At 42.2% G+C, this 72,089-nt stretch overlaps 1 protein-coding gene and 1 long non-coding RNA gene across 9 annotated transcripts; both read right to left on the bottom strand.

Annotated features, from left to right (window-relative positions):
- Positions 1-42,426: 42,426 nt before the first annotated feature.
- On the bottom strand, positions 42,427-50,817 carry LOC124019509. 2 transcript variants are annotated; one of them, XR_006835791.1, is made up of 2 exons: positions 50,800-50,817; positions 42,427-50,446 (listed from the first exon to the last, which is right to left on the bottom strand). It is a non-coding gene; the product is annotated as an uncharacterized LOC124019509 (long non-coding RNA). The 2 variants fall into 2 exon arrangements; XR_006835790.1 differs by lacking the exon at positions 50,800-50,817 and adding an exon at positions 50,556-50,586.
- Positions 50,818-50,894: 77 nt separating this feature from the next.
- On the bottom strand, positions 50,895-68,318 carry LOC124019506 (Bardet-Biedl syndrome 4 protein-like). Of its 7 annotated transcripts, none has more exons than XR_006835789.1 (17): positions 64,619-64,688; positions 64,212-64,421; positions 61,339-61,418; positions 58,533-58,596; positions 58,190-58,301; positions 57,785-57,857; positions 57,501-57,554; positions 57,213-57,340; positions 55,971-56,025; positions 55,739-55,807; positions 54,660-54,812; positions 54,276-54,447; positions 53,096-53,165; positions 52,544-52,682; positions 51,908-52,124; positions 51,097-51,616; positions 50,895-50,987 (listed from the first exon to the last, which is right to left on the bottom strand). XR_006835789.1 is itself a non-coding variant. In XM_046334861.1 (17 exons), the coding sequence occupies exons 2-16, from the start codon at positions 64,345-64,347 to the stop codon at positions 51,456-51,458; spliced, it is 1,683 nt and encodes a 560-aa protein (XP_046190817.1). In that variant the 5' UTR covers positions 64,348-64,421; positions 64,619-64,688; the 3' UTR covers positions 51,061-51,369; positions 51,409-51,455. The 7 variants fall into 7 exon arrangements, 6 of the variants coding, with proteins under 6 accessions (XP_046190817.1, XP_046190818.1, XP_046190820.1 ...); XM_046334861.1 differs by lacking the exon at positions 50,895-50,987 and having other exon boundaries at positions 51,061-51,369; positions 51,409-51,616; XM_046334862.1 differs by lacking the exons at positions 50,895-50,987; positions 64,619-64,688 and adding an exon at positions 68,243-68,318 and having other exon boundaries at positions 51,061-51,616; positions 64,212-64,254.
- Between the last annotated feature and the right edge of the window lie 3,771 nt (positions 68,319-72,089).

Here is a 72,089-nt window from a genome sequence, read left to right as displayed (position 1 = left end):
GGAGAGAACATTGAACATAACAACACGAATGAGGTCATTTAGAGTACTATATAGGGAGAGAACATTGAACATAACAACACGAATGAGATCATTTAGAGTACTATATAGGGAGAGAACATTGAACTTAACAACACGAATGAGATCATTTAGAGTACTATATAGGGAGAGAACATTGAACTTAACAACACGAATGAGGTCATTTAGAGTACTATATAGGGAGAGAACATTGAACATAACAACACGAATGAGGTCATTTAGAGTACTATATAGGGAGAGAACATTGAACATAACAACACGAATGAGATCATTTAGAGTACTATATAGGGAGAGAACAACTTAACAACATAACATTTAGAGTACTATATAGGGAGAGAACATTGAACATAACAACAGTGAGGTCATTTAGAGTACTATATAGGGAGAGAACATTGAACATAACAACACGAATGAGGTCATTTAGAGTACTATATAGGAGAGAACATTGAACTTAACAACACGAATAACATTTAGAGTACTATATAGGGAGAGAACATTGAACATGAGAGTCATTTAGAGTACTATATAGGGAGAGAACATTGAACATAACAACACGAATGAGGTCATTTAGAGTACTATATAGGGAGAGAACATTGAACATAACAACACGAATGAGGTCATTTAGAGTACTATATAGGGAGAGAACATTGAACATAACAACACGAATGAGGTCATTTAGAGTACTATATGGGAGAGAACATTGAACATAACAACACGAATGAGGTCATTTAGAGTACTATATAGGGAGAGAACATTGAACATAACAACACGAATGAGGTCATTTAGAGTACTATATAGGGAGAGAACATTGAACATAACAACACGAATGAGGTCATTTAGAGTACTATATAGGGAGAGAACATTGAACATAACAACACGAATGAGGTCATTTAGAGTACTATATAGGGAGAGAACATTGAACATAACAACACGAATGAGGTCATTTAGAGTACTATATAGGAGAGAACATTGAACATAACAACAATGAGGTCATTTAGAATGAGGTCATTTAGAGTACTATATAGGGAGAGAACATTGAACATAACAACACGAATGAGGTCATTTAGAGTACTATATAGGGAGAGAACATTGAACATAACAACACGAATGAGGTCATTTAGAGTACTATATAGGGAGAGAACATTGAACATAACAACACGAATGAGGTCATTTAGAGTACTATATAGGAGAGAGAACATTGAACATAACAACACGAATGAGGTCATTTAGAGTACTATATAGGGAGAGAACATTGAACATAACAACACGAATGAGGTCATTTAGAGTACTATATAGGGAGAGAACATTGAACATAACAACACGAATGAGGTCATTTAGAGTACTATATAGGAGAGAACATTGAACATAACAACACGAATGAGGTCATTTAACTATATAGGAGAGAACATTGAATAACAACACGAATGGTCATTTAGAGTACTATATAGGAGAGAACATTGAACTTAACAAGGCTTAATGTCAATAACTACACTTAGATTAAAAAGCAGATAGAACCGTTATGTCGTACACTCTCAAAAGGACAATTATACGATACTATAATCTGCCTCTACTGTAAAGTGAATGCAGGAAGAAAATGTCAAGCCACGTGTCGGTTCTTCAGATTTCTATTGAACAGTCTCCAAACCACAAACCACAGTCACGTTGCCAGAACATGCCTGGATGATTGGTGGGTTTCTCAAGCTGGCAACCTTTCATCACTGCAGAGATGCCAGTTCACTTCAGAGAATGATGCATCTGTGAAGGAGTGGGACCATAGAAATAGAATGACTAACTCAATATGGCCGCCGGTCCACCCATCACAGAACGTAGACTTCAAAGGGAATGTCCAGTCTGTAGATTATATTTCTATGAGTGAGACAGAGCTGAGGGGTATACTACAAAGCAGGCTCAATGAGTTAGCCTGTTAACTTTGATAAACAAACTGAAATAACTAGAGATTTTCTTGTTCATTAGGAATGGTAAACTAAGATATGTACTGTACTTTTGATTGTTGGGTCAATCAGACCATGCGTTATTTCAGAATATTTAGGTAAGTTAACTGGCTAAGTCCCAGATCTTGCTTTGTAGTATACCCCTCTAGGTAGCTTATACTGAGCTGGCTGTGTAGCTAGCTGTTCATCTTGTGGACAGTGCAGAACTGTGTGCTCCCCCAGATAGGGCAATGTACTGCAGCCCACTAGAGAAAGCCATGATGGATTGGGCTGTGCGAAACCAGTGTAATACCCTGTCAGCGTGTGAATGAAGATTGTACATTAGTGGCCGGTCGCCATGTGTGTTTGGCGTGTACAAGGAGTGACTTTAGTACTGATTCAATACTGTGAACAATCATATTAATTATACATTGTGAGACTTTACCTTTACCATGGCAGGTCCAGTGAATATTATGTGGGAGAGTCAACAGTCAAAAGTAAGAGTGAAATGATGCTCTTTCTTGTTTCTGACCAATTTTCAATTTTACAATCTAATGAAGCTGTAACGTGTGGCTGGGAGTCGGGAAGCAAGTTCAGGGAGTGAAACATGTAATAAATAAATGAAAACATAATACAAAACAACACAAACAGCATACAGACATGAAACAGAAACAGAAACAATGATGACTGGGGAAGGAACCAAAGGGAGTGACATATATAGGGAAGGAACCAAAGGGAGTGACATATATAGGGAAGGAACCAAAGGGAGTGACATATATAGGGAAGGAACCAAAGGGAGTGACATATATAGGGAAGGAACCAAAGGGAGTGACATATATAGGGAAGGAACCAAAGGGAGTGACATATATAGGGAAGGAACCAAAGGGAGTGACATATATAGGGAAGGAACCAAAGGGAGTGACATATAGGGAAGGAACCAAAGGGAGTGACATATATAGGGAAGGAACCAAAGGGAGTGACATATATAGGGAAGGAACCAAAGGGAGTGACATATATAGGGAAGGAACCAAAGGGAGTGACATATATAGGGAAGGAACCAAAGGGAGTGACATATATAGGGAAGGAACCAAAGGGAGTGACATATATAGGGAAGGAACCAAAGGTAGTGACATATATAGGGAAGGAACCAAAGGGAGTGACATATATAGGGAAGGAACCAAAGGTAGTGACATATATAGGGAAGGAACCAAAGGGAGTGACATATATAGGGAAGGAACCAAAGGTAGTGACATATATAGGGAAGGAACCAAAGGGAGTGACATATATAGGGAAGGAACCAAAGGTAGTGACATATATAGGGAAGGAACCAAAGGGAGTGACATATATAGGGAAGGAACCAAAGGTAGTGACATATATAGGGAAGGAACCAAAGGTAGTGACATATATAGGGAAGGAACCAAAGGGAGTGACATATATAGGGAAGGAACCAAAGGTAGTGACATATATAGGGAAGGAACCAAAGGGAGTGACATATATAGGGAAGGAACCAAAGGGAGTGACATATATAGGGGAGGAATCAAAGGGAGTGACATATATAGGGAAGGAACCAAAGGGAGTGACATATATAGGGAAGGAACCAAAGGGAGTGACATATATAGGGAAGGAACCAAAGGGAGTGACATATATAGGGAAGGAACCAAAGGTAGTGACATATATAGGGAAGGAACCAAAGGGAGTGACATATATAGGGAAGGAACCAAAGGTAGTGACATATATAGGGAAGGAACCAAAGGGAGTGACATATATAGGGAAGGAACCAAAGGTAGTGACATATATAGGGAAGGAACCAAAGGGAGTAGGGAAGGAACCAAAGGTAGTGACATATATAGGGAAGGAACCAAAGGGAGTGACATATATAGGGAAGGAACCAAAGGTAGTGACATATATAGGGAAGGAACCAAAGGGAGTGACATATATAGGGAAGGAACCAAAGGGAGTGACATATATAGGGAGGAATCAAAGGGAGTGACATATATAGGGAAGGAACCAAAGGGAGTGACATATATAGGGAAGGAACCAAAGGGAGTGACATATATAGGGAAGGAACCAAAGGGAGTGACATATATAGGAAAGGAACCAAAGTTAGTGACATATATAGGGAAGGAACCAAAGGGAGTGACATATATAGGGAAGGAACCAAAGGGGGTGACATATATAGGGAAGGAACCAAAGGGAGTGACATATATAGGGACGGAACCAAAGGGAGTGGCATATATAGGGTAGGAACCAAAGGGAGTGGCATATATAGGGTAGGAACCAAAGGGAGTGACCTATATAGGGCAGGAACCAAAGGGAGTGACATATATAGGGTAGGAAACAAAGGGAGTGGCATATATAGGGTAGGAACCAAAGGGAGTGACCTATATAGGGCAGGAACCAAAGGGAGTGACATATATAGGGCAGGTAGTCAAGGAGGTGATGGAGTCCAGGTGAAACAGTACTGTCCATCATGATACTTCATCTGATATTAATTTCTCTAGGGAAAGGGAATCTTAGTTTCAAAAACAGTTTGAGCAAAGCCAAGACTATTACTGTATCTAATGCAATCACTTTTCAAGGTAACCTGTTTTGAAGACAATTAATCTGTTCAGCAGTTTATAGTCCCTGTATGCTACTTAATGTGGTAGTAGGCCTATCTACGTTAGTGATAGAAAAGAGAAACTTAAAGTCACCCTTCAACATGCGAGCACAGGAAGTAAGCGGTTGCCATAGAAATAGATGTTGATTCACTGGAACTAAAATACATTTTACATTGTTGACTTTCACAAGTAAGCATGCATTCAAAACCATTCATAACATGACATTGACTGACACACAGTTACAGGGGAATTGTTGCTATTGGAGTAAGTGCAGTACAACTGGCTAAGCTCAACAGCTGAGGTCTGGAGAAGTCATAAACAATCATAGGCATAAACAGAACAACACATAAACAGAAAAACACAAACAGAACAACACAAACAGAACAACACATAAACAGAACAACGCATAAACAGAACAACACAAACAGAAAAACACAAACAGAACAACACACAAACAGAACAACGCATAAACAACACAAACAAAACAACACAAACAGAACAACACAAACAGAACAACACACAAACAGAACAACACATAAACAACACAAACAAAACAACACAAACAGAACAACGCATAAACAAAACAACGCATAAACTGAACAACACAGAAACAGAAAAATACAAACAGAAAAACACAAACAGAACAACACAAACAGAACAACGCATAAACAGAACAACACATAAACAAAACAACACCAACAGAACATTACATAAACAAAACATCACAAACAAAACAACACAAACAGAGCAACACTTAAACAAAACAACACAAACAGGACAACACATAAACAACACAAACATAACAACACAAACAGAACAACGCATAAACAGAACAACACATAAACAGAACAACACAAACAGAACAACGCATAAACAGAACAACGCATAAACAGAACAACACAAACAGAACAACACATAAACAGAACAACACAAACAGAACAACGCATAAACAGAACAGCACATAAACAGAACATTACATAAACAGAACAACACATAAACAGAACAACACAAACAGAACATTACATAAACAGAACAACGCATAAACAGAACAACACAAACAGAACAACACATAAACAGAACAACACAAACAGAACAACGCATAAACAGAACAGCACATAAACAGAACATTACATAAACAGAACAACACATAAACAGAACAACACAAACAGAACATTACATAAACAGAACAACACATAAACAGAACAACACAAACAGAACATTACATAAACAGAACAACACATAAACAAAACAACACAAACAGAACAACACATAAACAGAACAGCACATAAACAGAACAACACATAAACAGAACAACACATAAACAGAACAACACAAACAGAACAACACATAAACAACACAAACAGGACAACACATAAACAACACAAACAAAACAACACAAACAGAACAACACATAAACAGTGTGATCCCAAACAAAAAGCATATGTGTAACATTCCCTGAATGCTAAAAAGCTGAGCAGTGCCAGCATATTGTGCCAGCAGTTGTTTTACGAGTCGGTTTAGCCTTAATGTCCAATTGCCTTCAAGGCAAACCATACAGTTGACTGGCCCCGGTGGCCATATGGAGTGAGGTAGAACAGCACAAGGCTGAGGGAATCAGGCCAGACCACATCTCTCTGACCTTGTGCAGAGAACTCAAACAATGCATTGCCTTCATATGAGAACCAGCCTAGGTTTTTCTCTTCCTCCCTGTTTTCAAAGGAAACCTTATTGGCTGTCATGTGAAGTGACTTTGCCTTTGCGAAATCGAGGACTGCTCCGAGCAGCGGAGTAGGGCCTGTGTCTCGATGTCCCGCCAATCATCTGGGTGTGTAACTCAAGACAGGGTGCAGAGCCACATTTAAACAAACCCTCCTCTGGACCGGGGGCTGACTGATGAGGTGCTACGCAATGGCCATGACCCTACTCAGCTCTCTCTCCTTCCAATAACAACACACACTCGTACGAACACGTCCATGATGCCTAATAACATTGCCACCCGATACAACTGTCTCCATTACATAACATGTCACTTTTGACAAAGGCTGTGGTTGGGGGTGTGTGGGGTGGAAGGGGGAGGGAGTGCATTCCACAGTGAGGGCCTGTTGTATGCAAGCTATGGGGCCCATAATGAAACGCAGAAGCTGTAAAAAGGGGACATTTGGAAGGCACTGATATAACCCCATAGACTTGACTCTGGATCTCCAGGATGTCAGGGGGGGTTTGACTCCGGTCTCCAGGATGTCAAGCCATGGTTTGACTCCGGGTCTCCAGGATGTCAGGGGGAAGCCAGGATGGTTTGACTCCGGGTCTCCAGGATGTCAGGGGGAAGCCATGGTTTGACTTTCCAGGATGTCAGGGGGAAGCCATGGTTTGACTCCAGGATGTCAGGGTCTCTGGGGATGTCAGGGGAAGCCATGGTTTGACTCTGGATCTCCAGGATGTCAGGGGGAAGCCATGGTTTGACTCCGGGTCTCCAGGATGACAGGGGGAAGCCATGGTTTGACTCCGGGTCTCCAGGATGTCAGGGGGAAGCCATGGTTTGACTCCGGGTCTCCAGGATGTCAGGGGGAAGCCATGGTTTGACTCCGGGTCTCCAGGATGTCAGGGGGAAGCCATGGTTTGACTCCGGGTCTCCAGGATGTCAGGGGGAAGCCATGGTCTGACTTCGGATCTCCAGGATGTCAGGGGGAAGCCACGGTTTGACTCCGGGTCTCCAGGATGTCAGGGGGAAGCCATGGTTTGACTTCGGATCTCCAGGATGACATGGGGAAGCCATGGTTTGAAGCAATGGTTTGACGGATCTCCAGGATTACATGGGGAAGCCATGGTTTGAAGCAATGGTTTGACGGATCTCCAGGATGACATGGGGAAGCCATGGTTTGAAGCAATGGTTTGACGGATCTCCAGGATTACATGGGGAAGCCATGGTTTGCTGACTAATGACTGCTGTGATGTGTTTGCCATCTGGACTGTTTTTTTCCCAGGCCTCCATAGTTGATGACCCATGATCCTTTGCCCACCTCGGCTTACCCTGTCCTTAGTGACAGCTCCACTGCAGCTGGGTTGAGTTACCTACCTCCCCCACCCTCCCTTTCCAGTCTTGAGTCTTTCACTCGGACACCAAGGTTCCACTCTAGGACAATGGGTAAAAGAAGAAGGTAGGCAGGCGGAGGTCATGTAGTCAGAGGTCATGTAGTCAGAGGTCATGTCATCAGAAGTCATGTCGTCAGTGGTCATGTAGTCAGGGGTCATGTCATCAGAGGTAATGTAGTCAGAGGTCATGTAGTCAGAGGTCATGTCATCAGAGGTCATGTAGTCAGAGGTCATGTAGTCAGAGGTCATGTCATCAGAAGTCATGTCGTCAGTGGTCATGTAGTCAGAGGTCATGCAGTGATACAAAGCAGGGTTTAAAGTAAGGTCTTTCTTTCAGAATTGCTGTTTAGCCTGCTATTAAAACAATGTAAAGTCATTTTACAGAGGACTTAAGACTTCCTGTGCTTGATTCCATTTACGAGACTTCCATCCTATACGGATTAACACAGCCATCTTGTTCATGGGCATCAGCCCAGAGCATGTGCTGCACAGACCCACTAATCTCCGCGTGGGATGGATTACCTAGCCACAAATCAATGATTAGATTGACACATCCATATCATAAAGTTGGGGAGAGCTTTGCAGCGGCTGCTCTAAACTGATAAAAAGATTTTACAGTAAAATGCATCAAGGTCTGCCTCTCTCCCTCTCGTGGGGAATTCGAGGAGGGAATTTGAATGAGGCCTGTCTGTGAGTAACAGTTTTCTGGTTTTGGTTAATCCGGTGGGAGAATGGGAGCGATTTGACTCAGAGAGCAAAGAGTTTCCATTGGGATATAAACGTGCCCTGATTAGTGGAACATTACAACTACATCCATCATTCAGATCAACAACTTCATATCCCAACATTCCTGGCAGGGTCCATCCACAGAGACTCTCCCTACTCTGTCTATCTTCACACTTCCTCACCATCTTAATGAGAGAAACCTGTGGTGCAGTGAGATGAAGCAGATCGCTCCAGCTAGTCGATGACTGGCTCTGGCTGAAGATTCTTCTGTGTGATAGACAGAGAATGATTAATGAGCACACTGAATACAACACGGCCGGGAGATACTCCATAAATGTGTCTATTTTTCTGGCTGCTCTGTTATAGAAGCTGGCAGAAACAAAGAGGTCTGAAGATCGACCCAGGTGGGACTCTCCCGCTGCTGGGCTGCATCAGTCTTCTCCGTCAGCATGACAGCTAACAGGTGGCTGCTTCAAGGAGATGGATGTCTGAGAGAGGAGTAGACTGCAAAACACTCCGCTGAACGACAACGCAGTCTGGACTCGTCTTGTGTTAATGGCGCTATGAACACAATGTAACATCTACCCCCCTCTGCGACTCTGTTATCATCATCATCATCACTCAGCGGCTAATTATTTCAGCTCCCGTCCGGAATGTCTAATGTCATATGTTGACAGCACTGTTGTTTGCTTTTTCAGGAATTCCTCTGCGTGAAAACATGAATGTTGTTCTGTCTCTGGGGGAGTTGTAGAGACTATTTTCAATACTGAACCAAACCCCTGTAGGTTTGTCTTAAGTAGTATGTAAGCAGTCTCAAAGGTGAAGAATCTGTTAAGCAATTTGACAGATTGGAGCGTAGCCTAGTGGTTAGAGTGTTGGACTAGTAACCGGAAGGTTGTGAGTTCAAACCCCCGAGCTGACAAGGTACAAATCTGTCGTTCTGCCCCTGAACAGGCAGTTAACCCACTGTTCCCAGGCCGTCATTGAAAATAAGAATGTGTTCTTAACTGACTTGCCTGGTTAAATAAAGGTTTTTAAAAAAATAATAAAATAAAAAATCACAAACATAAGCTACTCTCAATGAAATTGAACATGGAACACAGGCTGCTCTCAATTAAAATAATCATGGAACACAGGCTGCTCTAAGTGAAATTCAACATGGAACACAGGCTGCTCTCAACAAAATTCAATATGGAACACAGGCTGCTCTCAATTAAAATAATCATGGAGCACAGGCTGCTCTCAACGCAATAAATCATGGAACACAGGCTGCTCTCAATGAAATGGAACACAGGCTGCTCTCAACAAAATTCAATATGGAACACAGGCTGCTCTCAATTAAAATAATCATGGAGCACAGGCTGCTCTCAACGCAATTAATCATGGGACACAGACTGCTCTCAATGAAATTGAACATGGAACGCAGGCTGCTCTCAATGCAATTCAACATGGAACACAGGCTACTCTCAATGAAATTCATCATGGAACACAGGCTGCTCTCAATGAAATTAATCATGGAACACAGGCTGCTCTCAATGCAATGCATCATGGAACACAGGCTATTCTCAATTAAATTAATCATGGAACACAGGCTGCTCTCAATGAAATTCAACATGGAACACAGGCTGCTCTCAACACAATTCATCATGGAACACAGGCTACTCTCAATGAAATTAATCATGGAACACAGGCTGCTCTCAACGCAATTCAACATGGAACACAGGCTATTCTCAATTAAATTAATCATGGAACACAGGCTATTCAATGCAAATCAAATACATTTTTATTGGTTTTACAGTACACAGTTATCGCAGTTGCAGAAAAATGCTTATGTTTCTAGCTCCAACAGTGCAGTAATATCTAGCAATACAATAACAATACACACATAGCCCAAAAATAAAAAAAGAACAAGAAATTAAGACTAATGTTTTTTAAGCCTTGGAACAATTGAGACATGGGTTGTGTGTGTGTCATTCAGAGGGTGAAGGGGCAAGACAAAATATGTAAGTGCCTTTGAACGGGGTTTGGTAGCAGGTGCCAGGTGCACCGGTTTGTGTCAAGAACTGAAACACTGCTGGGTTTTTCACGCTCAACAGTTTCCTGTGTGTATCAAAAATGTTCTTCCACCCAAGGACATCCAGCCAACTTGACACAACTGTGGGATGCATTGGAGTCAACATGGACCAGCATCCCTGTGGAAAGCTTTCAACACCTTGTAGAGTCCATGCCCTGATGAATTGAGGCTGTTCTGAGGGGAAAAAGTGGGGGGACTCAATATTAGGAAGGTGAATGGTGTGTATAGATAATGACAGTATATGATAGAACAAGTGTGTACAGCAATAGTTATATAGGAGGAGCCATGACTACAATACACTATTTACATACACTGTGTTAAAAACACTAGGACACTAGGACTCTAGAAGGTGTTGAAAGCGTTCCATAGGGGTGCTGGCCCATATTGACTCCAATGCTTCCCACAGTTGTGTCAAGTTGGCTGGTAAAGGATTTCTACTCCAAATAGCTTGTTCCATCTCCTCCCACAGATGCCCAATTAGATTGAGATCTGGTGACTGGCCACTGCAGTAAGCTGAATTCACTGTCATGTTCGTGGAACCATTCCTGGACAATTCTAGCCCTGTGGCATGGGGCATTATCCTGCTGAAAAAATACATCCACTGATGGAGACACTGCTGCCATGAAGGGATGCACCAGGTTGGAGGTGATGTTCAGATATCCTGTGGTATTCAAGCTCCACTTTTATCAACGGGCCCAATGTGTGCCATAAAAACACACCCCACACCATCACACCACCTCCAGCCTGTTGCCAAGCAGCATTATGGATTCATCTACTCATGTGGTTTTCTCCATAACCTAGTCCTCCCATCAGCGTGAAACTGGATTCATCAGACCAGGCAATATTTTTCCAGTGTTTTCATCCATTAGCCTACAACAACCACAGTTTCATTCTGAAAGAAGTGGACCTCTGTCGTCATTGGCTGCCATACCCCATTGGTTTTATTTTTTTATCCATTATTTTACCAGGTAAGTTGACTGAGAATACGTTCTTATTTACAGCAACGACCTGGGGAATAGTTACAGGGGAGAGGATGGGGATGAATTAGCCACTCAGTGTACAAAGTGGGTAAAACAGTATGTAACCATTATTAAAGTGACCAGAATTGAATGATTATGTACATAGTGTAGCAGTCTCTAAGGTTGAGGGTAGAGTACCGGGTGGTAGCTGGCCATTGGGGACTGTTTAACAGTCGGATGTCCTGGAGATAGATGCTGTTTTACCAGTCTCTAGATCCCAGCGTTGATGCACCTGTACTGTCTCCACCTTCTAGATGGTAGCGGGGTGAACATGCTGTAGAAACATAGGCTGGAAACACAGGCTGCTCCATTCAACATGGAACATAGGCTATTCTCAATGATATTCAACATGGAACATAGGCTATTCTCAATGATATTCAACATGGAACACAGGCTATTCTCAATGATATTCAACATGGAACATAGGCTATTCTCAATGACATTCAACATGGAACACAGGCTCCATTCAACATGGAACATAGGCTATTCTCAATGATTCAACATGGAACATAGGCTATTCTCAATGACATTCAACATGGAACATAGGCTATTCTCAATGACATTCAACATGGAACATAGGCTATTCTCAATGATATTCAACATGGAACATAGGCTATTTCTCAATGACATTCAACATGGAACATAGGCTATTCTCAATGACATTCAACATGGAACATAGGCTATTCTCAATGACATTCAACATGGAACATAGGCTATTCTCAATGATATTCAACATGGAACATAGGCTATTCTCAATGACATTCAACATGGAACATAGGCTATTCTCAATGATATTCAACATGGAACATAGGCTATTCTCAATGATATTCAACATGGAACATAGGCTATTCTCAATGACATTCAACATGGAACATAGGCTATTCTCAATGACATTCAACATGGAACATAGGCTATTCTCAATGATATTCAACATGGAACATAGGCTATTCTCAATGATATTCAACATGGAACATAGGCTATTCTCAATGACATTCAACATGGAACATAGGCTATTCTCAATGACATTCAACATGGAACATAGGCTATTCTCAATGATATTCAACATGGAACATAGGCTATTCTCAATGATATTCAACATGGAACATAGGCTATTCTCAATGACATTCAACATGGAACATAGGCTATTCTCAATGATATTCAACATGGAACATAGGCTATTCTCAATGACATTCAACATGGAACATAGGCTATTCTCAATGACATTCAACATGGAACATAGGCTATTCTCAATGACATTCAACATGGAACATAGGCTATTCTCAATGACATTCAACATGGAACATAGGCTATTCTCAATGACATTCAACATGGAACATAGGCTATTCTCAATGACATTCAACATGGAACATAGGCTATTCTCAATGACATTCAACATGGAACATAGGCTATTCTCAATGACATTCAACATGGAACATAGGCTATTCTCAATGACATTCAACATGGAACATAGGCTATTCTCAATGACATTCAACATGGAACATAGGCTATTCTCAATGACATTCAACATGGAACATAGGCTATTCTCAATGACATTCAACATGGAACATAGGCTATTCTCAATGATTTCAACATGGAACATAGGCTATTCTCAATGACATTCAACATGGAACATAGGCTATTCTCAATGACATTCAACATGGAACATAGGCTATTCTCAATGACATTCAACATGGAACATAGGCTATTCTCAATGACATTCAACATTCAACATGGAACATAGGCTATTCTCAATGACATTCAACATGGAACATAGGCTATTCTCAATGACATTCAACATGGAACATAGGCTATTCTCAATGACATTCAACATGGAACATAGGCTATTCTCAATGACATTCAACATGGAACATAGGCTATTCTCAATGACATTCAACATGGAACATAGGCTATTCTCAATGACATTCAACATGGAACATAGGCTACTCAATGACATTCAACATGGAACATAGGCTATTCTCAATGACATTCAACATGGAACATAGGCTATTCTCAATGACATTCAACATGGAACATAGGCTACTCCATTCAACATGGAACATAGGCTATTCTCAATGACATTCAACATGGAACATAGGCTATTCTCAATGACATTCAACATGGAACATAGGCTATTCTCAATGACATTCAACATGGAACATAGGCTATTCTCAATGACATTCAACATGGAACATAGGCTATTCTCAATGACATTCAACATGGAACATAGGCTATTCTCAATGACATTCAACATGGAACATATTCTCAATGACATTCAACATGGAACATAGGCTATTCTCAATGACATTCAACATGGAACATAGGCTATTCTCAATGACATTCAACATGGAACATAGGCTACTCCATTCAACATGGAACATAGGCTATTCTCAATGACATTCAACATGGAACATAGGCTATTCTCAATGACATTCAACATGGAACATAGGCTACTCCATTCAACATGGAACATAGGCTATTCTCAATGACATTCAACATGGAACATAGGCTATTCTCAATGACATTCAACATGGAACATAGGCTATTCTCAATGACATTCAACATGGAACATAGGCTATTCCATTCAACATGGAACATAGGCTATTCTCAATGATATTCAACATGGAACATAGGCTACTCCATTCAACATGGAACATAGGCTACTCCATTCAACATGGAACATAGGCTATTCTCAATGACATTCAACATGGAACATAGGCTATTCTCAATGACATTCAACATGGAACATAGGCTACTCCATTCAACATGGAACATAGGCTATTCTCAATGATATTCAACATGGAACATAGGCTATTCTCAATGACATTCAACATGGAACATAGGCTATTCTCAATGACATTCAACATGGAACATAGGCTATTCTCATTCAACATGGAACATAGGCTATTCTCAATGACATTCAACATGGAACATAGGCTATTCTCAATGATATTCTCAATGATATTCAACATGGAACATAGGCTATTCTTCAACATGGAACATAGGCTATTCTCATGATCAACATGGAACATAGGCTATTCTCAATGACATTCAACATGGAACATAGGCTATTCTCAATGATCAACATGGAACATAGGCTATTCTCAATGACATTCAACATGGAACATAGGCTATTCTCAATGATATTCAACATGGAACATAGGCTATTCTCAATGACATTCAACATGGAACATAGGCTATTCTCAATGACATTCAACATGGAACATAGGCTATTCTCAATGACATTCAACATGGAACATAGGCTATTCTCAATGATATTCAACATGGAACATAGGCTATTCTCAATGATATTCAACATGGAACATAGGCTATTCTCAATGATATTCAACATGGAACATAGGCTACTCCATTCAACATGGATGGTAAGTTGGTGGTTGAAGATTTCAACATGGAACAATGATATTCAACATGGAACATAGGCTATTCTCAATGGCAAAGTGGAACATAGGGTATTCTCATGATATTCAACATGGAACATAGGCTATTCTCAATGATATTCAACATGGAACATAGGCTATTCTCAATGGGGCCACATATTCAACATGGAACATAGGCTATTCTCAATGCCTTCAACATGGAACATATTTCATGACATTCAACATGGAACATAGGCTTTATCAATGACATTCAACATGGAACTAGGGTCATTTTGTTTAACATGGAACATAGGCTATTCTTCTTCAACATGGAACTGGAACATAGGCCTATTCAACATGGAACATAGGCTATTCTCAATGACATTCAACATGTTCAACATGGAACATAAATTCTGGGAACATGCTATTCTCAATGAATTCTGGAACATAGGCTATTCTCAACATGGAACATAGGCTCTCAATGACATTCAACATGGAGGACTCTGATATTCAACATGGAACATAGAACCATGACCAACAGGACTAGGCTATTCTGACATGATGACTCAATGACATTCAACACCTGGCCAACATAGGCTATTCCAGTTTCAACATGGAACTGGGCCAACATGGAACATAGGCTACTCATGACCCAACACATTCAACATGGAACATAGGCTACTCAATGACATTCAACATGGAACATCCACCTGGCTATGACATCAACATGGAACAAACATGACATTCAACATGGATTATTCAACCATGGAACATAGGCATTTCTGAACATTCAACATGGAACATCTTGACGTTCTGTTATGGAACATAGGCTCTCACATTCAACATGGAACATGGAACATGGACATAGGCTACTCCATTCAACATAACATGGCTATTCTCAATGACATCAACATGGAATAGGCTCTCAATGACATTCAACATGGAACTTTTCTCAATTCAAACATAGGACAGGCTACTCAATGACATTCAACATGGAACATAGGCTACTCAATGACATTCAACATGGAACATAGGCTATTCTCAATGACATTCAACATGGAACATGATTCTGGCTGGAACTGCTCAATGACATTCAACATGGAACATAGGCTATTCTCAATGATTCAACATGGAACATATATCAATGACCAACATGGAACTGGTCTCATTTCAACATGGAACATGGAACATCTTGGCTATTCTCAATGACATTCATGGAACATAGGCTATTCTCAATGACATTCAACATGGAACATAGGCTATTCTCAGACATTCAACATGGAACATGGCTAACATAGGAACATAGGTATTCTCAATGACATTCAACATGGATTTCTTCATTCAACATGGAACATAGGTTTTCAATGGAACATAGGAACATAGGCTAGTTTTTCTCTATTCTCATGACATTGGAACATTGTTTGCATTTGGAACATAGGCTATTCTGACATTCAACAGCATTTTCTCAGATATCAACATGGAACATGGCTATTCTCAATGAATTCAACATGGAACATAGGCTATATAAATAACAATTTGATTTGATTTGATGGAACATGAACATGTTGATTTGATTTGATTTCAACATGATTTGATTTGATTCAACATGGAACATAGGCTACTCCATTCAACATGGAACATAGGCTATTCTCAATGACATTCAACATGGAACATAGGCTACTCCATTCAACATGGAACATAGGCTACTCCATTCAACATGGAACATAGGCTATTCTCAATGATATTCAACATGGAACATAGGCTATTCTCAATGATATTCAACATGGAACATAGGCTATTCTCAATGACATTCAACATGGAACATAGGCTATTCTCAATGATCAACATGGAACATAGGCTATTCTCAATGACATTCAACATGGAACATAGGCTATTCTCAATGACATTCAACATGGAACATAGGCTATTCCATTCAACATGGAACATAGGCTATTCTCAATGATATTCAACATGGAACATAGGCTATTCTCAATGACATTCAACATGGAACATAGGCTATTCTCAATGAACATTCAACATGGAACATAGGCTATTCTCAATGACATTCAACATGGAACATAGGCTATTCTCAATGACATTCAACATGGAACATAGGCTATTCTCAATGACATTCAACATGGAACATAGGCTATTCTCAATGACATTCAACATGGAACATAGGCTATTCTCAATGACATTCAACATGGAACATAGGCTATTCTCAATGACATTCAACATGGAACATAGGCTATTCTCAATGAACATTCAACATGGAACATAGGCTATTCTCAATGACATTCAACATGGAACATAGGCTATTCTCAATGACATTCAACATGGAACATAGGCTATTCTCAATGACATTCAACATGGAACATAGGCTATTCTCAATGACATTCAACATGGAACATAGGCTATTCTCAATGATATTCAACATGGAACATAGGCTATTCTCAATGACATTCAACATGGAACATAGGCTATTCTCAATGACATTCAACATGGAACATAGGCTATTCTCAATGACATTCAACATGGAACATAGGCTACTCCATTCAACATGGAACATAGGCTATTCTCAATGACATTCAACATGGAACATAGGCTATTCTCAATGACATTCAACATGGAACATAGGCTATTCTCAATGACATTCAACATGGAACATAGGCTATTCTCAATGATATTCAACATGGAACATAGGCTATTCTCAATGACATTCAACATGGAACATAGGCTATTCTCCATTCAACATGGAACATAGGCTATTCTCAATGACATTCAACATGGAACATAGGCTATTCTCAATGACATTCAACATGGAACATAGGCTATTCTCAATGATATTCAACATGGAACATAGGCTATTCTCAATGACATTCAACATGGAACATAGGCTATTCTCAATGACATTCAACATGGAACATAGGCTATTCTCAATGATATTCAACATGGAACATAGGCTATTCTCAATGACATTCAACATGGAACATAGGCTATTCTCAATGACATTCAACATGGAACATAGGCTATTCTCAATGACATTCAACATGGAACATAGGCTATTCTCAATGACATTCAACATGGAACATAGGCTATTCTCAATGACATTCAACATGGAACATAGGCTATTCTCAATGATATTCAACATGGAACATAGGCTATCAATGATATTCAACATGGAACATAGGCTATTCTCATTCAACATGGAACATAGGCTATTCTCAATGATATTCAACATGGAACATAGGCTATTCTCAATGATATTCAACATGGAACATAGGCTATTCTCAATGACATTCAACATGGAACATAGGCTAGGCTATTCTCCATTCAACATGGAACATAGGCTATTCTCAATGACATTCAACATGGAACATAGGCTATTCTCAATGACATTCAACATGGAACATAGGCTATTCTCAATGACATTCAACATGGAACATAGGCTATTCTCAATGATTTCAACATGGAACATAGGCTATTCTCAATGACATTCAACATGGAACATAGGCTATTCTCAATGATATTCAACATGGAACATAGGCTATTCTCAATGACATTCAACATGGAACATAGGCTATTCTCAATGACATTCAACATGGAACATAGGCTATTCTCAATGACATTCAACATGGAACATAGGCTATTCTCAATGACATTCAACATGGAACATAGGCTATTCTCAATGACATTCAACATGGAACATAGGCTATTCTCAATGACATTCAACATGGAACATAGGCTATTCTCAATGATATTCAACATGGAACATAGGCTATTCTCAATGACATTCAACATGGAACATAGGCTATTCTCAATGACATTCAACATGGAACATAGGCTATTCTCAATGACATTCAACATGGAACATAGGCTATTCTCAATGACATTCAACATGGAACATAGGCTATTCTCAATGACATTCAACATGGAACATAGGCTATTCTCAATGACATTCAACATGGAACATAGGCTATTCTCAATGACATTCAACATGGAACATAGACTATTCTCAATGACATTCAACATGGAAGTGTCATCTTCCATACATCTACAACAGGGACATTTTCCACTGAATGATGTGAGGTTCACAGTGGCACAAATGTGCTATTCCTAGATAGTCATATCTGGGGACATTGACACATGAGTTCCCCCTACCTACCTCTGTCCCTCCTCCCGTTCCTCTCTCTGCCAGTTAGAGTACCTGCTCTGCTCAGATTACAAAGCCTGTGTCAAAGGGCCAGCCCCTCAGGCTAGCTGTAGCAGAGATGTAGGGGACATTCAACATCTCATCCAACCATTCCACCAAGCATTTGGGCCTGTAATATACCAGAGTGCATAAAAAGGTGAAATACATGCCATTTAGAGTTGTGGGCGATATATGCAGTCAGTACACCATCAGAGATACATGCCTGCACATGCCTCGTCTCAAGGGCAACACATTTACATAACTTCATTGTACTTGACTTAAACAGTTTTGATCAATAGAATTTAGTCTCAATCAAAAAGTAATGTTGGTGTTATTTTAGCTTTCCTTCTCTGCCTAACCACCCAAAACATGAATGGAAAAAAACTGAGGACTCAACCAGGCAATTCATTACCATGCCACCTCATCCCCATTGTCATCCCCACTCTACACTGTACACCTCCCTACCAAATCACTCTCATCATCCCAGCTCATCTTCAGAGCATCTTCCCTCTCCTTTGACCCTATGCCCAGTCCTCCTCAAATTGTTCTGTTTTGAAGGTAATATAGAATATTAATTCAAGTTCAGACCTTGGTGGGAGTGCAGTCATTATGGTATGCTGTACACGGGAGGGGCGATGAATAGAACCAGGGAGAGAAACACTGGAGTGACCCTCGTCACCTTCACCTCCTTTCATCATGGCTGTAACATGGAACTGTACGCTACCAAGCGCTCCATTACCCAGCATCCTCTCTGGCTGACGGATGGTTAATCGATGTTCCTATGTGGATGAAAGAGGGATGGGGGTGATGGAGGGGGAGAGGTGAAGTGAGATGAAGGAGATGAGGCTGTGAAATACGGTGCAGCTGACAGAGAGCTTTGATGTTGTTTGATACCAAGTGCAATAATGCAGCATTACTTTACACAAACCAGATTTAAGGTTTGTTGGATTGCAAAAGCAATGCTTAAATTTAGCCTGAAAAGAATTGGATCTAATATCAATCATATGTACATATGTTTTATACCACACACCAGGTGGATCTTAGACCAGGTGTATTCAGTTACTTACTCAACCCACCCTAGGGTACAAAATTATTCCCAGCCTGAAAAAACTGCCTCGGGATCAAAGAGTTTCTCCTAAACAAAATTCTCTATCTTTTCTTGTGAAAATACACATGGACACCTCTATTTAAAAGACCAGTGATAAATTAGAGACTCAACCAGGCAATACGTTTTACAGATAAACAACAGCCAAAAGATAGATTTGGCATTCTGTTTGATTGGTTAAAGAAGTGTGTCTGTTTGATTGGTTAAAGAAGTGTGTCTGGATTGGTTAAAGGTATGCTGTCATTGGAGGTTGTCTGTTTGATTGGTGTAAAAGAAGTGTGTCTATTGGATTGGTTAAAGAAGTGTCTGTTTGATTGGTTAAAGAAACCAGATTTAAGGTGTGTCTATTGGATTGGATCTAATATCAATCATATGTACATATGTTTTATACCACACACCAGGTGGATCTTAGACCAGGTGTAAGGGTACAAAATTATTCCCAGCCTGAAAAAACTGCCTCGGTTAAAGACTTCCAAACAAAATTTGTTTTCTTGATGTATGACAAGATGTTAGGGGGACGTTCACTGTGACCCCTGCCAGATAGGTGTAACAGATCTCTCCAACAGGATGTCAGGGGGACGTTCACTGTGACCCCTGCCAGAGGTGTAACAGATCTCTCCAACAGGATGTTAGGGGGACGTTCACTGTGACCCCTGCCAGAGGTGTAACAGATCTCTCCAACAGGATGTTAGGGGGACGTTCACTGTGACCCCTGCCAGCGGTGTAACAGATCTCTCCAACAGTATGACAAGATGTTAGGGGGACGTTCACGTTCACTGTGACCCCTGCCAGCCCCTGCCAGTGTAACAGATCTCTCCAACAGGATGTTAGGGGGACGTTCACTGTGACCCCTGCCAGCGGTGTAACAGATCTCTCCAACAGGATGTTAGGGGGACGTTCACTGTGACCCCTGCCAGCGGTGTAACAGATCTCTCCAACATGATGTTAGGGGGACGTTCACTGTGACCCCTGCCAGCGGTGTAACAGATCTCTCCAACAGGATGTTAGGGGGACGTTCACTGTGACCCCTGCCAGCGGTGTAACAGATCTCTCCAACAGGATGTTAGGGGGACGTTCACTGTGACCCTTGCCAGCGGTGTAACAGATCTCTCCAACAGGATGTTAGGGGGGACGTTCACTGTGACCCCTGCTATCGGCATGACGGATCTCTCCATAATCAAAACCATTCAAAACGCATAGTTTACATTATCCTCCCTTGGATAGAATTAGGTCACTTTCAAGTGGTCAAAACCACGATTCCCTCCCCCACACACACACGGCAAGTTACGACAGAAAAATAATAAGGAATGTTTCGCTTTTGAAGAGGAAGGAGCTTTCGAAAACATCCGAACTGAATTGCTTGACAGCCAAGCAACCAAGCCGTGAAAAACACCAGTGTTTACATGACTTCTCCTGACCAACAGCAGTTGTCCGCCCTTTGGATAACTTACAGGTTGACTTGAGCTTTCTCGCCAATTATGTTTTTCTCTGTAAGCCTACAATTGGCCCAGTTAGATAGGGTGGTGGTGCTGCAGAATCTTATCTGTGGGGAGAAATAGATGTGTTGGGCACCCTGTGTAAAGACTCACTGCCTGGGGTTTAATACCTGTTGAGTGGACAGAGATTTACGAAGGTGAACGCTGAGATCACAGCTTAATGTCACAGTGAGCTCTCCTGCCTGGCTAACCACTAACCGTCCCGCCAGGCAGCTGTCGGAGTCAACTCAAGGTCCACCTGAGTCTGTTCTGTTGGTTGGAGGCTGGACAGTTTGTATATCTCCTGAACTGACGAAGAACATGCTGGTCATAACACTGTGGAGTGTTGTGTAAAGGTCACTTGGAAGAGCAGCAAAATGTATTGTTTTCTTTCACTATTCTTTCCATATCCTGATGTGGCACAGCAACTGGACAAAAAAGCTAAACAAATGCCTTTTTATGTTTTATCTCAGAATTGAACAGTTTATCTACAAATACTGTACTGTCATTAACAATTAGGATGACTGATATCGATTCCATGATCTATTCCATACAGCCCTTTGGAAATGTGATATGGGTCACAGCTGTTCTTAGCACCTATTTCAAATGGTAGATGTTCAGAAGAAGCCAATGTGTCTTTTTAACTGTCGTCACCCACGTGTTGCAGTAAAGATGGAATAACTGTGTCATTCATTAGGGTGTTTCCACATGAGGCACCCTCAGGTGATCACTAAACTCCAGCCTGACTCTCTGGCCCTCTCCACCTCTCCTTGACCCCTTTCTGACCCGATTACCCTCCTCTCCTCAGTAATGTTTCCACCATGTCCTAACCCGTTAATGAAAGGCAGCTTTCAAACGGTCTCTACTTTTCCAAATGAGTTTCTTAAGCAGTGCTTTTAAGTTTCTTAAACACAGAGCCTTCTGTCAGGACCCGGTTACGAACCCGGGTCTCCGGAGTGAGAAACAGCCACGAACATGTTTAAGTGGAGATTTCTCAACAATCATTCTCATGATAGCACATTGGTAATAGTCAGTGACATCACAGCTAAGCAGGGCTGGGCTTGGTTAAAACCCTGGTAGGAGACCAAAGGGTTGGCTGTAGATAGATCAACTCTCCAGTAGGAGGTGCTGCCCAGCCTATAGTTTATTCCTTAAATATATAGCGTTGAAAATCTGACGTTTTAAAGGTACAAATATTATATATATTATACAAGGTTTGTCTGAAATTTGGTTACCACAATGACATAATCCTGTGATGGAAATTTCACCCTATAAACAAACAAAAACATTGATTCTACCAGTTTCTGCCCAGAGGATACCTATCATCTTCACAACATGTAAGCAATATGACATTACAGAGAGATCCCAAGATATGCATCATTGGACCTGTGGTGAATAATACTGCAACGATAAGGGAGAAAAGTTCAGTTGAAATCATTCAGGGAAATTTGCAAAAAGAGCAAAGTGGCTAAGATCAATATCTCAGTGATATAAAGACCTATGTTTATCCTACTGCAAAAGAGGGATCTTTGAATGCAATTAATATGTGCTTCAGCATTTCAATGAAGGTGACACCTGATCTAAACCAAGAGAAGACAATCAGCTGAAACGGTCATACCATTTGTAAACACTGGAAGCCTCCATCATGAAACCTGTAAACTATGACATGTTAGATGTGATAAACATGCAGGTAATTAGTTTGTAAGCACAACCATGACAAGCCTTCTAATAGAGCACAATATCAGAAGTCACATCCTCTCCGTGTGTGTGTGTGTGTGTTAACACACTGAGCCCTGTGTATGGGATCATGCTGGGGTGCGCCCTGGGCCCTGTGTATTGTAGCAGACATGATGTGTAACAGGTGTATGGGTGAGAGAGGAGGAGACATCTACAGCTGTCCCTGCAGATACAGGTCATGGCCTACCCCATCTGCCTTCCCCACTGCCCCCGAGCGCCCTGTGTGTGTGTGTTAGGGAGAGTGGACGTGTGTATGTGGTGTGTTTGAGAGAGAGAGAGAGAGAGGGAAAGAAAGAGTGCCTAGTGTATGTGTGTGTGTGTTTCAGAGACCAGACGTTGGTTCCCTCACACTCCAGCCAGGGCTCAGCGCCTGTCCCTCTGCCCTCCAGCATCCCACAATCCCCTTCCACCTGCCCCGTCCACCATCGATAACCCACAGGCACACGAGGAGGCGGGACTCACACTGGCTCTGCCATGTGTCCATTTACCAACTCACCATCATGGCCCATAGTCCTGCTTTGGCCTGTAATACCAAGTCCCAAGTATATCTCAGTGAAACAAATCTATTGAAATAAAATTCTTAGGGCAAATGTGTTGTGAAATTGATAGGTGGCCTGTATTTGTAATGGGGAAATGATAGGTGGCCTGTATTTGTAATGGGGAAATGATAGGTGGCCTGTATTTGTAATGGGGAAATGATAGGTGGCCTGTATTTGTAATGGGGAAATGATAGGTGGCCTGTATTTGTAATGGGGAAATGATAGGTGGCCTGTATTTGTAATGGGGAAATGATAGGTGGCCTGTATTTGTAATGGGGAAATGATAGGTGGCCTGTATTTGTAATGGGGAAATGATAGGTGGCCTGTATTTGTAATGGGGAAATGATAGGTGGCCTGTATTTGTAATGGGGAAATGATAGGTGGCCTGTATTTGTAATGGGGAAATGATAGGTGGCCTGTATTTGTAATGGGGAAATGATAGGTGGCCTGTATTTGTAATGGGGAAATGATAGGTGGCCTGTATTTGTAATGGGGAAATGATAGGTGGCCTGTATTTGTAATGGGGAAATGATAGGTGGCCTGTATTTGTAATGGGGAAATGATAGGTGGCCTGTATTTGTAATGGGGAAATGATAGGTGGCCTGTATTTGTAATGGGGAAATGATAGGTGGCCTGTATTTGTAATGGGGAAATGATAGGTGGCCTGTATTTGTAATGGGGAAATGATAGGTGGCCTGTATTTGTAATGGTGAAATGTCATCTTCCCCTGACTGATTGAATGTGTTGAATGCCTGGCTGCATTCAAACAGGCCCCTATTTGTTCTAGTCTGAAGTGAAATTACATTCCATCGTGACTCATTGTACATTTATTCCTCGTGTTATTTTTTTTTCCAATATTTTCTCTCTGCATTGTTGGGAAGGACCCGTCAGTAAGCATTTCACTGTGAGTCTACACCTGTTGTTTACCAAGCATGTAACAAATACAATGTGATTTGGTAAGATATTATTGCTGGCGATATGCCAAAGAAAGTCAGAATGATCTGTTTTAAGTGGATCTATTTTATGGTGTATGTCAACACTAAGTCGTTTTCATTGTCAAACACGCACAGTAAATACTGGATGGATGGTCCTTTGTTATAGATCAAGTTACACACACCACTCTCTTCAAATATGACGGAGTTGAGGAAAGGAAAATAAGTTGAGTAACACTTCCAATCTTGTCAAGCCTGTGTTGTTCAGCTGTCACGAACGTCGTGTGAATAATTGGACCAAGGCGCAGCGTTAGTAGAGTTCCACATTTGAATGATAGTGAAACTTCCAAAACAACAAAGATATAACGATCGTGAAATACGTAGCGCACATAGGCACTCATACACAACAATATCCCCCATCGCAGGTGGGGAAAAGGACACACTAAGTATGATCCCCAACTAGAGGCAACAATTATCAGCTGCCTCCAATTGGGAACCATACACAAACACCAACATAGAAATATAATACCTAGAAACCCCTAGTCACGCCTGACCTATTACACCAGAGAGAACCCCGAGGGCTCTCTATGGTCAGGGCGTGACACCAGCCTTTCCCCACCAGGGCTTCTGACAAGATGTTGATTGACAGGTGAACCACAGATTATCATATCCAGCCAATGTGGACCCCATTAGCTCTGGCTGATGGAAAACAGAGAGGCTAATTGGTTCAATGCAACACAATGCCTTCTGGGTAATACCACATGGGCAACATGGGAGAGAAAATGAATCGTCTGAATTTCCCTCTGGATTAGATTGGCTCAGCTGTCAAAAAAAAAGGGACTTATGAAAATGTTGATGAAAAAAAAGGTGTACGATCAGTAACTCAGTAGTTTTAGCCTTATGACAAGAGGACATAGAATGAGTCTAGGGACTTCACAAAAATGTGCCTGGCTACCCAAATACATCCATACATGTAATACATGTGTATTTGGGAGCCGAAGGAGGAAGTACATCTCGTGGACAGCTCTCAATTATAAAACCCAGAGATGTTTGGCCTGGAAAGTATAGCATCAATGGTTCTGATTTTTAATTTTGAACCATTAAATGAGAGAAATTCACCTCATGTTTGGTAAGAAAAAACAACAGACGATAGGATGACTTATCCATTTGAAAAGATAATCGTTAATGCAATGACAACAAGCCAAATGTGTCTGAGCTTTAGAATGGACAGCTGTCTTAGCTGCATAACAAGACGTCACATGCTCTTCCTGCTTCCTATAACCATCATTGACTACTGCTCCCTATAACCATAATTGACTACTGCTCCCTATTACCATCATTGACTACTGCTCCCTATTACCATCATTGACTACTGCTCCCTATTACCATCATTGACTACTGCTCCCTATTACCATCATTGACTACTGCTTCCTATTACCATCATTGACTACTGCTTCCTATAACCATCATTGACTACTGCTTCCTATAACCATCATTGACTACTGCTCCCTATTACCATCATTGACTACTGCTCCCTATTACTATCATTGACTACTGCTCCCTATTACCATCATTGACTACTGCTTCCTATTACTATCATTGACTACTGCTTCCTATTACTATCATTGACTACTGCTTCCTATTACTATCATTGACTACTGCTTCCCTATTACTATCATTGACTACTGCTTCCTATTACTATCATTGACTACAGCTTCCTATTACTATCATTGACTACTGCTTCCTATTACTATCATTGACTACTGCTTCCTATTACTATCATTGACTACTGCTTCCTATTACTATCATTGACTACTGCTTCCTATTACTATCATTGACTACTGCTTCCTATTACTATCATTGACTACTGCTTCCTATTACTATCATTGACTACAGCTTCCTATTACTATCATTGACTACTGCTTCCTATTACTATCATTGACTACTACATCCTATTACTATCATTGACTACTACTTCCTAATGCTATCATTGACTACTGCTTCCTATTACTATCATTGACTACTACTTCCTAATGCTATCATTGACGACTGCTCCCTAATACTATCATTGACTACTGCTCCCTATTACTATCATTGACTACTGCTTCCTATTACTATCATTGACTACTACATCCTATTACTATCATTGACTACTACTTCCTAATGCTATCATTGACTACTGCTTCCTATTACTATCATTGACTACTACTTCCTAATACTATCATTGACTACTACTTCCTAATGCCATCATTGACTACTGCTTCCTATACTATCATTAACTACTGCTCCATATTACTATCATTGACTACTGCTCCCTATTACTATCATTGACTACTACTTCCTAATACTATCATTGACTACTACTTCCTAATACTATCATTGACTACTGCTTCCTATTACTATCATTGACTACTACTTCCTAATACTATCATTGACTACTGCTTCCTATTACTATCATTGACTACTACTTCCTATTACTATCATTGACTACTACTCCCTATTACTATAATTTTCTACTACTCCCTATTACTATCATTGACTACTACTCCCTATTACTATCATTGACTACTACTCCCTATTACTATAATTTTCTACTACTCCCTATTACTATCATTGACTACTACTCCTATTACTATCATTGACTACTGCTCCCTATTACTATAATTTTCTACTACTCCCTATTACTATCATTGACTACTACTCCCTATTACTATCATTGACTACTACTTCCTAATGCTATCATTGACTACTACTTCATAATACTATCATTGACTACTGCTTCCTATTACTATCATTGACTACTACTTCCTAATACTATCATTGACTACTGCTCCCTATTACTATCATTGACTACTGCTCCCTATTACTATCATTGACTACTACTTCCTATTACTATCATTGACTACTACTTCCTATTACTATAATTTTCTACTGCTCCCTATTACTATCATTGACTACTACTCCCTATTACTATCATTGACTACTGCATGTCATTTATCTATAATTTTCTGATACTCCTATTACTATTATTGACTATATTCCTCTGACTACTATCATTGACTACTACTTCCTAATACTATCATTGACTACTACCTGGTGTCCCATACTATCATTGACTACTGCTTCCTATTACTATCATTGACTACTACTTCCTAATACTATCATTGACTACTGCTCCCTATTACTATCATTGACTACTACTCCCTATTACTATCATTGACTACTACTCCCTATTACTATCATTGACTACTACTCCTATTACTATAATTTTCTACTTTCCCTATTACTATATTGACTACTACTCCTATTACTATAATTTTCTACTGCTCCCTATTACTATAATTGTCTCATAATATACTGGGCCCTATTACTATCATTGACTACTATCATGTCACATTTATCACAGTAATGGTTAATGATCACACCAGCTACCACTAGTTAGTGTGACATTATATTCAACTCTGATGGCAGGTCTGAGACAACCCGGCTGTCCTGTTCTACCTGATCATTTTCCCTAATTCCATCCACCTGGTGTCCCAGGTTCTAAATCAGTCTGTGATTAGAGGGGAACAATGAACAACTGCATTGGAACTGGCTTCCGGGTCCAGAGGTGAGTTTGAGGGGTATATGACATACCCCTTTCCAACCTGTGGAATAGATAACCTGTTGAAATATACACTTATTTAGCATTTCTAGGTATACCTAGCATTTCTAGGTATACCTATGTTGCACTGCTAATGTCGTACAACTCTAAAATACAGCTCCCCTTAACTAAAGAGTAACCTTGTCTCATAATATACACATGGGCCCTTAGACTTCTGGCTTGGCCTTCTGATCATTACACTTTAGTCAATTAGCAGATGCTCTTATCCAGAGCAACTTACAATTAGTGTTCTTAATCTCAAGATGGCTACTGGCTGAGACAACCCCACATCACAATCGTATCAGGTCAATTTTCCCTACATTTTATCAGCAGCATGCTAGTCTACTGGCTGTGGTGTTCTGTGTGTAGCAGCATGCTAGTCTACTGGCTGTGGTGTTCTGTGTGTAGCAGCATGCTAGTCTACTGGCTGTGGTGTTCTGTGTGCAGCAGCATGCTAGTCTACTGGCTGTGGTGTTCTGTGTGTAGCAGCATGCTAGTCTACTGGCTGTGGTGTTCTGTGTGCAGCAGTATGCTAGTCTACTGCCTGTGGTGTTCTGTGTGCAGCAGTATGCTAGTCTACTAGCTGTGGTGTTCTGTGTGCAGCAGTATGCTAGTCTACTGGCTGTGGTGTTCTGTGTACAGCAGTATGCTAGTTAATTACTGGCTCACCAGGCCAGCAGAATGTTGATGGATCTCCCCAGGACTCTCTCCACATGCCGTCTGCAGCCCGCTGGGTAATGGCTGTTAGGCCTCTAAGTGCAGTCCCACTCTATATCCTTATGAAGCTTAGTCAGAGAGAGAGAGAGAGAGAGAGGGGAAAGAGGAGAGAGAGGGGAGAGAGAGGAGAAAGAGGAGAGAGAAGAGAGTGAGGGGAGAGAAGAGAGAGAGGGGAGAGAAAAGAGAGTTGGGAGAGAGAAGAGAGAGAGAGAGTGGGGAGAGAGGTGGTGTGTGTGTGTGTAAGCACATGCATGTGTTATTGTGTGTTTGTTGTATATACTGTTTGAGAGAGAGAGTGTGTGTGTGTTGTGTGTGTGTGTGTGTGAGTGTGTGTGTGTGTGTGTGTGTGTGAGTGTGTGTTGAGTTGGAGAGAGAGAGAGAGAGTTAGAGAGAGTTTGAGTATAGAGAGAGAGAGAGAGAGAGAGAGAGAGAGAGAGAGAGAGAGAGAGAGAGAGAGAGAGAGAGAGAGAGAGAGAGAGATGATGTATGAAACCTGCATCAGAGGTCATCTGTTTCAATAAAGCCCCGAGCCCCTCATCCGGCTGCATCCTAATTAACCAATAAAGGACTGCCGCTGGTTCACAGCTCCTACTCTCTCATTTCACAGCCACACAAGGAAATGGAGGGGGACAGCTTATTCAGAGAGAGAAAGGGAGAAAGCGAGAGAAAGAAAAAGAGAGCGAGAGAGAGAGAAAGAAACTAAGGGAGGGAGAAGAGAAGCTTGCGCCAGATTTCTTATTAGCCTGAAGTGAAATAGGATGTGGAATAGATTTGCCAGGAAGAGGACTGTCCAGAGCTTCCCTGAGAGCTGCATTAGAAGAGATGAGTGGAAGGGGGGGGGGGACACATTATCATTTGCTCCATCTGTACAGCTCATCCTAGCTGTGAGCTCTTGGAGGAAGGAGGACAGAGGAGAACGGCCCTGGTTGGCTTTGTGCATGGAACCTGCTACAGCACTTCTATACAGTCATCTACGGTGGGAGTGACTTCACACATGGTTGTCATGGTTATTTGTAGCTCAGTCAGCTGTGTGGGCATAATATGCTTGTAACTTTAATATGCTTGTAACTTAAAGGTTTCCTTTATGGATATTTGTATTTGGAACTGTGTAACCAGACATTTTTGTAGATTCACAAATATATGCATTTTGAGCATCAACGGTACTGGAGAATGTCATGGTTCTTTATGAAAGCAAAGATGTTCAGACCTGGAAAGACCGTCTTCTTTAAAAGGTCCTCTTTTAATCTCTGTGTATTGATTGTTGCCTACCACACAAACAGCCAAAGCAGATGAATAAACATTTGACCACCTTATTGTGATACAAGTGGCCCATGCTTAATTCAGATAATGTTTGATGGAAAGAAATAGATTCCATGAAGAACCGTAATGACATGCTTGGTCATCTAGCTCTGCCCCGGCAATGTTATTCCGCCCCAAACCGTTGTTACTGACTCGTCTTTAAACGCTGTGACAGGAAGTTTAAAACAATGCAATGACTGCTCTGGGAGCAATTAACGCCATGGGTTAGTCCTGATTGATGACCTATTGCAACACACACGCCAGGACACACACTACACACACACACACACACACACACACACACACACACCAGGACACACACTATACACACACACACACGCCAGGACACACACTATACACACACTAACAACACACACATGCCAGGGCACACACTATACACACACACACACGCCAGGACACACACTACACACACACACACACGCCAGGACACACACAAGAACCCGTGTTGTGAATGTTCATGCTCATACATGTATACAAACATGTACACACAGAAACACACAAACATGTACACACAGAAACACACAAACATGTACACACAGAAACACACAAACATGTACACACAGAAACACACAAACATGTACACACAGAAACACACAAACATGTACACACAGAAACACACAAACATGTACACACAGAAACACACAAACATGTACACACAGAAAACACAAAACATGTACACACAGAAACACACAAATATGTACACAGAGAAACACACAAGCATGTACACACAGAAACACACAAATATGTACGCTACGCATGCACTTTTTCATGTACACACACCAGATACAACGCTTCTCACAATAATAAACAACATCCTTACCTCCTACTATGTCTGTAGTGAATCATTGCTGTACTGATACACACACAATCTACTGCTGCAGGTTGCCTTGTCTCAACAATGTCAGGGCTCCAGGCTGTTGACACGTGTGTCATCTATCACCTGGACATCTAAAATGAGACCTGGCTGTATCACATTCCTAAGCCAGTGATGTCATTGTCCCATTGATCCAGAGACAAGAAAACAGCCAGGCCAGTTTTCCATTATTCACTGCTTGGTGCTCCAGGGCCAGACGAGCACATCTCTCTACTCACTCACTGCATCCATAAATACAAACACACCCGGAGACGTCAACTTCTTCCTTACCTCAAGTGTTCTCACGATTCAGAGCACGAGCTGCAATGTCCTCTGTCCTGTCCTATACCTCACCTCACCCACAAGCACTGAGCTCTCTGAGCTTGGATATTTTATGAGTCGGTACTACTGTCTGCAGCCACCATTTTGGGAAGTAGCCAAAGTGACTTTGGATTTGGAGTAATTGGTCGAGATCAAGCTAGGAATTATTAGTGCCTCTCTTGGCACATTTATAACTTAATACAACATGCACAAGTCACGGTCTGACATATCATTGACTTAGAGACACATCTAGCCTAATTAAGATGCAATTAAGCTGATAATTGAGTGTCTTCAGACGAAGCAATACCTGGTTATTGGTTGATTCTTATAGCCAGTCAGATCAATGTGACTTAAATAAATGATTGGGTTTCTTCATTCCTTTCAATCATTTTGTTGAATATGATGTGCATGTCTCTGAAATCTGAAGTAGCCTATTTATGACAGAATTTCACTATATCTTTGTAGCTTCTGTTATCCAGTGTTCAGACATGTACTGTACATTTTGGTGTCTTGTAGAATAGATGGTGTCTGTTCCCCTGGTGTTTGAGAGCTGCTGTCTGCAACCGACAGACTCATTATAACAACACTTGTTCTCCACTCAAATTGTCCAAACCAGAAGCCTAATAAGAAACACCATTAAGCCAACAGCCCAGTGGAGAGGAGAAAAAATACAAGAAGAATAACATGCTAAATACAAGATTGGCCATTTCTTGTATCCTCTGGAAAAAAGGACCTTGTCAATTTCTCCTAATTGCACAGTATCAGCAGGAAACTGTCAAGTCATATCCAAGATGGAGATATCTGCTCTTAGAGACCATTGCCAGGGACAGAACTGTGGAGAAAGATGAATTGTATGAATTCTCCACTATTAGTGTTTCTACTCTACTCTGAAACACTATTAGTGTTTCTGTCTTTCATTTATTTGCAATTGAAAGAAATGGCGGTGTTATGTTGCCTATCAGAATATGATGATAGAACAGTGTCATATTCTGTTATGATGAGGTCATTGATAATGCATTGTGGGGCCTTGTTGAGATTAGTTTTTATCGAGACCATAAAGACAAACATTATGGTTGTGTATTAATGCCATTATTATTCCTCTTGACCATAAAGTATTGGAAAAACATGCAGCACATGTAGTATTCTTGTCGCAACTCAAAATGATATCTGAATATCAACACTCCTACCATACAGTGTACATGTCAGTGCTCCAACCACTGGTCCATCATCACTGGTGTGTGGTGGTATTGACTTCTTCTCCGGGGTAAATGTACATAGTCATATGGCCATAAACACAGATTCATTCAATCCCAAACTGACCCAATCAAAGGACCATCAAAGTCCAGGAGAAAACTGTCAACAGTTAAGGACTATATATTGCTGTGATGGGCACTAGCAATGGTAATGCAATGTGACATTATTGTCCAAACAGTAATGGGGTCTTTTATTTACAAAAAGCATCAATAGGACTTTCCATGAGCCACCTGTTTAGGAACGTATTATAGCTATGCATGTTGTCTTGTTGAAGTGGAAACCTTACTTCCAAATATGTTTCTATCAGACCAGTCAAAGGGAAATAAGGAAGCAAGTAGTCTTGGAAGTCCAGGCTTCCTATGATTAGGAAGGAAAACATCTCAATAGAACAGGTGACCTGATCTTCCTGTTAAGTTTAGTGGTCCTGACCCATTGCCTCCATGTTGTTGACCTGATCTTCCTGTTAAGTTTAGTGGTCCTGACTCATTGCCTCCATGTTGTTGACCTGATCTTCCTGTTAAGCTTAGTGGTCCTGACTCATTGCCTCCATGTTGTTGACCTGATCTTCCTGTTAAGTTTAGTGGTCCTGACTCATTGCCTCCATGTTGTTGACCTGATCTTCCTGTTAAGTTTAGTGGTCCTGACTCATTGTCTCCATGTTGTTGACCTGATCTTCCTGTTAAGTTTAGTGGTCCTGACTCATTGCCTCCATGTTGTTGACCTGATCTTCCCGTTAAGTTTAGTGGTCCTGACTCATTGCCTCCATGTTGTTGACCTGATCTTCCTGTTAAGTTTAGTGGTCCTGACTCATTGCCTCCATGTTGTTGACCTGATCTTCCTGTTAAGTTTAGTGGTCCTGACTCATTGTCTCCATGTTGTTGACCTGATCTTCCTGTTAAGTTTAGTGGTCCTGACTCATTGTCCATGTTGTTGACCTGATCTTCCTGTTGTTGACTCATTGATCTTCTTCCTGTTAAGTTTAGTGGTCCTGACTCATTGTCTCCATGTTGTTGACCTGATCTTCCTGTTAAGTTTAGTGGTCCTGACTCATTGCCTCCATGTTGTTGACCTGATCTTCCTGTTAAGTTTAGTGGTCCTGACTCATTGCCTCCATGTTGTTGACCGACAGTGGTCCTGCAATCATTGTCTCCATGTTGTTGACCTGATCAGTCAACATTGCCTCCATGTTGTTGACCTGATCTTCCTGTTATTAGTGGTCTGACTCATTGTCTCCATGTTGTTGACCTGATCTTCCTGTTAAGTTTAGTGGTCTGACTCATTGTCTCCATGTTGTTGACCTGATCTTCCTGTTAAGTTTAGTGGTCCTGACTCATTGTCTCCACTGACATGCTGGTTTACACTGCCACGCCTCTGCCCTCCTCCAGTCTGAGACAACACACTATATTTCTCTACAAGGCTGAGAGAGATGTTAATGGAATCTGAAAAGAGAAATAGAACACAGGTTTTATTCTGAGACTGATAACAGAAAGAGAGATATTCAGGTGGATGGATAGATAGAGAGAGAGGCCTTGTCACGACTTCCGCTGAATGTATATTAAACAGCTCAGTTTTTACCCAGTTCATTCTCCTGCGTCTGACTTCCCTGCCACCAGCACGCACCACATTACAGTCCTGTTGTTATTGATATCATATCTCATAAAAATATATAGGAATCTGAGGAGTGGCATGGAGGGGGATTGGATATGTTTGCTTCCTATGAAACTCTGGCCCCGCTGAGAAACCAGCCAAAGTCCCTAACCCCCTAGACACTTGAATAGATCTGAAACCAGTCCCTAACCCCTAGACACTTGAATAGATCTGAAACCAGTGACTCATTGTCCTAACCCCTAGACCCTAACCCCTAGACACTTGAATAGATCTGAAACCAGTCCCTAACCCCTAGACACTTGTATAGATCTGAAACCAGTCCCTAACCCCTAGACACTTGAATAGATCTGAAACCAGTCCCTAACCCCCCTAGACACTTGTATAGATCTGAAACCAGTCCCCTAACCCCTGTCCCTAGACACTTGTATAGATCTGAAACCAGCCCCTAACCCCTAGACACTTGAATAGATCTGAAACCAGCCCCTAACCCCTAGACACTTGTATAGATCTGAAACCAGTCCCTAACCCCCTAGACACTTGAATAGATCTGAAACCAGTCCCTAACCCCTAGACACTTGAATAGATCTGAAACCAGTCCCTAACCCCTAGACACTTGAATAGATCTGAAACCAGTCCCTAACCCCTAGACACTTGAATAGATCTGAAACCAGTCCCTAACCCCTAGACACTTGAATAGATCTGAAACCAGTCCCTAACCCCTAGACACTTGAATAGATCTGAAACCAGTCCCTAACCCCTAGACACTTGAATAGATCTGACCCCCTAGACACTTGTATAGATCTGAAACCAGTCCCTAACCCCTAGACACTTGTATAGCTCTGAAACCAGCCCCTAACCCCCTAGACACTTGTATAGATCTGAAAGGATTGGATAGCATAAAGATAAATGTAGCTCCTCACCTTGCCTAACTGAAAGTCCCACTCGAATACTGAACTACTGGTAGTTACCTTAAAGAACAAGTTCATACAAAAGGAGGCTGGTTTACTTTTAGCCTGTAAGCTTCCAGGGTCGTTGCTCACAGCAGATGTTCTTCCAGGCGGAGGTCGTACAGGTACATATTCCACAAGTATGTTGACCACAGGTTAGTTATGTCACACAAGTCAATACCTTTCTCCTCACCAACTCAGTCTCTTGTGACATTCTCTGGCAGCTGCTCGTGATGAACTCAATCAGCTGCAAATATAAGTCATCTTCATTTGGAAGTGTGTGGAGCCATCGGCCAGGCACGTAGTAGCCTTCACGCATCATGTCAGGCCATTACAAATCATACTGTTACAAGAACGCTTTATAACAAGTAACATTGTGGAGAGACTTGAGACATACTGACATGGCATGACAGCCATTTCCAAAACCAACAAACAACTCTCACAACAGCTCATAACATCTGCAATGTCACACTTCATACTTTGTAGACTGTATGACTGGGAGTTCAAATAAAGTTTTCCTGTAAACAGCAGAAAAGGATCCCCTGCCTTTCCTCTGATCGTGTTCTTCATAGTCAGCAGGCTTTGTGATATCATTGTAATCTAAGTACTGCTTAAACTACCATCAAAGGGAACTTCACGCTCCCTGTTCAAAACGGCCAAAGGGGATAATCCGCTCTTTTAAGCAGCAGGATTCTTTGACCATGTTGGAGACATGGGATCCAAATATAGAATATAAACTTGAAGGTGACATTGAAGACATAATGGGCCTGTGAATCAGAGAGTTGGATTTCACATGGGATGTTTGGAGATGCTAGACGGTTAGTATAGGGCTGTAGGGGAAACTGAACTAAACTGAAGTGTATTATATTGTTATTACCTTGGTTGAGATGTATGCAGGATGGAACTTTGAATGTTTGCAGGTATTGTTTCCAGCAAAGTGCATGAACCTGTATAGCTCTCCCTTTCCTGTTGCTATACCCATACAGCCACACAATACAGACTAAAGTGGTTCTATCAGTAAACAAATAAACAAGTGAACCATTCTGTTGAGAGTGAGCAGTAGAGCTCTAATGAATTGGGTCTTTCATTTCAGAGACTCTGGTAGGTTGTTATTTGTGACTGTCACTCGTAGCCTGCGGCTGACACTTCAAGACGATCAAGACGAGGGGGAGAGGAGAGAACTCACACTGATAAAGCCACTCCACTGAGCAGCCTGCAGGGGGGCTGTGAGTCTAGGCCTACTCTGCGAGACGGGGGGTGAGTTTGGAAGGCAGAGCCGAGAAGTAAATAGTATCTCTTAAAAACAACAACAGTCCCTTAATCAAGAAAGCTTCGTTAATAAGATGCAAAGACTAGCTTCTTGGTTTCCCTGATGAAAAAACGAGGCGATTAAAATGAAAATAAATTATACGCACCATTACACCAGCTAAATGACATGTTTAAACACCAGCCAAGATTTTGTAACATTATAAAATTAGGCATTATTAGTGTCATCATGAAATATGAGATAAAGCCACTGAAGCTAGGCGGATTAATTATGTGGAAGTGCACTGTGCCGATATGAGGTTTAGGCTACTTGACTTTTTGTATTCCAACCCAAGGTTGGAATACATCAGTTTTCTGCCTAATCCAAAACACAGGTTTGCGTCACAGACTAAACTTAAAAGACAGCGATTTGGGGGACTAAATGTGTTTTAGCAGTTAAAGGAAAGGGTAGAATCCTTAATTGCTACCTCTATATACAAATTGTGATTTTTAAAAGCCTGTTATATTCAAGTCAGGATTTTGACACGTCCCTTCATGCACCCCCTGGACTTCCAGGAAGATTTTAACCCACATCCCTACAATTTCTCAAAGTTTTCACCATCATTTTAAAGCCCTAGTTAAAATTTTTTGCCTTTACAAAGTAATTTGTGAAAACGATTGGGTAGCACTTCATTTTAATGGGACTGTAGTACAGTGTAGGCATGTGCATGTGTAAGTATTGTAGTTAACTGTAACAACTCATAGTTACAGAGTAATAACAACATGTAACTGGTAGTAATTGCGGTATGTAATTACAGAGGTGTAACAATGAATGCTTGTTACCATGCTTGTAACAAATAGGCAGGTTTCCACTACATTCAACAACTCTGTATTTCACTTCTTCTCGGCTGCGTACAGTAACAACTGTCACACAGGTTGTGATCCCTTGTGGATGCGCTGAGTGTCTGAGAGATTAGAGCCTAAGCCCAATATGCTCTGATTACTTACCCTTGAATGTGCACTGTTCAAACTATATCTCCACTCAGTGTTGTTGCTAGCGCTTGCCCCAAAAATAAACCTTTGTGATCGCTGTTACTGAATCGGAATGCAGCTGAGAACAAACAAAACACTGTTTGTCAATGTGGTGGGAACCTGCCTATTTGCAACAAGCATGATAACAAGCATTCATTGATACACCTCTGTAATTAGACTGTAATTACTATCAGTTACATGTTGTTATTACTCTGTAACTATTGGTTGTTACCAGGTGTGTAAAGTACTTAAGTAAAAATACTTTAAACTAAAGTACTACTTAAGACGTTTTTGGGGGGTATCTGTACTATACTATTTATATATACTGTGGGAGAACAAGTATTTGATGCACTGCCGATTTTGCAGGTTTTCCTACTTACAAAGCATGTAGAGGTCTGTCATTTTTATCATAGATACACTTCAACTGTGAGAGACAGAATCTAAAACAAAAATCCAGAAAATCACATTGTATGATTTTTAAGTAATTAATTTGCATTTTATTGCTTAAGTCGTTTTTGGGGGGTATATCTGTACTATACTATTTATATATATATATATTTTTTTAAACAAGAAAATGGTGCCGTATGGTTTGCTTAATATAAGGAATGTGAAATGATTTATACTTTTACTTTTGATACTTAAGTATATTTTTGCAATTATATTTACTTTTAGATACTTAAGTAAAAGTAAAAATCCCCCAGTAAAATAATACTTGAGTAAAAGTCTAAAAGTATTTAGTTTTAAATATACTTCTATTACCTTATATGAAAAGTATCTTTACCTTATATGAAATGGAGTACTTTTTCCACCACTGGTTGTTGCAGTTAAATGCAAGGCTTGCTACACTGTATTTACACCTGCAATTACACTAATAAGACCCTTTAAAATGAAGTGTTACCGATTAAATAATAGTGTGATTAGAGTTATTATTCCCCCCCCTTTTCTCCCCAATTCTGTGGTATCCAATTATTTCCCCCCCTTTTCTCCTCAATTGGTAGTTACACTCTTGACACAATGCCCACTTAACCCGGAAGCCAGCCGCACTAACGCACTAACGTGTCGGAGGAAACACTGTACACCTGTCAACCATCTCAGCGTGCACTGCGCCCGCCCTGCCACAGGAGTCGCTAGTGCACAATGGGACAAGGACATCCCTGCCGGCCAAGATGTCCCCTAACCCGGACGATGTTGGGCCAATTGTGTGCCGCCCGGTCGCGAACCCAGAATCTCTAGTGGCACAGCTAGTACTGCGATGCATAGACCACTGCGCTACTCGGGAGACCCCCCAGTTTAAAGTTTAAAAAAACATGTTCCTCATTTTAAGGTGACCCCTGAAACGTGAACTGAACTTGTTTAAATATGGTGAAACTATTCCTTTATAAATATATATATATATATATTGTCACGTTCGTCATAACGAGGAGACCAAGGCGCAGCATGATAAGAATACATACTTCTTTTAGTGAAGAATAAACACTGAACAAACTATACAAAACAACATAACAAACGTGACGCTATGAGACACGAATACTGACAGGCAACTACACATAGACAATAACCCACAAAATACCTAAAGAATATGGCTACCTAAATATGGTCCCCAATCAGAGACAACGATAAACAGCTGCCTCTGATTGGGAACCAATCTAGGCAACCATAGACATATAACCACCTAGATATACAAAAACCGCTAGATAATACAAAAACTACACAAACCACCCTCGTCACACCCTGACCTAACCAAAATAATAAAGAAAACAAAGATAACTAAGGTCAAGGCGTGACACAGATTTTTTAAACATTGAACATCTAATAGTCAAATCAGAGTAAAAACAAGTGAGCTGGTTCTACTCTTTTTGGCCATTTTCTGGTGTTTTGTTGTGGAAAACTGAGTGGGTTGAGTATAACACATCAACCCTGTTACCCATAGATAGACAGGCTAGAATAACGCATCAACCCTGTTACCCATAGATAGACAGGCTAGAATAACACATCAACCCTGTTACCCATAGATAGACAGGCTAGAATAACACATCAACCCTGTTACCCATAGATAGACAGGCTAGAATAACACATCAACCCTGTTACCCATAGATAGACAGGCTAGAATAACACATCAACCCTGTTACCCATAGATAGACAGGCTAGAATAACACATCAACCCTGTTACCCATAGATAGACAGGCTAGAATAACACATCAACCCTGTTACCCATAGATAGACAGGCTAGAATAACACATCAACCCTGTTACCCATAGATAGACAGGCTAGAATAACACATCAACCCTGTTACCCATAGATAGACAGGCTAGAATAACACATCAACCCTGTTACCCATAGATAGACAGGCTAGAATAACACATCAACCCTGTTACCCATAGATAGACAGGCTAGAATAACACATCAACCCTGTTACCCATAGATAGACAGGCTAGAATAACACATCAACCCTGTTACCCATAGATAGACAGGCTAGAATAACACATCAACCCTGTTACCCATAGATAGACAGGCTAGAATAACACATCAACCCTGTTACCCATAGATAGACAGGCTAGAATAACACATCAACCCTGTTACCCATAGATAGACAGGCTAGAATAACACATCAACCCTGTTACCCAGATAGACAGGCTAGAATAACACATCAACCCTGTTACCCATAGATAGACAGGCTAGAATAACACATCAACCCTGTTACCCATAGATAGACAGGCTAGAATAACACATCAACCCTGTTACCCATAGATAGACAGGCTAGAATAACACATCAACCCTGTTACCCATAGATAGACAGGCTAGAATAACACATCAACCCTGTTACCCATAGATAGACAGGCTAGAATAACACATCAACCCTGTTACCCATAGATAGACAGGCTAGAATAACACATCAACCCTGTTACCCATAGATAGACAGGCTAGAATAACACATCAACCCTGTTACCCATAGATAGACAGGCTAGAATAACACATCAACCCTGTTACCCATAGATAGACAGGCTAGACATTCATTTGAAATGTAATTAGTTTTGTAATGCTTGCATTCAATTGCCCCTCCCTGTTGTAAACAAAAAGCTTCCATTTCCCCTGTCACAAGGGGATTATGTCTGATTTAAGATGAAATCGTCAACCCTGTTACGGCCACACCTCAGAGCCTGGTTCCTCTCTAGGTTTCTTCCTAGGTTCCTGCCTTTATGGGGACTAAATTGAACATATTCTCTTTATGACAGCATCCTCAAATTATGAGAATTAACCAAGTTACACATCTCAAAAAGGCACCGAATTGGTGAAACAACCCAGTTGTTTCCCTTGGTTGAGACTTTTGTAGCGCTACTTCATGGTTGCCATCATGTGTCGATGAGGTCAGAGGGCCCTGGTTTGAGCCCAGGTTAAAGCAACGAGAGGAAGATCATTTGACAAGGAGAGTAGGTAGGCTGTTGTGAATGACTCATCATCAGACATGGGGTAAAAGACTAAATTACAGGCCTATATTTTATTCCACATAGAGAAAAATATATGTTACCATCAAAATACTTATTTACACACAAAATCTTGATTGAAGCCAAGAGATCCATTGGTTGATCCACAGCCGACTGGTTGTGTTCTTTTACAGCACCACTGATCAACATGGTCTTGGAGAGGAAGCAGCCTATCATTGTAGCTCCTGATCATGATATGGTGTACAGTATTCTGCCATGGAATGTAAAGCTATTTCATCTCAGCAATAAACATGACCCATCGTCATGGATCATAGCGACGTCGGCAATATTACGACTACAGCCTTGGGTTATTGAGAATTTCCTTAGAGCTTTTTGCGATTGTAGCAATACATCTACTGGTACATTTGATTTGAAATTTTTCTCAAAGACACTTTGTACAGATCATCCAATGCTCTTGAATATTCGAGGTAAGACATTACACACAACTACTCAATTTGATGTGAGTGTGTCAAATTAGCTTAAAAAGTTGTGTTGTACGCAGTCGTAAGTCATTGCCTTCTAACAGATGCCATTACTCCTCTGCAACATGGATCCTGAATGCGACCCAGGTGTGTTACTGCTGTGTTGGAACAAAACCCTGCATTCCCTTTAGTTCTTCAGGAACAAGGTTGTGGGTCACTGATTATCAATAGACAGGTGTGAAAGTGCATCCTTCCAAACCAAATAGATAGCCTAGAGAAGAAATATATGTAGTTTCCATCTATAGCTTTTGAAGATTTCACCAGCTTTCATTGGTTGAACGTGACAGCAAGTTAAAGTTGATGCCCATGACGTGTGAAACACACACGCGCAGCTTAGCCTTTCCTCATCAGTTTTTTTAGCAGGCAGTAAACACAGGGCTGTGGTGGAAAAGCTCATCTCAGGCAAGGTCATCAATCTCATTAAAGAGGACCCAAAGGGTCTTGGGGGTTTTGGCTCCAATCAAGCACAAAGTCACGCTCTGAAATGGACATCTCTCCACCCGAGACTTCAGCTTCAATTTGTGAGATTTAGTTCATAAACCAGAGCTCTGGGCCTGTACCCAGGAAAAACACACCAAGGTATTTTGTAATGCAATGAAATCCAGTTGAAATGAGGCAATCGTAGCAATCAGCAATTAAATCGGAATTATTAACAGAAACACAATTTAAATCAGAAATTGGAGAGGTTGAACAGTTAATCCGTGGAGTCTTTTATTTAGTTGGCGACAGAATAACTAACTCAGTCGTTTTGGAGAATAAATTTAGCCCGGGTCAAGAGTTAAAGCCTGTTAGATTGAATCCAATCTAATTTCGTGGTGGTGGGTGTAGTTGGAACAAGGAGAGTTCATCCATTATATCAGATGAAATAAGACAAGAGTACATTAAGTACAAGAAGAAAATGATTCAAAATTCAGTATCATTCAAGTGCTTGGTCCGTAGGGTTTCTGTGAAGGGCTACAGAGGTCCTTGAACCAACATTCATGGCTGCATATCAAACATTTTGGCCTTGGGGCAACAAAGTGAATTGTAATGATACAGGAAACACTGCATTCAGACATTATTAGCAGATAACAGAGTCCAGCCACAACCCAACCACCCACTCCAGCTAATAACAGAGAAACTACATCCTATGTGAGCTTCATATCAAGTTGTTATGTTTCACTATATTGGATAACTCCAATATATTGGTATCACTCTGCGGCGGAGGGATACATCCGGGGTGAGGATTTACTCCCATGTACACTTGTGTCACGGCTGGGGTCAGCCCCTATATATAGACCCCATGGCCGTGACACACGTTCTCTTTCATTTTCTCGGCGGACGTCCATATGGCTTGAGGTACAAACTTTCTGAAGTTCGCTTGGTCAGTCCCTGGTAACTAATATCTTGCATGGAAGTATACTCACTGGCTGTTTGCAACCTGGAGCAGCTGGCCACATGGCCAGCCCCTCCTCTTGAGTGCTCCACTCGCTGAGAGCGGTTTGTCGTACTTGTGTTTTGTTCGTGTTACACTACGAGTCCGTGTCCATTAGTATGGTGACTCTTGCTGCCACAAACAGTCATTTACCTTACACAACTTGCCCACTGGCTTGTTCTATATGTGTGTTGTGAATTGCTTTAAACATGAAGCAACCTACATTCTTTGCAAATGATCCTGCAGGGGTTTTTCTTGTTCTTACCCTTGCAGAGTGTAAGAGTATCGTGGTGGACTTCCACTACTTTGAGACATTAACTTTGGAGTTCCTTAACGGAGTTACTCCATCATATGTTGCTGCTTTTACTGCTTGGATATTAAAGGTAATATTGCAGTAAAAAAAATCAAATCCATTACCTGGTTGCTGTTTTTTTTTGGTCTGTGTTTTTCCCACACGGGTCTTCCCCATTTTTTGCAGAGTTACTGGGTAATTTATCCCTCACCAGGTTCCTATTCCTCCAAGTGGGTCACGACATAAGCTCTCCCAGGGCATCGGAGCCCTGCTCCGTGGCCTTGTTGGCTTGGCTGAACTTATGGCTTCCCTTTGACAGGTGTGATGGTCAACCGTCACCACCATAGGGACGTGCCTGGGGGACCCAGGCGCTTGGGGAGCCAGAGGAGAGGCGGGCCCTGGCAGGACCCATAACACACCCATCCCCGGCCGCTTCTCCCGGTCTCAAAGGGCAAAGTGGGAGGAGGGTGTGGAGTCCCCATGGGTGTTGTCCACAATGCTCGAGGGGTACCGACTCCAATTCCGGCCACCGTCCTTCAGGGGCCTTCATGTCACCAAGGTGGTCGACCCCCTGAAGAAAACCCTGCGGATGGAGATCTCCTCACTCCTGGATAAGGGTGCCATCCACAGGATCGAGACATCAGAGCGGTTAGGTGGGTTCTACTCCACTTGTTTTGTCATCCCAAAAAGAGACGGAGGGTTTTGACGGATTCTGGACCTCCGCAACCTCAATGGGTACTTGAAGGTACTGAGGTTCCACATGCTGTCCCCAGCCCGCATGTTGCAGGGTGTGTCCAGGGACCAGAGGTTTGTGACACTGGACCTGAGGGATGCTTACTTCCATGTTCCTGTTCACCCGGCTCATTTGCAAGACCTCCGATTTGTGTTAGAAGGGATGGCTTACGAATTCATGGTTCTTCCCTTAGGCTTCTCCTTGGCACCCCACACTTTCACAAAGTGCATGGACGCTGTCCTGGCACGTCTCATGTCTTGAGTATTGTTGATCCTCTATTACATGGACGATTGGCTGATTTGTACCCCGACCAGGACCAAGGTCCTGTCAGACAGAGACATGCTTCTGACCCACATCGGTGGGTTGGGCATTACTGTAAATGACAAGAATAGACGTCTGATGCCCACCCAGAGGGTGGTCAAACTGGACTCTGTCCTCATGAGAGCACGCCTGCCCACCAGAAGGGTTCAGGCAATCTTATCTTGCCTCGACCACTTTCAGCAGGGGTGGTGGTATCTGCCCTGACAACGCCTTGTTGCAACGGCGGCCTCGTTTCCCCTGGGCCTGCTCCATCTCTGGCCTCTTCAGCAGCAGTTCAACTCCCACCGGCTGCACCCGAACCGCCACCGTCACCACTAGCTGCGGGTTACCGCACAGTGCCTCAGGGCATTGTTGAGGTGGCGCTGTCGCTCCTTTCACTCAGGTGGGGTGAAGATGCTGAGGAAATGCCGCCGGGAGCTGGTCAGCACAGACGCCTCCCAGATCGGCTGGGAGGGTGTGACCAAGGGCAGGTCGGCAAGTGGCTGTTGGCTACCCCCTTGGAGTGGCAGGCACATCAATACACTACAGTTCTGAGCTGTGCTGCTGGCTCTGCGGTCTTTTCTTCCACATCTGAAGGGAATACATGTCCTGGTGAGAACGGACAACACCACAGTGGTGGCTTACATCAACCATCAGGGTGGCCTGAGGTCCTACCGCCTCCATCTTATGGCACAGGAGCTCCTTCTCTGGCCTCAGGGGCGTCTAACGTCTCTATACGCAGCACACGTACCTGGCATCCTGATTGTGGCAGCAGATATGCTCTCAAGGAATGGACCGCCACCTTGGGACTGGAGCCTACATCCCCAGGTCGTGCAGCACCTGTGGAACAAGTTTGGGAGGGCGTAAGTGGACTGGTCTGCCTTCCTGGGCAATGCACACTGCCCCCTGTGGTACTCCATGTCAGATCCATCAGGGCCTCTGGGTTTGGATGCTCTAGCTCACGATTGGCCAGGGCTTGAGCTTTACGCATTCCCCACTCTTCATCCCCTGATCCAGGCTATGCTGGACAGGACCAGGATGGCGGAGCATTGTCTGCTGCTGGTGAACCCATACTGGCCCAGACTACCCTGGTTCAGCCTTCTGTCCCTGTTGTCTGGGACACCTTGGCAACTGCCCCTGAGACCTGATGGGCGAACTCTGTGGAGGCCGAGACCACACCGCCTTACTATCGCACCGCCGATGGTCCATGTTAGGACTACAGGAGGGTGTAATGAACACCATGCAGAACACAAGGGCTCAAGGGCACAGGCTACAACTGCAGCAAACCAGTTGTTCTGCTCTTGGTGCGCTGGTATTGAGGTTGTGCCTGAGACATGCGGGGTGCAGTGTGTCCTCCAATACCTACAGTCTTGCTTGGATGAGGGCTTGGCAGCATCTACACAGAGAGTATTTGGCCGCTATATCTGCCTGACATGTGGGGTGGATGGACAGGCTGGTGGGGTGCTATCCCTTGCTCTCCAGGTTTATGAAGGGTGTTCATCACCTGCGTCCAGCTAGGACCCGCTCAATGGCGAGCCGGGATATGGATGTGGTCTTGGCAGCTTTGGCAAAGCCGCCTTTCAAAACGTTGGAGTCTGCCTCCCTGAAACACCTCTCTATGAAGCTGGTGTTCTTGGTAGCGATTACTTCCACGAAGAGGGTGGGTGAGCTCCATGCTTTTTGGTAAGTTCTGAGGGCTACCAGATGGACCCTGGTGGGAGGAGTATATCTTTCCACCCCAAATCTTCATTCATCCCGAAGGTTCTGCTTACGCCCCCGGAAATAGCAGGAAGTTTGGGCCTCCCTCCGGCATGCTGTGTCCTGTGCAAGCACTGGCTGCCTATGTGGAGCAGACACAGTCAATGAGAACAACAGACAAGCTCTTTGTCTGCTACGGTGAGAGAGCCCTGGGGGCTGGGCTATCAAAGCAGAGGCTCCCTCACTGGATTGTGGACACCATTACGACAGCATACCGCCTGGCTGGGAGGACAGTGCTGGGATGTGTGGTGGCACATTCAACACGAGGTGTGGCTGAGTCCTGGGCACAACTGAGATGAGTGCCACTAGCTGATATAAGTTCTGCGGCCAGCTGGGCTTCCTCTTGCACCTTTACTAGGTACTGTCGGGTAAATGTGGCACCTCCTTCTGCGGTTGGTTCAGCGTTCCTGGGTGTCGCCTCCCCTTCCGGGGACTGTGCCGGGACCCCCCTTCCACATTGACAGCCCCTGCATCTCGGGTCCCACATTGGGACTGTGCAGCTGGCTGACCAGGTCCCTCTAGCACCGACTAATCTGGTATGGGTATAACAATATATTGGAGTGATCCAATATAGTGAAACACAATGAAGGTTATGCATAACCACGGTTATGTGAGCTATATGGATCACTCCAATCCTTTGCGGTGCTAGAGTCGCCTCAAAAATGATGTTGAGAACGTGTGTCGCGGTCATGGGTTCTATATATAGGGGCGGACCCCAGCTGTGACACAGGTGTAAATCTGTAAATCCTCACCTCGGATGTATCCCTCCGCCACAGGGTGATACCAATATATTGGAGTGATCCATATAGCTCACATAACCGTGGTTATATACGTAACCTTTGTTTTCTATTATACCTTGTCCTTGGCGATGACGTGCAGACACAAAACAACTGGCTGCTTTGGTTTCTCTCAGAGACCTTCCAGACTGGTCATTTTAAGAGTTGGTAAGTGATGCGGTTTGATCATCGTTATGATTTTTGGATATATGAGTATTTATTATAAATTCAAATAAGCAAATCAGAGATGGAATTATGAATACTCTGAATGGCCTTATCAACATGCCCATCCCACGCTCCTCAAGGATTCAAATTGCCAGTGTGTGGTACCCTTTGTCAATACATACACATGATTTACATTCATTACTGTTTTCCAATATCCATGAGGTTTGGCATTTTACAGTCCTTTACCGAGCCAGGCATTTACTATCTCATTCCAAACACTCCCATACTAGCTCTCTCCTAGTCAAACAAGCCAACATTCTCATTCCTCAGTCAGACATTCCAAGTGTGGCATTTGTTAGGATTGTGCTGTTTCAGAAAAATACATTGGTTCTAGACTGCAGTATACTATAACTTCTTGACCAGATGAAAAACAGAGCAAATGCCAGTTGTCCTTGTAAATAGGTAGTACTATTCAGACAGACATACACTGAGTGTACAAAACATTAAGAACAACTTCCTAATATTGAGTTGTTTTGTACACTCAGTGTAGATACTGTATACCGTCCTGATCCAACACTGCTCCCTACTGGCAAGTCAAAACACTGCAGAAGCTGTGTGTCTGAGGTAAGGTATAATGAATGTACAGGTAACTGTCAAAATAATGGAAACACTTGAGTAAATTCGGGATACCAGGGTTTTTTTTTCTCGTTTAAGCAAAAGACCGTCCTCCGTGACCCAGAAACCGATAAGTAGTCGAGGAGTGTGTCAATGAGTTAGTAGCAGAGAAGAAGATCCATCATCTTTGTTAGTAGGCAAACGCACGTAAGAATGTCCTCCCCTCCTCGATAGAAACCTTCCATCAAGGATACTCATGTGTATCCTATCACGGAAGAGTTTTGAAATCTGCCACACCCCCTTTGAATTAGCTTTTGTTTTGTCCGATGAGGAAAAACATGCACATGTTTAAAAACCATATGCTACTTATTGTTTTATCTATAAAATGTATTGTACAACTTCATTTATTTTGCGATCCACCCCTGTAAACGTCACTTGCCTAATGACGCACGAGTGGAGAAGAACGGTCTAAAATTTAAGCACGCGGCATTCCATCCACGTTCACTCTCCTCGATTAACATTCATTGACTTTTTCAGAAGGAGCCGCGATAGGGCGAGGTGAGCAAATAAAATTCATAATAGGCCAATGTTTATTGTAAGCCGGTGTTTTCACACATGTGTGAGTTAATTAAGCAATTAACATCCCATCAGGCTTAGGGTCACGTCTAAAAATTATGGGCATGCCATTATTTTTGCTACTATGGCCATGTCCCCGTAGGTGACAATGCCCCCACCCACATATGCCATGGTCATCTGTCACCGGGGCCGTTTTTCAAAAGTTATCGGATAGGATTAAATGCATAGAAATAATGAATGGAACGGACAAATTATTGATCAGAATTGGGACTCTCGTCCTATTCTACTTCTATGCATTTAATCGGGATAGATTTTAGAAAAACGGACAAAATGCAGATCAACCCAATAGAACACTTATGGGAAATTTTGTAGTGGCGTCCGAGACCGCGTTTTTCACCAATAAAAACAACAAATGATGTATTTTCTCTTGGAAGAATGGTTTCGCATCCCTCGGATAGAGTTCCAGACACCGGTAGATTGCAGCTGGCCAAACTCCCTAATTAAGACACAAATGGCCACCCGGACCATTTACATTGACCCTCCCCTTTTGTTTTTACACTGCTGCTACTCGCTGTTTTTATCTATGCATAGTCTCTACAAATTACCTCGACTAACCAGTAACCCCTGTATATAGCCTCGTTATTGTTATGTACATTTCTTGTGTTACTTTTTGATTCGATTTTTTTTTAAACGTTCGTTTATTTAGTAAATATTTTCTTAACTATTTCTTGAACTGCATTGTTGGTAGGGCTTGTTCACGGTAAGGTTTACACGGCGCATATGACAAATAACATTTAATTTGATGTATCGTTTATTTAGTCAGTTACCTGTATATTACATGCGTGTTCACACACACTTACACAAATGAGTGTTCTGCGTGTCACAACTGTTAGCCGCTGAGCTAAGTCAAGTTTTTAGTCTCAGACAAGGCTACTCATCACGCCAGCATGGTTTACCCAACCAACCGTGTCGCATTTAGCCCAACACTACTCTGACTAAAATAAAGAGCAGAACACTATCAATCACCTTCACGGCACTTTGGATTTTTCAACAATAAATACACATCTATTCTGTCAAACATCATATTTTCTTAACATCTTAAAATTCAACAATAGTTAAAAAAAAGGCCCATGATAAATCCATAGATTAGGTATAAAACACTACAATCTTTATTTATCCCTCATCTCATTCATGATTGTCATATCTTAGAGGTTACTTAAAATGGAGGAATGTATATTTAGTGTCATTATGAACAATAATCCAGACCTGCCACTGACCAAGGCTAAGTAAAAAAAAAATAATATGCTGCATTTGACACGTCCCGATAGAGAAAGTTGAACAGAGGAAGTATCTGAAACTACTGAAAAGAGATCATGTCAAGGCCTTTGATCAGGAAGTCAACTCATTATGACACCTCTGTCATTAGACTGGCTCACCTTGGTTAGTAAGACCATTAAGAAAGAGCAACATAAAGCACTTTGTAACAAGCTGAATCAAAAAGCTAGTGAACGCCTTGTGGCCTTCGACTAACTATTCTTGATGAAAACTAAAATGGATAGAGACAGAGTGACATTCTGGGAGTGATGATACACTACAGGCCTGTGGACTAGAGAAGCTGAGTGATGATACACTACAGGCCTGTGGACTAGATAAGCTGAGTGACATTCTGGGAGTGATGATACACTACAGGCCTGTGGACTAGATAAACTGAGTGACATTCTGGGAGTGATGATACACTACAGGCCTGTGGACTAGATAAGCTGAGTGACATTCTGGGAGTGATGATACACTACAGGCCTGTGGACTAGATAAACTGAGTGATGATACACTACAGGCCTGTGGACTAGATAAACTGAGTGACATTCTGGGAGTGATGATACACTACAGTCCTGTGGACTAGATAAGCTGAGTGACATTCTGGGAGTGATGATACACTACAGGCCTGTGGACTAGATAAACTGAGTGATGATACACTACAGGCCTGTGGACTAGATAAACTGAGTGACATTCTGGGAGTGATGATACACTACAGGCCTATGGACTAGATAAGCTGAGTGACATTCTGGGAGTGATGATACAACTAGAGAAGCTGAGTGAATACATAGATAAGCTGAGTGACATTCTGGGATGATACACTACAGGCCTGTGGACTAGATAAGATGAGTGACATTCTGGGAGTGATGATACACTACAGGCCTGTGGACTAGATAAGCTGAGTGACATTCTGGGATGATAGCTTACCACACAGGCATCACGCCTGTAGGACTGTGGACTAGATAAGCTGAGTGATACAGGCCTGTGGACTAGATAAGCTGAGTGACATTCTGGGAGTGATGATACACTCCACAGGCCTGGCCTATGGACTAGAGTGACATTCTGGGCGTGATGATACACTACCGGCCTGTGGACTAGATAAGCTGAGTGATGATACACTACAGGCCTGTGGACTAGGCTGAGTGATGATACACTACAGGCCTGTGGACTAGATAAGCTGAGTGATGATACACTACAGGCCTGTGGACTTCTGGTGATGATACACTGGCCTGTGGACTAGATAAGCTGAGTGATGATACACTACCGGCCTGTGGACTAGATAAGCTGAGTGATGATACACTACAGGCCTGTGGACTAGATAAGCTGAGTGATGATACACACAGGCCTCTAGAGAAGCTGAGTGATGATACACTAGGCCTGTGGACTAGATAAACTGAGTGATGATACACTACAGACCTGTGGACTAGATAAGCTGAGTGATGATACACTACCGGCCTGTGGACTAGATAAGCTGAGTGATGATACACTACCGGCCTGTGGACTAGAGAAGCTGAGTGATGATACACTACAGGCCTGTGGACTAGATAAGCTGAGTGATGATACACTACAGACCTGTGGACTAGATAAGCTGAGTGATGATACACTACCGGCCTGTGGACTAGATAAGCTGAGTGATGATACACTACCGGCCTGTGGACTAGATAAGCTGAGTGATGATACACTACCGGCCTGTGGACTAGATAAGCTGAGTGATGATACACTACCGGCCTGTGGACTAGATACAGGACGTCTAGTCTAGTTCAGCTCTTGCTTTATTACTTGTTCTTCTTGACTTTGGGTTTGGCTGCCAGAGGGGGCATGGTGGTGGAGGGGTCTGACTCTTCTGGCTGAGGGGCTCGGGTGGGGGTGGTCTCCACATCAGGCTCCTCCTCCAAGGCCAGGGAGGGGGGCGTTGGCTGGCTGTGGGGGGACACTCCTGAGAGACAGGTATTAGATATTGAAAATGTAACTAAGTATACGCAGTGTTCTGTAAAGAGTTAATGTTGTATTGGTGTTACACTTCAAGGAGCTCTCAGAGATGTGATTCAAGTTAACAGTCTACTGACAAGATCATGTTATTATGTTAACTTGACACGTATCTATCTCATTCATATTCCCTAGTTAATTACCAGTAGTGTAGTGGAGGGTAAACACTATGTTAAGCGAGCGTTTACCCAACTATCACGGAAAATGTATAAAGAAATATAAGGATGGTGTGATGTGTTACCTGTGGGGAGTGTGATGCTCTTGTTGTAGCCTGCGGCGGAGGACATGGCCTGCTCCAGGGCCTGGTTGGTGCCTAGCGGCTGCTGGGAGCTGCCAGGGGTTTTACTGGGGGCCCCAGCCGAGCGCTGCTTAGACTTGGGGTCTTTGACCGGCTTGGTCCACTCCAGGCTCTCTCCCACCTGCAAGGCAGTGGCCATCTTCTGAGCCATGTCCATTAGCTAAGGAAACAAAATGGCTGTATTTGGAAAAGTCAAGAAATTGAAGAGGGCATTTATTGTTGTTGATATTAAGACGAAGCGAGAATGTGGTACAATATACTGACCATACTGTATTACATTAAATGCGTCATAGTAACATCAACATCACGTTAATGCAACATTGGCAAACGTTTCTCTCTTCCATCAGTAGTTTGAGCTCACAAGAAGCTGCTGAAGGGAGGACGGCTCATATTAATGGCCAGAAACAGAGCAAATGGAATGGCATCAAACCATGTATTTCATACCATTCAACTTATTCCACTCCAGTCAATACCACAAGCCTGTTCTCCCCGATTAAGGATCCACCAACCTCCTGTGTTTGACCTACACTGTATGTGCCATGTCAGACAGAGTATAGAGAGGAAGCTACTGTATTGTACCTCAGGGTCAAACTCTGTGTTGCTGTCCTTCAGTATGTTGACTTTCCTTTCCATCTCCTGGTACTGTTGCAGGGCTCCCTTCTTGTTCCCGTGGTTGTACAGCAGAATGGCAAAGTTCAGGTTGACCAGAGGGTTGGACCTGGGAGGAACACGGAGCCAGTCAAAACAGATGGGCTTGAGATAGATAGGTAGATCAGTAATCAAAGGTAGAGTCAGCGATGTACAAAGTAAACAGTAATATTGGGTTCATGTCCGCAACAACTAAGAGCATTAAAGCATGAGGTATTCTGATCACAGGAGGCTGCTGAGGGGAGGATGGCACATAATAATGTCCGGAACGGCGCAAATGGAATGGCATTAAACACCTGGAAACCCTGTGTTTGACACCAATCCACAGATTCTGCTCCTCCCCCTCGGCCTGCGGTGCTGCTCGTGGAAATATCGTATCTCAGTCTCTTTTTAAATGAATTACATTCAACAAAACTTGAACTACGTGGATTGACTCAGGACAAAAGTTCAAATTATATGGAAGTTCGATTGGGAGGAACTTACTGGTCTAAAGCCACAGCTTGTTCATAGGATCTCCTGGCATTGTCCACGTCCTCCAGATTGGTCAGTGCAACTGAAAGAGGAGAGTGGTCAGTTCAGTGGGAACTACAAAAACTAAACCTATAAAATCTATAGAAACCTGTAAACATCCATAAACACATTACAAAACAGACCCCATTACATGAACACTATTCCAGGGTAAATATAAGGGAATGCAATGTGGTACCTTGAACCAAGTATTTAAGGTTGCAAGTTACATAGTACTCATAATGCCCTAGGCACAGATTTAGCCTGGTCTTGGACTTAAAGGACTAGGCTGGATCTGTATCGGGGGGAAAGTGGCACATAAAGCCAATTCAGATGGGAGCAGGCAGGGCCAGGCTAGTGTTACCTGCTAGTAGCATGTAGAGTTCTCCCAGGCCAGGCTAGTGTTACCTGCTAGTAGCAATTAGAGTTCTCCCAGGCCAGGCTAGTGTTACCTGCTAGTAGCATGTAGAGTTCTCCCAGGCCAGGCTAGTGTTACCTGCTAGTAGCATGTAGAGTTCTCCCAGGCCAGGCTAGTGTTACCTGCTAGTAGCATGTAGAGTTCTCCCAGGCCAGGCTAGTGTTACCTGCTAGTAGCATGTAGAGTTCTCCCAGGCCAGGCTAGTGTTACCTGCTAGTAGCAATTAGAGTTCTCCCAGGCCAGGCTAGTGTTACCTGCTAGTAGCATGTAGAGTTCTCCCAGGCCAGCCTAGTGTTACCTGCTAGTAGCATGTAGTGTTCTCCCAGGCCAGCCTAGTGTTACCTGCTAGTAGCATGTAGAGTTCTCCCAGGCCAGCCTAGTGTTACCTGCTAGTAGCATGTAGAGTTCTCCCAGGCCAGGCTAGTGTTACCTGCTAGTAGCATGTAGAGTTCTCCCAGGCCAGCCTAGTGTTACCTGCTAGTAGCATGTAGAGTTCTACCAGGCCAGGCTAGTGTTACCTGCTAGTAGCATGTAGAGTTCTCCCAGGCCAGCCTAGTGTTACCTGCTAGTAGCAATTAGAGTTTTCCCAGGCCAGGCTAGTGTTACCTGCTAGTAGCATGTAGAGTTCTCCCAGGCCAGCCTAGTGTTACCTGCTAGTAGCAATTAGAGTTTTCCCAGGCCAGGCTAGTGTTACCTGCTAGTAGCATGTAGAGTTCTCCCAGGCCAGCCTAGTGTTACCTGCTAGTAGCATGTAGAGTTCTCCCAGGTGGGGCTGCAGGTTGGTGGCAGCGCTGAGGAAGTGGAAGGCAGAGGCATACTGCTGCATGGTGAGGTGCACCAGGCCCAGGTTGTACAGTACCTTCCAGTCAAACGGAGACAGGTAGTGGGCCCGCTTCAGGCAGCTGATGGCCTGGTTCACACAGAAAGGAGAGGGGTTTAACATGGCTAGACAACAAAACAACAACTGTCCTTAAAATGTCATTTGAGGTACTGTAGTCTTAGTATGCCCCCTTTGATGCCATGGAAAGATATGACGTCTGTCATATTTGATCTATCATATGACATACATCTGTCCTTGACACCATTTTATATGTACAGTACATGAAATATGAGAATACGCACTGCTACATATTTCTTCTTGCCAAAGAAGCACATGCCGATGTTGTTCCAGAGCGGGGGGCTCTCGGGGACCATGCACGCTGCCACGCGGTACTTGTTCATGGCCACATCAAAGTCCCCATGGGTCTGCATCATACTGCCTGCTGCCAGGATGGCCTAGTAGGGACACATACACATAACTGACATACTGTACATCAGGGATCACCAGCTAGATTCAGCTGCAGGGATCACCAGCTAGATTCAGCTGCAGGGATCACCAGCTAGATTCAGCTGCAGGGATCACCAGCTAGATTCAGCTGCAGGGATCACCAACTAGATTCAGCTGCAGGGATCACCAGCTAGATTCAGCTGCATGGATCACCAGCTAGATTCAGCTGCATGGATCACCAGCTAGATTCAGCTGCAGGGATCACCAGCTAGATTCAGCTGCAGGGATCACCAGCTAGATTCAGCTGCAGGAATCAAACACTAGATTCAGCTGCAGGGATCACCAACTAGATTCAGCTGCAGGGATCACCAACTAGATTCAGCTGCAGGGATCACCAACTAGATTCAGCTGCAGGGATCACCAACTAGATTCAGCTGCAGGGATCACCAACTACAGTACCAGTCTAAAGTTTGGACACCTACTCATTCAAGGGTTTTTCTTTATTTTTACAATGTTCTACATTGTAGAATAATAGTGAAGACATCAACACTATGAAATAACACAAAAAGTGTTAAACAAATAAACATTTTAGATTCTTCAAAGTAGCCACCCTTTGCCTTAAAGACAGCTTTGCACACTCTGGGCATTCTCTCAACCAGCTTCATGAGGTAGTCACCTGGAATACATTTCAATTAAAAGGTGTGCCATATATATATCTATATCTATATATATACACATACATTTTTGGGGGAAAGACATTTTTTACTCAGAAAACTTGGGCGGCCAAATAAAATGGATTTGTGTCGCCAGTTGGGGAAGCCTACAGTACATTATACACATACAGTACATCAGATTCAATGTTGCAGTTATACAGTAAATTGGTGTCAGGGGTTTATAAAAAACAAAACAAGCTCATAAAATGGTGACCACTTACCTTATAGTTATTAGGGTCATGAGTAAGTGCATTCCCGAGATGTTCAAATGCTTTTTGGTATTTTCCCAACTGTGAAAGATTATCAACAATCAGTGCGAACAAACATCACCATTCTGGAAAAATTTAATTTACATTTTTTTGGGGACACAACATAATATACTAACCCATTCCCGAATAATAATAAAAAACATTCCACTCTTAAGAGTGTGTTCAGAGTTGATTGCAGACCCACCTGCAGATACAGGAGCCCCAGAGTGGTCAGCAACTCTGCATTCTCTGGAGAGAACCTATACAGATGGAAAGACACCTCTAATATCACATTCACGCCTGCAATTACACATAATAATGTCTATATACACTTTGCCTAATGCAAATGGAAGAACGGAGCTTGGAATTTGCTGATTATTTAATGGGTTTGTTTCAGCATAATTGCAGAGTATTAATTATGACTGCGGGGAAGAAAAGACTTAAAGAAGGAGCCCTGAGAGGAGGGGTGAGGTTGAATTAAGGCTCACAGTGGTTAGTCTAATTAAAAGCAAACCGAGTAGCTGGGCATCTTGATGAATTAATTGACCCAATAGGCAGTAGTAATAATGAACACGGAAAGGCGACCCCATATATACACTGACCTTTGCCATTACCTTATTTCCTCCGCTGCCCTGGATAGGACGATTATTTAATGAATATTTGGGCTTTGATCCTATATCCATACTAATATCCATACTGACTTACTCATACTAAAATACCATTTGCTAGTATGGATGCACAAACAAATGTATTGCTTCGTTTTAAGTAATATGCTGGTGAGGGTATTGAAATAGATTTGGACTTTGTACAGTACGTTGAACAAGGCCATGAGTGGCCTTCAGTCAGATGATAAGTGAGCCTGATTCAGTTGCTTGAAATCAACTATTTTAGAGTAGAAAATGTAAAACTAGTGTGATTACAACGAGGAACAGATCCCACTGTTCAAAGCACAGCATGTTTTCTTCGTCTTTAGGGATTTTTTACTACTCTTTTATTCCATCTTAAATGAACATCATTAATAGCTATGTAGGGAAAATTACCCTTCTGCGGCATAATCATTACTGTGAGAAGGTTGTCTAAAACTCGTATATATTATCATCGCTCTATTATTAAACAACTATTCCCTAATGAAGGCTTTAGTGCTTCCAGTTTTTTGAATAATGTAAGTTCAGTGAAAGTTGTTCCTCTAGTATTAAAAACTAACACATTGGGTTTTTAATAACAAAGCAACCTTTCAACAAACCTACATTTTCTTCCATGAGGATGAACTTCTTTGAAACAACTTAATTACAGTGAATGTTCTCCGTAAATGTCACCTATTCACAATTCTTAAAAAAAACAAATGTCCCTTAGGATATTTTCTAGGGCATATTAGAAGTGGTGCAAAGTTTCCCAACTTTTAGAACAGTTTGTTTGAACTTTTAACAATCTCTACATCCAAACTTACTCCACTGCACTCTTGTACACTTCAATGGCTTTGTCCGTGTCTCCCGCCAACAAGTGGACCTTTCCCAGTGTCATGAATGTCCTGTCGTGTTTTTTCAACTGCAGGGCTGCATTCAACTGCTGTTCAGACTGGAATACAACAGATACAGTATCTCTACTCCATCATCCACCGTCAAATACTTGTACACTGGCTGAGACGCCATTTCATATTGACATTTGAATGATAAAATAACCCTTTAGTCTAATTACTTCCTTATGAACAGTGTGTCAAAATCCAGCTCATACTTACATTTTGGAAGTCTTTTATGAAGGAATAGCATACACCCAGATTATGGTTGATCTCCTGGAGTGAGAAAAATATCAGAGTGGCTATATGGAGCTACAACACAAATTAAAATGTCTGACTATGCATATAGTTCATTGTTCCACTCTTAAACCCTATAGCTGAGAAGCAGTGTGTAAATCCAGGAAGAGCAATGCTGATGGATAAATCTTACGATGCCAATGGTTACAGGAACAGGCCAAAAATAAGCAACTCTCCCAAGTAGAGGAAACCACAATCTTTTCTCTTACCCAGTCTTTCTCATTGAGCTTCCCAGCTTCATGATAAACCTCAATGGCTGCCTTGTGTTTCCCCAACAGAAAACTGAAGGACAAAAAGATGCATAAACAACTATAAATGGAAGTACACGCACAGAGTAACCCTAAATTCAACATCTCCTAAATCAGCTAATGTCCAGTGGGTATTCTGCTGCAAAATGGTAGACGTGCATCACCAAGGCGGATGCCGAACAGTTCCCATCCCTCATACCATATAAACTACTTTGATCTTGTAAGGAACCCCGCACGAACACAATCTTATATCATTATTATATTCTGTATGACCTTTTCCTGGCCTGGGCCTGTAGAGTGATCTGATCAACAGCAGTGTCTCCCCCAGGCAGGCTCAGGGCTGAGGCAGGGGTACTCTCTACTCACAGTGATCGGGCCACTTGTTTGAGGTTGTCGGGGCTGGTGGGATTGAGGATGGCACAACTCTGGAACAGCTCCAGGGATGGCTGGATCTGCCCCTCCAGACGCAAGATTAGAGCTTCATTGCAAGAAAACAGGCTTTTATGTTAGCATGAAAAGGCATTAAACCGACATATTCAATTCTAAGGCACAGTAGGGGGTAGAAGCCTTTTTGGGGGGAGGAAATGTTACATCTAACGCTTGGTTTTGACTGTAATAGACCAGAGCTCTGTTGTGGTTGGGATAAACCGTTTGAACGTGATGAACATATGATGAGGGATGTGGAACGTTATGTAGTATGGCTTCTTACCTTGTACATATATGGCATATTCACACATTCCCTGGGTCTCCTGTAGCTGCTCTTTGATCATTGCCTTTGGGAAACAACAAACATGATCTCTGCTCCTAGAGCAAACTGATGTTACAAGAATATTGCAAGAACTGAATATCAACAGTATTTCCTAAGTTGGTAGTCTCTTCCCACAGCCGCTATCGCCAACACACTGGGGTGGAGTGCCATGAGTCTGGCAAGGAAGACTAATACATTGGCTACACTCAATTTTGTGATTGACAGAAAGCATTCCTATGACAACTAAGACAGACAGGTAACTGGCAAAATAATGTAAAAAAATACCTTTTAAAAGTGTCTTTGCTCGCTTTGAGGACAATACAGTGCCACTGACACGGCCTGTTACCAAAACCTGCGGGCTCTCCTTCACCGCAGCCAACGTGAGTAAAACATTTAAACGTGTTAACCCTCGCAAGGCTGCCGGCCCAGACGGCATCCCTAGCCACGTCCTCAGACAATGCGCAGACCAGCTGATCAAGGATCATATCACTCTACCCTACCTGACACCCTAGACCCAATCTGATTTGCTTACCGCCCCAATAGGTCCACAGACGACGCAATCGCAATCACACTGCCCTTAACCCATCTGGACAAGAGGAATACCTATGTCCATCGATTACAGCTCAGCATTTAACGCCATAGTACCCTCCAAACTCGTCATTACGCTTGAGACCCTGGGTCTCGACCTCGCCCTGTGCATCTGGGTCCTGGACTTTGACGGGCCAACCGCAGGTGGTGAGGATAGGAAACAACATCTCCACCCCTCAATACTGGGACCCCACAAGGGTGCGTTCTCAGCCCTCTCCTGTACTCCCTGTTCACCCATGACAGCGTGGCCATGCACGCCTCTAACTCAATCATCAAGTTTGCAGACGACACTACAGTGGTAGGCTTGATTACCAACAACGACGAGATGCACTACAGGGAGGAGGTGAGGGCCCTCGGAGTGTTGTGTCAGGAAAATAACCTCACACTCAACGTCAACAAAACAAAGGAGAGGATCGTGGACTTCAGGAAACAGCAGAGGGAACACCCCCTTATCCACATTAAGTTCCTCGGCGTAAACATCACGGACAAACTGAAATGGTCCAGCCACACAGACAGCGTGGTGAAGAAGGCTCAACAGCACCTCTTCAACCTCAGGAGGCTGAAGAAATTTGGCTTGTCACCAAAAACACTAACGAACTTTTACAGATGCACAAATGAGAGCATCCTTTCGGGCTGCATCACCGCCTGGTATGGCAACTGCTCCGCCCACAACCGTAAGGCTCTCCTCACAATGCATCCCTGGGGGCAAACTACCTGCCCTCCAGGACACCTACACCACCTGATGTCACAGGAAGGCCAAAAAGAGGAGAAAAACCACCCGAGCCACTGCCTGTTCACCCCACTATCATCCAGAAGGCGAGGTCAGTACAGGTGCATCATAGCTGGGACCGAGAGACTGAAAAACAGCTTCTATCTCAAGGCCATCAGACTGTTAAACAGCCACCACTAACATTGAGTGGCTGCTGCCAACATACTTACTCATCTCTAGCCACTTTAATAATTAAAAATTGGATGTAATAAATGTATCACTAGTCACTTTAAACAATGCCACGTTATATAATGTTTAAATATCCTACATTACTAATTTGTTTTTACTGTACTCTATACCATCTACTGCATCTTGCCTATGCCGTTCAGCCTTCGCTCATCCATATATTTATATGTACATATTCTTATTCATTCCTTTACACTTGGTAGTTGTTGTGAAATTGTTAGATTACTTGTTAGATATTACTGCACAGTCGGAACTAGAAGCACAAGCATTTCGCTACATTCGCATTAACATCTGCTAACCATGTGTAAGTGATCAATAAAATTGGATTTGATTTAATAGGGCGTGAGGCCACCCCAAGCCAGAACAGCTTCAATGCATCTTGGCATATATTCTAGAATTGTCTGGAACTCTATTGTAGGGATGCGACACCATTCTTCCACAAGAAATTCCATAATTTGGTGTTTTGTTGATGGTGGCGGAAAACACTGTCTCAGGCGTCGCTCCAGAATCTCCAATAAGTGTAAGTGTTCAATTAGGTTGAGATCTGGTGACTGAGATGGCCATGGTATATGGTTTCCATAGTTTTCATGCCCATCAAACCATTCAGTGACCACTCGTTCCCTGTGGATGGGGCCATTGTCATCCTATGGGGGGCATGGCCATGGTAGCCAAAACATTTTATACATGACCCTAAGCATGATGGGATGTTAATTGCTTAATTAACTCAGGAACCACTCCTGTGTAGAATCACCCATTTCAATATATTTGTATCTCTCATTTACTTAAGTGTTTCCTTTATTTTGGCAGTTACCTGTAGTAAACCAACATGCTTGGTTCATTCCCATTTCACCCACAACAAGTGTTATAACAGCTGTTGTTAGAAAACTGTACTTCTGAGATTGTGTAGTGGGTTCATTCATTATTTTATTTATTTAACTACGCATGCAGGGTAGGAGAAAAATAGCATGCGCTAGTAGCATTTTCACATTTCCAGACAGAACACAGCTTGAAACAGAAGATTACATCACTGTCTTCTCAGCAGAAGACACTAAGACAAAGTGAGGGGGAGGGAGCCCTTGATGCCTTCATTCATTACTTGCATGCTGTCTAGGCTGACAGAAAGGTCAGTGTGACACCAATGCACATTAAACAAGGGGGAATGAATGACAGTCAGGGACTGGATCGGACCACCGGGAGAGACAGCGCGGCAGGGGGGGGGCCTACCTTGCAGATCTCATAGTCTTTGCGGATGTAGTGCAGGTGGATGAGCCAGTTTCTCCTCTCCAGAATGGGAAGTTCCGGAGCTGAGGAGGAGAGGCAGAGTAGACATTCAGGGGTGATGAGGAGACAGCATATTGGCCCGATACCAAACAAACCCCTCCACCCTTTCTCATTTAAGGCCCTTGTTGACCCGCACTGATAAGAATATATTTAATTGAACAATCCATGACGTGGTCAGAAATCAAGTACCTCTCAGAACAACTGAAGCTGACATTACTGTATATGAGTTGAGTCATGCTGCCAGTGAATGGCCATTTCATGTTATACTATCTCAAATCAAAGTTTATTGGTCGCGTACACAGATTTGCAGATGTTATCGCAGGTGCAGGGAAATGCTTGTGTTTCTAGCTACAACAGTGCAGTAATACCTAGCAATACAAAACAAGAATACAAAAAAGTAAAAAGAAAAATGTAGAAATATCAAGAAGATATGTAATTAAATTAAGAAATATTTATAGCATTTTCAATGATAGTCTCTTCTGAATTATCTCTTTAAAAGTTATGGTCATTTTATTACCTGAAACTACGGTGCTCTGCATCAATCTTTAATAAGACAAGGACTGATGCAACATTTTCCAACAACAACCCTCCATGCTACTTTCCTCAGACATAATAAGTAAGTTAGATAATAGTTGTAGTACTGCTAATTGTTAGTTACAGACAATGATGTTGTTTTATTACGTCTCTGCCTTTAAGACATTATCCTTGTTGCCCAGGCAACCATGTCTTTAACAAGCTCAGTGCTCCTGACAGGAATGAGAAGGAGCACATGCTACAGACAGACAGACAATGGGGAACATGAAATTCAATACAGTAGGATATATTTGGTGATCTAAGATGGCCATGCCAACCATGATTCTGTATAACAGTACTGGAAACCTTTCCTCTAGCAGAACACAATTGTATTCAAGATAGCTGCCATTGTAATTCCAAATAGAGTGACTTCTTTGATTTCAGTAATCCTGTTATCTTGTACCTACCTGTGAGGCAGCAATAGGACACTGGCTATATGAAATGAAGCTGCCTGAGACTACACTACAGGGTATTGTGTGGATGTTAGGTTAGTGCCTGTGGAAAAACTGTGATTTACACCAAAGCTCCCCTCTGTTTTATCTCGCCAATTGTTAAGTCGGAGCTCCAGTGTCTCACAGCAAGAACCTCGACTGGAAGCCCACTCTAACCCCACAGAGAAAGCCTTCCCTTTTCCCCTGTTCGCTGAGTGGTAGACTGCAGTGCATGGAGACGGCATCCCCCTCTCATATTTGCCGCATCAGATTTGGAGTGGCCTTATTTGTGGGCTTAATCCGCTTTGGCTCCTGCCGAGACAGCAATAATATTCTTGTCTCTGGGTTTCAGCTGCAGCCCTGTGGCACTTTAAGTCCACTCGTCTGTGACATGTCTTCATGGGACAATAAAGAGAGAAGCAGCAATAGGAAGAGGAACCCAGCATGGAACCGTCCAAATATAGCCAGCGAAAAGGTTTCATCCCCACAACAAAAATCCTCTCATTGTATGCATGATCTCAGTAATGTGTAGAGAGAGGAGACAGCTTTGTATGATTCTTTTCACCACAACAAAAAAGTCCAGCTGAGCAAAGAGGATAAGTTGGAGCAGAATGCTTGGAGAAAAGCCTGCCGAGATTAAAAGACCCCTGAAGCGGATCAAGTTCACTCTTCAACTTGTCACCTCTTTGGAAATTGAGGTCAAGTGGAAGAACTGTGCGTTAGTGTTTCTCCTACAATTGCTTTGTATCAATAACATGACTTCTGTAGTGGGCTGCACAACAATATGAGTTGGCACACAAAATACAGTGGGTGATGTATGAGGGGGCCTAAGGGTGATATCATGGCCTTTTAAACATTTTATTAAAAGGTCAACTTCTGTGGGATGGATGAAAACAATATCTACAAGCTATTCTATATGAATGCTAGGCCTATATATTTTTTACTGTGTTCTGGAATATGGTTGCAAGTTTCTGTCAGTTTAAACATTAGAAAAAGGGTAAGGGCGCCCTCTTTAGTCAAATAAAATATATGTTTAAAGTCTGTAACACACTGCAGCGAGCATTAATTCAATCCAATCCCTCAACACTGAGGGTCAGGTTTCAATGACGGACTGTTTTGGCAACTACAATAACGGGAAAAAAAATTGCTCCGCGGTGGGTCCTCTTCAGACAGATCACGAAGCAGACATGCCAGAATGTCGTGATTCGAAACCAAAGTTTGTGCATGCAAAACATTTAAAGTAGTTAATGCAAACTAGCCACTTGTGAAATGCACCCATAAAAAAATAACCTACGTGATCTTCACCTTGCTAGCTACTATTTTGTATTTTATTCAAGCGGAAAAGGCAGTGACTAGGCAGCAGCGGATGCTGCTGAGCGGATGACGGCTCATAATAATGGCTGGAATGGAGTCAATGGAATGCTATTAAAGACATCAAACATGTGTTTGATGCCATTCCAATGACTGCATTCCAGCCATTATTTTGAGCCATCCACCGCTCAACAGTCTCCACTGGTAGGCAGTGACGTAGTTCCTCTGTCAAACTGACGTTCTGTTACGGACAGACGCTGTTATGCTGGAGCATTTTTAAATTATGGGAGGGAACCTGGATGTCAAGAGTAATTTTGACTAGGGTGACCTTAGTAAATGCTGTCAGTTAGCCAAACCATTTCCCCTTAATAAATAGGCCTGTAGCATCATATGTGGGTTTTTTTCTCTATAACTAATGCCCTCCACTGTCATGTTAAAACACAGGTGTATGTGACATTTCAATGGAAAACTGTAGTCACTGTTAAGTTCTTAGACATTTACCTTTTGGAGCTTGCCGTTTCTTCGTCTCAGAGGCCACTGGGAGCTGAAAAAGAGGGAGATCAATGAGTCTCAATTTTGGAGCAACTCCTGGCCTGCATCCTGCCACCTTCTTCACCATTCCCCTCTGAGGATGCATTGTAACCTACACCTGGACCATCAGACCTTTTTAGTCACAGACAGCCATTATACACTAAACCTGGACCATCAGACCTTTTTAGTCACCACAGGACCATTTTTAGTCACAGACAGCCATTATACACTAAACCTGGACCATCAGACCTTTTAGTCACAGACAGCCATTATACACTGAACCTGGACCATCAGACAGCACATTATACACTACACCTGGACCATCAGACCTTTTTAGTCACAGACAGCCATTATACACTAAACCTGGACCATCAGACCTTTTTAGTCACAGACAGCCATTATACACTGAACCTGGACCATCAGACCTTTTTAGTCACAGACAGCCATTATACACTACACCTGGACCATCAGACCTTTTTAGTCACAGACAGCCATTATACACTGAACCTGGACCATCAGACCTTTTTAGTCACAGACAGCCATTATACACACCTGGACCATCAGACCTTTTTAGTCACAGACAGCCATTATACACTAAACCTGGACCATCAGACCTTTTTAGTCACAGACAGCCATTATACACTACACCTGGACCATCAGACCTTTTTGGTCACAGACAGCCATTATACACTACACCTGGACCATCAGACCTTTTTAGTCACAGACAGCCATTATACACTACACCTGGACCATCAGACCTTTTTAGTCACAGACAGCCATTATACACTACACCTGGACCATCAGACCTTTTTAGTCACAGACAGCCATTATACACTACACCTGGACCATCATACTCTATTGGTCACAGACAGCCATTATACACTACACCTGGACCATCATACTCTATTGGTCACAGACAGCCATTATACACTACACCTGGACCATCAGACCTTTTTAGTCACAGACAGCCATTATACACCACACCTGGACCATCAGACCTTATTAGTCACAGACAGCCATTATACACTAAACCTGGACCATCAGACTATTTTGGTGACATACAGCCATCTTTGGTAGACTAGAACACTTAGTGAGTTTGATGCAGCAAGCAGTCCCTTTACTAGGCATGGATCTAGAGACGACATACCTGTGTCCGTTTCTGTAGGAGCTTTAATACACTCATTACCTCTTTCACCACCTTTTGTTGTGGGGCTTTCACTTCCCTTATAACTCACTTTAACATAACATATCTACAATACAAAATCAATAATACAGCAACATCAACAGTAGTGTGTAACAATAACACATTGTTACACACTACTCTCTGTAATTGTGATTGGAGCCCAGGAAGAGTAGCTGCAGCCAATGGGGATCCGGAATAAATACAAAATACTGTGTTTGGTATTTGTTAAAATGCAAGATTTGTCTGAGCTTTGTTGCCAAGTTTATTTGTTACATTTTCTATCACCGATAGGTTTTTTGTGTGAGTTTAAAATATTCAACTAAGTCTAAAATATGTTATTCAATTCATTGAGTGTTGATTTGATTGGACTAAATTGCATTGCGATGACTTTGCTCTACACATGTTCATAAAACCCATTTATTGAGGATCTCTTCCAAGAACAAAGCGTTCACATAAAAACATCTTAAAGTGTAAAGTAATGTAACATAACGTTCATGTGAAAAAAAATCATACAAATACAAAGTCTAACATAACATTCAGGAACATCTTAAATGTACTGTGCAAAAGGAAATATCATTCAAGCAAATAAAAAATGTAAAATGTTGCACTGCAAATTCACATGGTTACAAAATGTTATTTTTTGGCATAGCCACAACTTGAGCACAGCGATACTTAACACTAATCACAAACAACTTGCACCACAAAGCTATAACATCAGTGCACGGTTATGATGGTGTCATGTAAAGAGGTCCTAATTGCATCCCGTACAGTAGCAACACTTTCCTCCACTGGCCCTTGTAGTAAACTATGGCCTTGCTCTGTGAGCTTAGCCTCTGTCTGCTGATGATCTTGGCCAATGATGTTCCGGTTCCATTCAGCCAGAAACAATTATTTCTTCAGTTTGCACACATTGTGCAGTATGCAACAAGCCGTTACAGTGTCTGTCGTCAACTTAACGTCGATGCACTTCACCAAACATCTCTGAGTGTCCTTCAAGTGTCCTAAGACGTCGTCAATAGCCACCCTGGCTGAACTCAGGTGGTCATTAAACTTCTGCTGGTGGTTATTCAGAGATGTGTCCTGGGAAAAGCCTGTCATTAACCACCTCTTCAGTGGGTACGATGGGTCTCCTACCGGATGAACTGGCATCTCTACACCAATGACAATCGCTGAACTCTGTGGAAGAGGAGAATAATTGTAGATTCAGAAACAATTGTATACATGCAGTAAATAGGTCATTAATATGCTTGCAGATGTTTTAGTTATGTGCTTATTCTCTATAACTGAAGCAAAATCAAATGTTTAATCACATACTTCCTAGGGAAAAAGATGCCCCCCTCCCCTGCTCCCCTGCCAGTCTGAAATGATCAGAGTTGGCCAATACTCTCACCCCCTGTGCGATCTAGACACCCCATATAGACATCAGTGAAGCTCGAAAAATACAAACTACTCAAATGTGGCTTACATCACCAAGTGGTAACATGGCCTCTATTTGTTTGTCAAAACAGAAATTAGATGAGCAGCAGAACACTTACCTGAGGTTGTGATCAGCAACAGCCTGCAACACAAAATAATGCTGCCCTTTGCTGTTCAAGTAGTCCTTTGGATATTATTTTGGGGCAGTGATGGGGATGTGTGTCTCACCGATGGTCACCAGCACATTGCGGATACCCAAGTTGCTTAAACCCAGATGGTGGCTAGGCTGCCTTTACCACGGGGTAGCGAAATAAAGCAGTTGTACTTGTCTTCACGACAGCTGCAGTCATCTGTGGAGACAACGACTCCAAATAAACTTGAAATAATCTGGTGCTCGCTTGGTGTTGCACACCACCACAAAAATAGAGCAAGCCTTTGACGGTATTCAATTGTGTTTCAGACATTGGTGGTCTGTTTAGTTCCCAGACTCTACTAACTGTGCAAGGTGTTCAAATGTGGTCTGAGTCATGCGGAACTGTTTGCGCCTTTGATCACCGTCAACATCATACTGCAAACATCTTCACCGCGTCTTCGACCCCGCTTCCACACCTCGAAAGCATCATCGATTGCTGCTTTCTTCAGTACATATAGTGGGTGTAGCGCGTAAACGCAAAACCCGTTGTCTGTGCTGTCGTTCATCGTCATATCGTTGTCTGCTCAGGCGTATATTTTGAGTGAAATTATTCTGACAACTAGAAAGTAGACTCGGCATGCTCTATTGCAATTTTACTACATCATTATTTACCAAATGCAGTAACGAAAGTACCTTAATTAAGAAGGCTGGCTCCACAGCAACACTTTCATCCGCCATGTTTGCTGTCCAACAATAACAACGTGTCGCCGACTAGTAATGACGACTTCACATCTGCTTGTGGCGTCCAGTAATATTGGTCGTCATTAAAGAACGCAAGATAAATCATTGAACTATTTGAATTGAATGTACACTAATTATCAACAGTTATCGAGCTAAACAAAACCTGTTAATGTAGCATGTTGTGATAATTAGGTTAAGATTAGGTAAGGGGTTAGGGTTAGTTCAAATGCAAAACCTTCCAACTTTTGACGTTAATTTGACAAAAGATGGATCCCTTTTAGCCATGGCCCCATACGGAGCTGTAACGTCAACAATTACTGCTGTAACGACTTTGCTAGCATTAACAAGCTAGTCGCTAGCTAGCTGCTATGTTTTCAGCTAGCTAGAGCTGGAGAATGCTAAGCAAAACGTTTCTAGACATATTACACTGCTAACAACAAACATCCCAGCTAGTTTTATCCAAGACATTGTAGATTTTATTCGGTTTACCATTGTAATTCCAAATCATAGCAAGTAAATTATCCTCACAGTTAGTGTGTTTTCTTCGTCCGCCATCTTGACAGCACAGGAGGCTGTTGCCATGGTTACGCCAGAACGGGGTATTTTTGAGCTCTGTTAAAAAAGCCTTACCAGTAGCAAGATGATGAAGGACTTCTGTTTCTATCATCTCTGGCACTGCATGGTTGGGGAAGTTACTCTGAAAACAGTTTACCAAGCTACCAATTACTAAACACTAAAATAAGTTAAACTGCACGAAATCTACCCTTAAGAAAAAACAAAGTTGACTTCAGGAGTAGTAGTTCACAACACAAACTACTTCGTGATAAATTACCATATTTCGACATTCATATGGTCCCCCTGCCTGTGTGGGATCGATTCCGGGCACTCCTGTATCTCCCCTTTTATTCATGTTGGTCACACTGTCACAAAATACAATGTGACAGTGTCTGATGGTCCAGGTGTAGGTTACAATGCATCCTCAGAGGGGAATGGTGAAGAAGGTGGCAGGATGCAGGCCAGGAGTTGCTCCAAAATTGAGACTCCCTGACCAAAGGTGCAATGATTGAAGTGGGCCATTTTGCCAAAAATGTGTATAGAGGACGACTAGATTTAATGAGGAAAAAGAGAAAGTTTCACAGCGAGGAAGATGAAGACAGACCAATTTCAAAGAGCCAGACAAGTTTCTCAGTGTGTTAAGACAGAGAGCGTCTTTACTGAGACTGATTCAACACAGTTTTCTGATGAGACTGAAATACTTGGCCATGTGAATAGATCTGCTGACCGCTGCATAAAGGAAGAGACTGATCTGGACTTAATATCTCTTCAGGATGTTAAGATGGAGACCATCAACACTTTCGGCCCGTCATTGGACACTGTGCTATCTAACCTCCAAACGAGCTTCAATGCCATACAGCACTCCTTCCGTGGCCTCCAACTGCTCTTAAACGCGAGTAAAACCAAATGCATGCTTTTCAACCGATCGCTGCCTGCACCCGCATGCCCGACTAGCATCACCACCCTGGATGGTTCCGACCTTGAATATGTGGACATCTATAAGTACCTAGGTGTCTGGCTAGACTGCAAACTCTCCTTCCAGACCCACATCAAACATCTCCAATCGAAAATCAAATCAAGAGTCGGCTTTCTATTCCGCAACAAAGCCTCCTTCACTCACGCTGCCTAGTAAAACTGACTATCCTACCGATCCTCGACTTCGGCGATGTCATCTACAAAATGGCTTCCAACACTCTACTCAGCAAACTGGATGCAGTCTATCACAGTGCCATCCGTTTTGTCACTAAAGCACCTTATACCACCCACCACTGCGACTTGTATGCTCTAGTCGGCTGGCCCTCACTACATATTCGTCGCCAGACCCACTGGCTCCAGGTCATCTACAAGTCCATGCTAGGTAAAGCTCCGCCTTATCTCAGTTCACTGGTCACGATGGCAACACCCATCCGTAGCACGCGCTCCAGCAGGTGTATCTCACTGATCATCCCTAAAGCCAACACATCATTTGGCCGCCTTTCGTTCCAGTACTCTGCTGCCTGTGACTGGAGCAGATTGCAAAATCGCTGAAGTTGGAGACTTTTATCTCCCTCACCAACTTCAAACATCAGCTATCCGAGCAGCTAACCGATCGCTGCAGCTGTACATAGTCTATAGGAAAATAGCCCACCCATTTTCACCTACCTCATTCCCATACTGTTTTTATACTGTTTTTATTTATTTATTTTTCTGCTCTTTTGCACACCAATATCTCTACCTGTACATGACCATCTGATCATTTATCACTCCAGTGTTAATCTGCAAAATTGTATTATTCGCCTACCTCCTCATGCCTTTTGCACACATTGTATATAGACTGCCCATTTTTTTCTACTGTGTTATTGACTTGTTAATTGTTTATTCCATGTGTAACTCTGTGTTGTCTGTTCACACTGCTATGCTTTATCTTGGCCAGGTCGCAGTTGCAAATGAGAACTTGTTCTCAACTAGCCTACCTGGTTAAATAAAGGTGAAATAAAATAAATAAAATAAATAAAGAGACCGATGTAATAGAGTGTAATAGAGTGTCAGGCGTAAAAAGTCAGGTCAAGGAAAATTAGTGTCTAACAGGATATAAAAAGCAAATAACATAAAGGAAGTGAAATATCAGACGATGGCCAACGACATCTGCTCAGTAAATGACTCAAAAATAACTGAATTAATGCAGCCCTCCGCTGGAGGGAGAGTTGAGGACCCATACCCCAACTGCAAGAAAATAGGTGTAGATTTCCATGTTGGATCTGGAGCAAAACAGAAACTTGACACAGATCTACTGTCTAATGGGGTAAAGACTGAGGTTTCACATTTTGCCGAAGAGATGAATCGATCTCACGCACATGTCATCTGTGATATTTTAGATTACAACTTTGATCTTGGTTTGCAAAATGATCAACGGCATGAATTCGCAATTTGGACTATGGTGAAAGTAAAGTACTTGATGGGGAAATCCAGACTGCAAAAACATGACTTGATAACAAAAGTCTTCAAACTTCCAGATCCAAGGGCAATTCCTGTATCAAAAACACATGTAAGATCCAGCCTTTTAAATGACATTGTGTCATTTCATCTGAGATTGAATAAAGATGTAGAAATACAGCAATTGGTTATAAAGAAGGAGGAGGAGGAATGTGTCTGATGTCCTTTGAAGAAGATGGGCTGATTGAGTATGAAAAGGCACAACAGGACAACACTGTCTCTCTGATGAACTTTGACCTTGATGCCAGGCAGGTATCTCCTCATCGTGTCAAAGAGACCATGTCTAATGAAACAGATGTATCCCTATCTGATGAAGAAGCAGTACACAGACCTACAAGGGACCAATCTCTTATGACATTGCAACAGAAGATAAAACAACGATCCTCTACCCCCTTTGTAAGAAAATAGGTTGAGACCTTGACGTGAAATCAAAAGGTGAGGGAAAAGAAAAACTTGACTTTCGAGTAAATTCTTTAAGTTGCAAATTTTGCGGCCGATGTGTGTGGAACCTACAGGCATATTGTCTCTGCTGTTCTCGAGTACAATTTTGATCTTGATTTCTCAAAAATGTAGATCTCCTTGAAAATAGAATTTATAGCTTAAGATCAGTCAAGAAGACAATTAAAAGTCGAAGTTGGAGACTGAAAGGCAAAAAAGTTGAATTGCTAAAAGAAAAGTTCTCGATGGCGCCTCAATGGAAACGTTCTGGGATTTTAAATGTAACAAAAGAAAGGCAAAAAAAATAAAATTAAAATAAATAAAAAATAGAAGCTTTAATTGCAAAGAATATGCAGGAAGACATTTTCACTTTTGTTGCTAGTGGTTTAGACATTAATGGCTGTGTGTTGAGTTATTTTGAGGGGACAGCAAATTTACACTGTTATACAAACTGTACACTCACTACTTTACATTGTAGAAAAGTGTCTTTCTTCAGTGTTGTCACATGAAAATATATACTCAAATATTTAAAAAAAATTGAGGGGTGTACTCACTTTTGTAATATACTGTATATATAAAAGTGAAATGAATAAATCATAAAGAGTAATGTCAGAGTCCGGCAGTAATGGGTGCGCACAGGGGGTACAGGAGGTGGCTGAGCACACAACCCTGTGGGGCCCCCGTGTTGAGGATCAGCGCGGCAGAGAGTTTGTTGCCTACCTTCATCTTCTTTATATTAGTATGATACCTCACAGTTTATCTTAGTCATGCTGTTCCATTAATACAGAGGCGTAGTCTGAATAGTCTTTGTGGATTCCCTTGGCCTCCCTTTCACTTGCCTGGTCCTGACTTTGAAACCTGAAGACTGAAAACAAGCAAAAGAACAAAGCCATTTAAAAGGTTATTGTTT

The sequence above is a fragment of the Oncorhynchus gorbuscha genome, unplaced genomic scaffold, assembly GCF_021184085.1.
Source record: "Oncorhynchus gorbuscha isolate QuinsamMale2020 ecotype Even-year unplaced genomic scaffold, OgorEven_v1.0 Un_scaffold_615, whole genome shotgun sequence".
In the NCBI taxonomy this organism is placed as follows: domain Eukaryota; kingdom Metazoa; phylum Chordata; class Actinopteri; order Salmoniformes; family Salmonidae; genus Oncorhynchus; species Oncorhynchus gorbuscha.
The sequence above is the reverse complement of the archived record's forward strand: the minus strand, read 5'-3'. Positions and strand labels throughout refer to the sequence as shown.

Coding starts and splice junctions, on each gene's coding strand:
- LOC124019506 (XM_046334859.1), bottom strand. CDS start 64,347: ATGCATCCTCAGAGGGGAATGGTGAAGAAGGTGGCAGGATGCAGGCCA. Junction 53,166..54,275: donor ACTCTACATGCTACTAGCAG/GTAACACTAGGC, acceptor CTCCTCTTTCAG/TTGCACTGACCAATCTGGAG. Junction 52,683..53,095: donor CAAGCTGTGGCTTTAGACCA/GTAAGTTCCTCC, acceptor TGTTCCTCCCAG/GTCCAACCCTCTGGTCAACC.